The sequence below is a fragment of the Sciurus carolinensis genome, chromosome 6, assembly GCF_902686445.1.
Source record: "Sciurus carolinensis chromosome 6, mSciCar1.2, whole genome shotgun sequence".
NCBI lineage: Eukaryota > Metazoa > Chordata > Mammalia > Rodentia > Sciuridae > Sciurus > Sciurus carolinensis.
Genome location: NC_062218.1, coordinates 38,408,344 through 38,480,432, shown reverse-complemented (window position 1 = coordinate 38,480,432; position 72,089 = coordinate 38,408,344).

Below are 72,089 nucleotides of genomic sequence, written 5' to 3'. Positions count from 1 at the left end.
GTTTAATTTCCAAGCCTAAATTAAGACTACAGAAGTATTTCCATGTGATCCTTAAAAATAATGGTTTGCATTAAAACAGTTATTACATCCATGAAATATTATATTTTAATTTCCAGGAAGCTGATTGCTACTATTCTCTACATTTGGGGGCTAGTGACACATTGAACATTATACAATAATCTATTAATAAATGATTTGAGTTGACAGAAAGATTTGTTGCTACACACATTAGCCAATGGGATTTTTTAGAATAATTGAAAGGTTTTGTATCTGTGTCTAAGACAGTAGCCAGTAAGCCTTTGAAATGTGCCTAATGCAACCAAAGAACTGAATTTTTAAATTTTAATCCATGTTACATTTGTCTAGTGAATATCATTAAATAGCTATGGATGTGTGCCCCATTAGCAATTTTATTTTATTAGATCTAATCTACTATTAGGGAATGGAATCACTTATGTGATAGAAAAATAAAGCCAGAATTCAAACACATTAGGAGAAGAAACAGGAACACGAATTTATTTTGGGAGAATAGTTTTTTTTTAAAAAAAGAGGAATCATCATGTGGCTTTGCAAGATTTTCCTGATAAATTATTCTTATAATTTTGATTTAGGCCATGGCATTCTTTATTTATTGGGGATGATAAAAACTCTAAACACTGTTCTAGTAACAACTTAATGCCTAGTCTCCACATAAATAAAATCCCAGGTATATGTGATCCCCCTGTGGGGGCAGGGAACAAAATTTACTGTGTCTGGTGTCCCCAGGTGAGAAATTCATTAGTTGGAAGACACAGACAACAGTATTTCATAGCCTTAAAGTTCTCAGTTTAGTTTCAAACAATTGAGTCTAATCAATGATCTTGGAGGGACTACTTGAGTGCAGTCAGGCTGAACTGTCCTTATGGTCCACACCACAGACAGGGGGCACTGGTCTATATCATGGAATGACTGAGTGGCAGACACAGGAATGGAGGTAGGACCAGCACCAGAGGTAAAGGGGTTTTTCATGCAGAGCGCAGAATCTGGGGTCATCTCCAGCTATTTCCAATGGACTTCTCAGTAAAGGTCAAAGGAAGTGGTGATCAAATTATGTGTATTTGATAGATGAAAGCTAAAGATCATTCTTATCAGCCCTCCTCTGTACCTTGTGGGGTCTTGTATCAGTCAGCTTTTTCACTGATATGACTAAAAGCCCTGACCAGAACAATTTTAGGGGAGGAAGACTTTATTTGAAGGCTCACAATTTCAGAGGTCTTAGTCGTAGAAGGCCGGGCTCCATTCCTCAGGACTCAAGGTGAGGCAGAACATCATGAAGGAAGAGTGTGGCAGAGGGAACCAGCTCACATGGTGATCAGGAAGCAGAGAGAAGGTCTCCACTCTCCAGATACAAAATATATATGCTATAGCCATGCCCCCAATTAACCACTTCCTCCAGACACACCCCACCAGCCTCCAGTTACCACTCAGTTAATCCCATCAGGATTAAAATACTGACTGGGTTAAGACTTTTAATACCCAATCATTTCTCCTCTGAACCTTGCATTGTCTCACACATGAGCTTTTGGGGGACACCTCACATGCAAACCATAAGAGGTCTGAATTACTTCTTCCCCAGGTAGAGGGATATTGTTCTCCCTCTAGCACCGTTTATTTCAATATTTACCTCAGGCATCCATCTTTTAATTGCACCCAGAGTTTTTGTCCAAAAGGATCAGGTTCAAAAGGAACAATGGTATTATTATAAACTTGTAGAGAAACATTATGTCTTCTACTTTGGCTCATGTTAAGGGACTCAGAGAGAAATATACTTACCAAGTGGTAATTATCCTTATAATATATGACAGGGGCAATCTAGAAGAGAATACGGACACTGAACCAGATTTAAAGTAGAATTTGATCTCCTTTTTGGTTGAGATACTGTTTGGAGAATGAAGATTGGGCTTTTGGCTAGGCTGCAGTAAAGAGAGAGAAGTCATATCACATCTAGAGATTTTCAGGTTGGAATCTCAGTTTTTCAGAATAGGTCTTTATCACCCTCCATGTCTTTGGTCCTAACCATTATCCAGAAAGCAGCAGAGAGCATATGATTCTTTTCAGGAGCCAGTTTCATTCAGTGATGAAATTGTCCTATTTATGTGTACTGGTAAGAGGTGAGTGAAGTAGAGCATAAATATTTTTTAGTACATTTTTGTAAAAGTCATTTCAATACTCAATAATTAGAGATGCCTGTGCATTGTAAGAAGTGTGGACTGAAAATCTTGGCAATCAACCCATTATTGAGTGACTTTTACAAAACGAGACTTCTAGTGGTCCCAATAGTTAAAAACAATGACACAGATTAATTAGAAGGACCATAACGTTCTCATCATAACAAATCAATTTGGAACTGCAGGACCATAACCTGAAAAGCATTTCAACAGTGTGGAGGCATCAGAGACAGCCCAGGAGCTCAGAAACTAGTCTGTCTTCCACAAGTGAAAGGCCCATGCTCTGTGTCCCCTCTCAGCACAAGATAAATGGGCAAATTTTGACAAATTGCTGGGTGGCACCCGTGTTGGTCTTAGAATCAGAAAATTTGGAACTGTCCTAATGACTTTCTTAATTTTGGCTGCTATAACAGAGTAGCAGAGACTGGGTGGCTTATAAAAAACATGAATGTATTTTGCACAGTTCTGGAGACTACAAGTCTGAGATTGAGGTGCCAGCATAGTTAGATTCTGATGAAAGCCTTCTTTCTTCTGGAATGCAGACTCCCGTCTGACATGGGGAAGGGCCGGGGGAGCTAGTGTAATCGTGCTTGCAAGTTATTTTCTCTCTTCTTATAGGACACCATCCTGTCATAAGGGCTACACCCTCATGGCCTAATCGCTTCCTGAGTGCCCCACCTCATAATATCATCACAGTGGGGATCAGGATTTCAGGTATGTTATAAGCATAGAACATCACAGGTACTGAAGACCCTCCTCCTCCTTATTGGGTGCATGCAGCTCCTTGGCTGCATTTTCCATCCCACCAGATGCCCGACTACAGTAGAGGTAGGAAGTCAAGCCATATATTTCCTCTTCCCATGGGTCCTGACCCAAATCCATATAAGACCCTTAAAGTACTGACATCTCTGCCTAGGATATGTTCAATACCTGGATGGGGGTTGAAGAGACTTATCCCCACCTAATCACCTATACAACTCAACTCACTACTGGCAGCCCTGGGTAAACTTGACCCAATCCTGCCTGAACCTAAGTCTACATCAGCTGTGGAGATTGGCAGAAATCCCTGGACTGGCTGGGGACCAAGGCAGGAGGCAATGAGAATCTGGTGGCTGACAAGACTAACTTGGAGAGTCAGAGACACAGCTGAAGGTAGAACTTAGTTATACTTGTTACAGTGATGGAGAGCTAACACCCTATGTATTCAGACTTAATACAATTCATATTTTCCATGATAGTCCTTATATTTTCTAATGTGAATTTTATTTCTAGTATTCTGTTTTTAGTCTAGATACAATATATATATATATATATTATATATATATATGTATATGTATGTATTTATTTTAACCATATACTTTTTGTACCTTTTGGTTATCATTTGATCTCAAACATTTCCTTTTTATGGCTTTGACTGCATAGAATTGTACACTGTTTGATACATTGCTTAGAATATAATTATCACTAAATTTATCAGTAAGTGGTGACTACTATTATTATAATCAGTTTTCAATAACTGACATCAGAAAAAATCCTAGAGCCTGTCCTCAGTAAACACTACTTTATAATTACACTTTATAAATTTCAGTACCCAAAGAGCTAGAAAGATGAATTTGCTAAACTTCACAAAGTTAGTTAAAAGTAGTAAAGATACATATTCAGTCCAAATCATTTAATGTAGGACTTATATTTCCAGTGTTACATAAGAATAGAATCCATTTTAAACCATTAAGTCCCAAACTTTTTATTTTGTAATTATTTTAGTGAAATTAATACAGGTACATTAAGCACATTAAAAATCATAATCTATATATTATTATGTAATTTATTATCATTATGTCTTCAATGATATTAATGAATGTTATAAGTGAACTTATCTATTACTTTTCTCAAACTATTAGAACTTCACACTAATTTAAAAATTACCATAAGTGGTATATTCGTTATTCAACTTAAGTTTCTTAGGCTTTCCATAAATGAAATGATGGTCCAAAATGAGTTAAGAATGGAAATATGAAGTTGGGGTGCAGGGTGCTCACCTTCAATCCCAGCAAATCAGGAGACAGAGGCAGGATCACAAGTTCCAGTCAAGCCTCAGCCTTAGTGAGACCCTGTCTCAAAATAAAATTTTAAAAAGGGGACTGGGGAGGGGACATTGTTCAGTGGTAGAGTCATAGAGCGCTTGCCTATGTGTGAGCCCCTAAGTTCAAGTACTAGTACTACAAAGATGAGAGAAAGAGAGAGAAGGAAAAGATATGTGAGATATGAGTTGAATCCTTGAAGTTATAGTGGGATTTCATTCAGAAATGTCTGACATTGTGCAGTAAAACTTCACCACTGAGAAATTTCACAAAATACATGTTTGTGGTGTTGGTGATCAGATTCTTTTCTGAAATAGTTGGTCCTCCTACATTTGTTGGTTATGTTCTTAATAAAATACTGGCCAATCAGTAACTGTGGATAGTATTCTTAAGCACTAAACATTGCACAATTGTTGCAAGACATGCCATTCTTGCATGAGAAGGGGTTCTATTCTTTCCTGTCCATTTTTATGAGTCAAAAAAAGGGTGTGCTGAATCAGTGAAGCAAAGATTATGGGTTAAATGCAACATTTTCTCTTATATACCTTGCCTTAACTATGAACTTGCACTGAATAAACCATATCGTACAGGGTTAAAACTGAGGTAAAACTTCAAAACAATTAAATCCAAAGCAACCTCTCATGTTCCTGCTTCTTTCTAATTAATGTGTTGAAACTCATTTTGTCATTCCGTGTCTGCTGTATGGGTCACTTACAACATTTGACCTCACCTTACACAGAGCACCAAACTGAGCTGTTGTGCCCTTGGATATGTGGGACTGCATACTGACACAAATAACTTCAGTAAGTTTATGTCACAATAGCATAGAAAATAGTTATTTTTTATGAGTAGACATCAGAATTCTTTACCCTACAACTAAAATAGACTAAAATTGTGAAGAATAAGGTAGAAGAGAAGGAGGAAGAGGAGGAGGAGAAGGAACTTCAAACACTTTCCAGATGGCAAACTATTTTTTTTTCCTAACTCAGTTGTTATTAACCACAGAGGTTTTGAAACTAAATAAAGAACAGTTTCTACAATATGGGAGACTTTTTCTTAGTTATAATAGTTCACATTTTTCCTACAATGTGATTGATGATAACAGACACTTAAGAAATATCTTTCTGGAGTCTCACATTGGTTTTATAACAAGCCTCACTGGGTAGCAAATAAGGCAGGGTTAGTAAGTACAGCCATCATATGTAAGAAGGCTCCTTGGAGCTGAGCAGAGACATAGTCTGCAACCTATTGAAAAAATTTGAAATGCCGAAATTGGAAAATGAAGCTTGTCACAGAGTTCATCAAAAGTTTTCTATTTCTTTCATTTAAAGGTGTCCCGACCCGCGGGACATCAACGCGGACGGCAAACCTAAGAGAGAAGGAATGAAGGGACAAGAGACGCAGGGAGAGACGGCAAGACAGGAATTCTGATCAAGCTGCAAATTTTTATTGTTCACACAGGGGTATTTATATGCTCAGGGAATGAGGGGTATGACGAGGTGCAGCCTGGTTGGCTGTGTTCTTCTATTGGGCTCCTGATAGGCTGCAAGTTCGCGCCGGCGGTAAGGTGAGGTTCGCAACGGCGGGAAGGTGAAGTCCCGGAAGAGAAGCAGGGACGGCACCATAGGCGCCATACTGTCAGAATTATCAGCCAGGAGGGGGGAGGGGCGCTGCTGCTTATTGTAAAGGTCAGAATGTTCTCAGAATGAGAACTTCTTGGTCCCTGACATAAAGGCATTTCTTTGTTTCAAGGAGGAAACTTTTGAAGATAATACTATATTGGAATACTAGGAGGGGGAGATGCTTCTGGTGTCTGGAGGTTTGATTGAAGTCTGTGTTGTCTTAGTAGGCAAACTGACATCACCCAACTCTAAAGGGCCTGGGAAGACCAACTATTCCTCCCTAGTATCACCACTCAGGAGCAAAGGCCTGTGTAAAAGCCAAGACCTTCTCCCAGGGGTTTCAACATTATTAGCTATATGTATATGTAAATGGAATATTTTTATAAGATATACCATACATATAGAGTGCTGTGTAAAACCTGTATTTATAGCTTAATGAACAAATATCAAGTGAGCACACATGTAGTCACTGTTCTTAAAATGACTTAATGAGAGGACATCAGGTGGAATGGTACCAATGCATTGGGGTTCCCACCAAAACAAGACAAAACGTAAGCTTAAACAGCTTTAAATGACCAAGAGTTAGCAATATTATCAGGGAGTTTCTATCAGGATATTCCAAATTAGGCAACTGCCCAAACTTTAACCAATCAGTTTCTTTACTCTACTTCTGCACTTACCCTATAAAACCTTTACCTTTGCATGCCTTTGTCTGAGTCCCAAACCACTTTTAATTTGGTGCTGATTCATGAATTGCTCAAATAAACTCTTCAAAAGTTTTGATGTTGTTCAGTTTACTTTTTACACCACTCCTATAGGATAGAGAACAATTCCATCACTCCAGTCCCACTATGCATCCTCCCTGACCATAATGCCATCCTTCCCGCAAAAGTACCATTATTTCTATCTTCATTTTCTTTCTTACATTTTTATCACTTACATATGCATCTTTCAGTGATGTACTTTGGAATTAAAAAAAATAAATTGTATGTTTTCCATTGTTCTCTGTATCACACTGCAAGCTAAATATTTATCTGAAACTTTTAATTTTGAGACACGTTGTAGTAACTAGTATTGGACTTGCTTTACAATAGGAAACACTATAAAATTACACAAAATAAGAAGCAACTGCTTCCAGGCATTGTACAACAGACCATACAAGACTGAGAGTCCTATTTCAAGGCTCCCTTTAGACTGTGCAAAAGAATGTAGAACTCAAGCACAAGCAAACTAGTCCCAGTTGATGAGACAGAAATAAGAATCAAGACTAAGACAGTTGCAGTGCAGCACAGAAGACCCAAAACGAGAGTGCTATGCAGAAAGAGAACTTAGAAATCTAGGGAACTCCCTTGTGTCTGTAGCTGAATACTCAACTATGCTTATGCCTGATGAAACTCTGCCAGTCCAGGAGGACCCAAGGACCAGAAAATGAATAACTATCTGGGAGTTCTCAGCTCCACAATTTGAATAACTATAACATGTTTGTATTCTGACCAGAAAAATGAAACAAATTTGTTAAACAAATTAAACATGTAAAATATTAGTAACCCTGAAAGGGCCTAGCTTTAGTAGTTGAGCTAAACTAGCTAGGGTAAAGCTACTCTAGATACCCTTCTAACAAAATTCAAAGGCAATCTTTGAAATATCCAAACTTATCTGCAACTTAACTGACTCTGAAAACAAACATCAACGCTTTGTAAAGATAAATGATAAAATGCAAAGATTCAACTAGATAGCACTCATGACATTAGGATCTAATCAAGTATGCTAGGCATGTGGAAAAGCAGGAAAAGGTGTCCCTTAAACAGTGTAAACATCATTCAATAGGAAGAGATTCATAAATATTAGAGATATTGAAATTACAGATAAATAATTTCAAATAGATGCTACAACTACCTAAGGATTGGAGGAAAACAAACATAATGGAGTGATTTTTTAATATTTATTTAAAAACACACAATGAAACTTTTGGAAGTAAAAGTTGAAAGAGGAAATTTATGGACCCCACAATTATATCTGGAAATTCAACATTCCACTCTCAGGAACTTAGAAGATAAGGAGGAACAAAGAGGTTTTTTTGTTTGTTTGTTTGTTTTGTTGTGTTTTTAAGAAAATTGAACAAAACTAATAACAAACTGGCTTAATTAACTTGTGCAGAATACAAATAGTGGAATTAATATTCAGTGATACAAATGGAACAAACTATGAAATCATACAACATGGATAACATTCAAAAATGTCATACTCAATAAAAAGAGTCAGATTCCAAAGAAATTTATAGAAAAGCAAAATGAGGCAAATTGAAACTATAGTGAAATAAAAGAAAGCAGTGTGGACCTGGGGCCAGGGATTAGGAGTGAGATTGGCTACAAAGAGGCATCAAAAGCATGTTTTTGGATGATGGACATGTGCTCTGTATTTACTGGGCTGTTGTTTATAGAGGGATACATGTGTTTTCAAAACTCATCAAGCAATACACATAAAATACATGGCATTTATACATTCATAAAATTAATGTAAAATGTTTTAAAATGTTCTAAACAATAAATCAAGAAAATAATAATCCAAAATATTTTTCCAAGTTTTATCAAATCAGAGATGATTCTTTCCTAATATATTGATATTAAAAGTAATTTTAAATTGCAAAATAACTCACCTGCAACAAGTAAACACGCCCTTTGGCCAGGTGTCTTACATTTTGTGCATTTAGACTACATTTGCTATATTATTATTTCCCAACTTGCTTCTTTGTGTTAATGAAGCTATTCTAAGATAAGCCACAGGTCAAAAGCTGTCTATTTCTTCCAGTTTAGTGACAGGGGAAATAAACTTTTCCCGTTCTTCTCATCCTAATGCCAGGCCGCCATCAGTAAGTTCTTTGGTTACTGTCATAAGTAGCAGCCTGTCTTTTCCAATGGTAAGAATGCATTAATCCTTCTGATAAAGGGCAATGTGAGGAAGGTGAGCACCACTCAGAGCTCTTTAATCTGTCATGTTCTATTTTCTTTTACCTTGGAAATGTTCCAGAATCCTCTTTCCAATCTGTCATAGGGCAGGTTTAACACCCGACCCTAGATGGTGAGACATAAGGTCAATCTACAAAAAAAAAGTGATCTTCTATGAATTCTTGTATTTTTTAAAATATTTTTATTACTTGTTGATGAACCTTTATTTATTTATGTGTATGCAGTGCTGAGAATTGAACCCAGTGCCTTACACATGCTAGGCAAACTACCACTGAGCCACAATCGCAGCCCCTTGTATTATTAATGTCTGAATTGAATTACAAGTTTACCCTTCTTGTTCTTGCTAATAGACAATATATTCCACTATATTTACATATACATTACACTTCTAGACTGAGATGAAAAGAAGTCTTTTGCTGAATAAATGAAATGTTCAAATAATTCTCTGTGAAAACAAGTTATAAGCTATTTACAACAGGCCTTTGATTATAAGGTGAATAGTTTGTTAAGAATGTGGTAAATACTATTATAAAATAAATGAATCCTCCCAATACATTTTTTGGAAAGCATAATCTTTCATGTTCTTACACTCTTCAAACAATATATTGCCTGCTTTGGCATATAGATTAGCTTTTTCTTCTTTGAAACCCTACACTATAAAACCAAGAGAAATTTATGTGCAACTAATGCAATCATTTTAGTGAATTATAAAATTTTAAATCTCCCCTAGATGTTTCTGGTTATATAAATCTCCAGCAACAATTACACCTCATCATTCCTGGTAGCTTCTCAAATTCTATGTAGCCTAATTAGTCACTTAAACACACACACAACCATTACTGAAACTGGCAACATTTCTAACTTGTTCTTAGAGGATATGCATTGGCACAGTTGAAAACACATTTTGGTTTAACTAATAATTTCTTCTTCCTCTGTATCTACAACTTTCATCCATCTACCACAACAGGATATGATTTTCATAGGAAAATCTTTAATTACCCATGGTAAGGAGCACATGTCCCCAAACATTTATATATCAAAGGTATTAGTCTTTAAAATGTCTTGGCCTGTGTCAATCAATGACTAATCTCATGTGTTCAGCATTTCCTGTGCACACATCATTACCTAGCACTCTGGGTAGAACACAAGGAACATGCAACCTCTGCCTTCAAATATCTTTCAGTTTTCTCATATATAAATAAAAAGATATACAGAAGCAGCTACTAAATTGTAGTATAATGACAAGCATAAAAAGTGGTAATGACTATAAATGTCATGTAACTGGCTGGCAATGAATGGAAAGAAAGGAAGAAAGTATGAAAATAATCAAGAGTCCTGGTGCATATTAAGTAATTTCTATGTACTGTATTGTTGTTCAGGAATATTGTATTATTTACTACAACAAGGTATGAAGTCAGTATTATGCCCATTTAGCAGGATGAAGCTGAATATTAGAGAGGTTAAAGCACTTGCCTAAAACTCAAGTCCATAAGTTTCAATGCTAGATTCAATTCAGTTCCAGATTCCAATAGGCATTTATTAGTTCTGATGCTGTTAAGACATTTTCCCAAATGAAATGCTGATTTTACTTCTCTATAGGTTTTCTCACGAGTTAGAAAATAAATGTCAAATGATATAATTAACCAGTGAAACTAAAAGCTTTGTATTAATGAGACCTTCAAATGTCCAGAAAATTAAGAAAAGGTAGAAGGAAAAGTTCAGATAGAAAGCAAGCAGAATGAGAAGCAAGTAGAATGAGCAAGCTGAATGAGAAGGTCACATTCCCAGTGCATGGGCTGTAATCACATCTTTGACATAAAGATTGCCAATGTATCCCACAGGTATAAACTGCTCAGACTGGATGCTCAGAGGTTATCGCAAAAAGGAGAATCCTCTAACACTAAGGACAGTTGTTGACTTTCTGAGAAGAATATTTTCCTTTTTTATTCTGTATCATAATATTTTATAAGGCAAACCTCTGAGAATAAAAGGGCGTCTACAGAGTTGATTCATACTTGTTAATATAACTTATATAAGTGTTTTTTTGATACAAATAATTTTGTCTCTTGAAATTGCAATGTTTGTTTAATTCATGTTCTAAATGTATGTTCATAAACATTATTAAGTATATAAAATTTCAATTGACAGTCACATGTATGTTTCTTTCAATTAAAACTATCAGTGAGATATTAATATCTTCAATTTAATAAACAAGTAATATGCAGATGGATTTTTTTAATTCTTAAGCAACTTAAATTTTAGACTAGAAGAATTATTTGCATTGGAAGCTGTAAGTTTTGACTCCAAAGATATACGCCTGACTCTTGAAATCTATATTTTGATCACAATTTCATCTTCCCTACTTGCTTCTCTAAAAACTACAAAAGAGTAAAATAAAGGACATAGAAGGAAGTCGGCAGAGCACAGATACAATTGATATCAGAAATAAAGAAAAATTCTCTCCTCATTTCCATCAGGTATTTGGGGAAAGGGGTAGAAAAGAAAGGAAAATTCTGAAAGAATGCTCAAAATTGCAATATTATATTCCAAATTTTACTCCTGTTCAAATTATTCTTTAATGTTGAATTCTAAAAGCAAAATTTTTCACCCGAGCATTTATCACTGTTAGTTAGTTAAACACAGGGCACTTTTACACAGCACAGGTTGGAAGTGTACATGAAAAGCAAGATATTTCTGAGACTATTAACATATGTAGTTCAAGAATTTGCTCTCAGATTCCAAATGGACCATGTAAAAATCCTGACCTAATATCAACGCATTTATGAGAACATGAAAAATGAGAGCTGAATGTCTTAGTAACCAATATTTTGACATGTTTAGTGAATTTCCTAAAATAAAACATTTCCAGATCTTTTGTGTCCCACATAGCCATTATCTAAAAGCCTACCAGAAATATGCCAGAATATTCTTACAACTTTATTCATTTGTCATTTTTACAATAGTGTAATTATTTCACTGGGAAGTAGTACTTGTATTTTAATTTGTAGTTTATATGTACAATTTTTAAAACATTCTTATATCTTATTTGTATACCAGAATATAAGTTATGGAATTATTTCTATAGTTGGAATCATTGTATAATAGTAACACATTTTAAAAAGACAGATTTATTTGGTTTTTGCACTTACTAACGGACAAAAATTATAAGATCAGCACATAAGAAATAAGTATGAGTGGAGTTAAATAGGAGGCAATTCAATTCACACATGGTGCTCACATTTCCTTGTCTGGATTTCAGGCACACCATTCCCCTCCAAGTGTGACTTGCTGTATTTTGAAAGGAGTTGTCAAAGTTCAATTAATAGATCTTGGCCATCTCTGGTAGCTTTACCTTCCAAATATGTAGTTACCAGTTTTTGCACAGTGTACAAGTCTTTTGAGTGGATAGTTTTGCTCAATGAAGGTTGGAGTCATGAATCATTTGAGGAGTTGAGAGAACTTTTCACTCATCTGGAATTTGCAGGGTTCAAGTAATAGGGACTTACTGGGAACTACAGAAAAGTCTTGATTTGACAAGACACATGACTTAAGCTGAGAAAAGTACTTAAACTAATGAATTGAGATGGCCGGCTAACTATGCCATAAATCAATCAAGAAGTCCGGATGACGTTATAAACCACAGGCATAATGCTCTTGTAGAAAAGTAATGCTTCTGCGGTTTACAAAAACATTCTTAGCTTTTGAGAGATTTCAAGGGTAGAAATCCATTCGTAGTCATCCGGTACTATTAATAAAGGTGGAGGGATTATTTTTGTTGTTTTTATAATTGAAATTTTCCACATAAAGCAGCAGTTTAAAAATGCCATTTAAAAAATTTGAATCTTTTTTAAAAAATAACTTATGAAAAGCTGTATTTCACATGCTCAGAGGCTGTTTGACATTGTGGCATAGACTTCCAAATTGTCAAGTTGTTTTATTATAAAGTTATGGAGTAATCTATCCCCCTGTCACAGAAGGAGCATCTGTTCAACTGAAAATGGTATGGAAGATCATACAGGATAGATTCACAAAACTGCAATATTCCTTCAAACGACAGCAGAGCAAATTGGGAAGAGAGTTGCCTATTACCACACAATGACCCTCCTTGTTACACATTTTCCCCTCTTATATTTTTCAGTTTAAATGCCAGATTTATTTATTTTTCTTTGTTCTAGAATTATGTTCTTCTTTAATTCCTTCATTAATTCCTTCATATTTTTGTGTAACTCACTTAGTAGGATAAAGAAAACTTGTATTTATTTATTTGTTTATTTGGAACTTGCCCTATTCTTTTCCAGCAAGAAATTCAGATAGCTTTCACCAATTCATAAAATTATATAAGATTGCAAAAATTAAGCGGATACAAGAAATGAAACACGAGAAAAAAGTTGGACCAAAGACAAGTCTAAAAACATTCCCTTCCTTACTATGATTAAATCACAAACTTGGTTTTAAATCTACTTTCAATCAACATGAAGAGAAAAAACTAATGGATGAATTCTTAGAATGTGTACCATTTAACCTAAGCATATAAAGCACGTTATAATAATAGCAAACATTTAATATAGACATCTAAAATGCCAGGTGCTGTTCTAAGCATTTCACGTGTATCTACTCACTCAGTCATTATAATGACACTAGACACTATAATTATCCCCATTTCACTGATGAAAAAATTGAGGCATAAGAGAGCAAGTAGTTTGCTAAAGATCACATGGATTATTAAAAAGAGACATTGGGATCTTAACGCAAGCAGTCTGACTTTCAAATTCATGCTCCTCACTGTTATGTTATACCATCTTTGGAAAAATAAAGGTATTCTTATAAAAACAAAACAACAACAACAACTTTGTTCTGATCCTCACAATGACACCAAGTGGTAATGTTCTTAAGAAAATCCTGAGAGTAGACTCCACATAATTTAAAGGTTTTGCTGACATGTGGGCGCTAACTCCCAATAATGGGTATGAGGGGAAAGACTAGACATGCGGTAGATTACACAAAGGGGGAAGAAGGGAAGGGAGGGGAGATAGGAAAAGGAAAGATGGAATGAATCCAAAACAATTTTTCTAAGTACTCATACGAATATACCATATGAATCCCACTATCATGTGCATCCATAAGAATGGGATCCTAACTAGAATAAAATACATTCCATGCTTGTACAATTATATTAAATGAATCCTATTGTCATGCATAACTAAAAAGAACAATAAAAATAGACACATGTATCACATCTGTAATGGCTAATTGTTATTGTCAACTTGATCGGATTAAGAGATGCAGCAAGTTTAAGAGGATTTTGGGTGAGTCAATGCAGTTGTGTCTAGGAATGATTGGCATGTGGGATAGGGAACTGAAGTGGAGACCCTCCCTAAGTGTGGGCAGCACTGTCCAATAGGATGATGGCTTGGATGGAATGAAAGTTGGAAGAATAAGGAAGCAGCAACAGTTGGAAGCTCCATTTTTCTTGAATGGGTTCTTGATTGTTGCTTTGATCGCCTGAGGATATCAGACTCTAGCTTCTTCACTCTTCCAAAGTGAGCTCTGCCAGTGATTCTCCAGGAAGTTTCCAGAAGCCTTTGGTCTCGGACTAGGGCAGCACAAATGATCCTTCTTGTTCTGAGGCTTCAGTCTCTTAGATGCTTATTAGAAAGATCTTGTCTCAAAACAAAATAAAAAGGGCTGGGGATATGGTCCAGTAGTAGGGCACTTCTGGGTTCAATGTCCAGCAATGGGAAAAAGAAAAAAATAATAATAATTGAGTTCAATGGATGGGTAAAAACCATTTGGACACCAGAAGCAGGATTTAATTGCTTCATTAAATAAATCAGTCAATTCACAAATTATTACACAAATGACATATATACCCTGCCAGAGGCCTGATGGGCAGAATTACCAAACATTCCTAAGCCCTTATGAAAATATTGATTCTCAGACTCTGTCAAATCTAATCTTCCACAATATTGGGGTCCTAATTAGAGTATGATATAATCTATGCATGTATAATTTTATCAATATGGATTCTACTGTCATGTATAACTAAAAAAGAATCAATAAAACATATACTGAGTCTGATTCTCTGAGTGAAATCTGAGGATTTGAAAAATTCAAATAATGCTCATAACATCTGTAAGTCAAGGAATTGAACATAGGTATTTCAAATTGCAATAAAATTCCTCTGGTCTAAGTAACTCACCACAAAAGCCTTACAAATCCGGCTGTGACTATTAACATGTTTTCTAGCAGTAAATTCTCTAATAAAAGGGTAATATTTCATTAACTTGCTTTATATACTTTATATTCAGATTGATGCCATACTTCTGCTTAACTGGAAGGAAACATTTTATCACCTTTTCAAAGCTCTCACTTATAAAAATGTGACCAATAGAATCAAAATATAGCTGCCTATATTCATTCTGTTTTAAGAAAAATCATTGTGCTAATGTGTTTAATTTTTAAAGGGGTACATTTTATATCTAATTCGAGTGAATGCCTATCTTTAAATAGATGGCAATGTTATATAGTTTGCATTGAATCTCAGCTAAAGGACTCTTAAGAGTCTTTAGACCCATGGAATTATCTAAAACAGAGACCGTACTGTTTCTTTGCTGGCCCTTCAGGTAAGGGTCTGTAAAATAACAATCGCAATTGAGATGTCATTCAAATTGTCTACCAAATTGGTCCACCTGTTGAATTTTCTCAAAATAAACATCAACTAAGTCCAGCTCATCCACAACAAGATGTTCCCATTCACTCACACCTAGAGAACAGACTCACAGACCTAGCTACACCTACATTTTATTCCTGTCTTAGGCTGTGGTGCAAACCTGAAGACAGATAATATTTTCCAGTTTATGTCTCTCAATGTGCCCAAGAAAGAAAAGTCAGCGACACACAAAATTGAGCAAGTTATTTAGAGGAAGGAATCTGTGGGCTGATAATACTGGCAGAATAAGATTTCCCTTTGGTATTCTGAATAATTTTGCCAGTTTCCCTTTCAGATAGTACTACCGAAGACCTGGCTTTCTTAGAATGGGAATCCTAGGCAACAGACTTGGTCCAGAGATGTATTCCTCAATTAGCAGATTTGAAAGAAATAATTAATAGTAGTTTATATGAAACAAGGAATTATTAAGAAACTCAGACTTAGTTTTCACTAAAGAAAACTTCAGATGGAAAGTAAATGACCAGATGAACGAGTGAATGAATGTGGGTGGGTGGATGAATGTATGACTGACTACATAGGATATATATGAGCTTAGAACTAAATAAAACTGTTCACCTTTGTGATTATTAGTTTAAACTCACAAAATAAGTAACAATGTTTGCTACTGAAAATTTTAATACGTGCATCAAAATTTTTAGGATTTTAAAATCTATTCCTTTTTCTCCAAATATTGATTCATATTTATCCTATTTATTTTTCTTTATGTTGTTCACTAATTATCCCTGAACGTGTTTGTTAATTTACATGAAAATTGAGGACCAAGTGATTTTTGGTTTATTTCAACGGTATACCTTCCTAGATTTGCACATGTTACTCCCTCTAAAAGTTAAACACAACCAGCTAATATGTTGTGTCCGTGTGGTTTTTTTTTCCCCCTTTGGAAATCATGCAGGATGCTGCCAGACATATAGTAGATGTTTAAAGAAAACTTGCTAATTTAAACCAACTACTGTCCACACTGCACGTAAACTGCAGCCTTAAGAGGGGCAGTGTGTAAAAGCATGCCTTGTAATGACCCCATTCAGCAGGACAGATGAAAGTCTGGGGTGTAGCGTTTCAGGGACTTGATCCATCTGCCACCAGTCACTTGTGGGAAGAGGCTTCTGTTTCTTGTCAGCCAGCAATAGGAAGCACAGCAGGATTTAGTAGCTGCTGAAGTACCAAAGGAAAGGGCACAGCACACACCATTCATGTCAAGTCGGTTATGAGGTCCTGGCTTCCTTATCCTCCCCATCTGGTAAATAAACATTCTCTATGATGTTTTACCCCAGACAATACTTTACTTACCAAGACAGGAAAAAATAGGCTCACTTAGAACGAAATTCAATTAGCCCACTTATATTAATAAAATGTATATAATTTATATTTTGACTCATAAAGGCTGTCTATAAATTGAGAAAGTTATTTGACTTGCTCCAGTTTCTCCTCTACCACCACAAATGGTTGTGTGATACAGTCAGGCAATGTTAAGTAATATCATTGAGATATTATTTCAATTTTTAACTTCACGTTCTGTACATCAATGATGTCAAAGTGAAAGACAAATGGTAGAAACTTCAGTTAAACTACTAGTGTGATTGTAGATTATCAAAAAGAAAGTGAAATACTTAAGACAATTATGATTTGCCATTTGATCCACCACTTTGGACCAAAGTCTTTGGGCATAGTCAGTGGACAGGTCATTTGGAGGTGTGGCCATTTGGAGGTATGGTATGTTTTTGTTGATTTGACTTTGTTTTGTTAACTTTCCCAGAAGTTCCTTGATTGATCTCTCACATCTTACTCTTCTGATTTGAGGCTTGAAATAGCACAGTAATGTGATGTATGGCCACTGAAGTCATAAAAGCAAACCAGGAATGTTTCATTGAATAGAATTTTAACAGCAAAATTTTCTTAATAAAGAGATTAACTTACCAGTTAGCAATGCTGCAGAAAGAGGAGGATGTGGAGGAGAGTTGGTGGGAGGAAGGAGTGTCATCATGTCAGTGAACCTCAAATGAAGAAGGAAAAGTACAGTAAAGACGCTGATGTGCACCAGAGAACTTCCAGGAGGTTACGCATTCGATTTTCTATCAGACCCTATTTTATTTTTTAATATCAAGACTAAGTACTCTGCTTTTGAGGAAACAATTGAGGAAAATAGGGAGATAGGTAAGAAAGATTTTTGCTGTTGTTTGTTTTTTCATATTGAATGAAAACTTGGTTCATTTTTAAAGTTTTGAAAGAACAGTGTCTTACTTTAGTCGATGGTTGTAATTTGAATCTGGACTAAAACCTCAAAGCTCATGTGTTGAAGACTTGGTCCCTAACGCAGCAATATGCAAGGGGAGGGGGACTTTTAGGAAAGGATTCCATCATGAAGTGGAAAAACCCATTTGATAGATTAATAATCTGAATGCACTACTCAGAGGTGGTGAAAATTATTGGCAGGTGGGTGGGCATGGTTGGAGGAAGTAGGTCATGGAAACATGCCCTTGGGGACTACATCTCATCCTTACCTACCCCCTTTTTGCTTTCCAGCTGTCATGAGGTGAACAGCTTTCATCTGCCATGCTCTTCCACCATGATGTGCTGCCTCACGTCAGGCTCAAAGCAATGGAACCAGTTGATGTTGACTTAAACCCATCTAAATCATGAGCCAAAATATACATACCATTCCTCCTCCAAGTTGTTCATGTCAGGAATTTTGGTCACAACAATGAAAACTTGTCTCACATGGAGTGAGACTGTAAATTTTTCCCTTACATAATGTGATTAGGCTATTAGCTTTGTGAGGAACCAAGTAATGAAAAGATAGATATGTATTTAGTTAAGAATAAAGAGAAGAACAAGCATGGTAGTGTTCCCATGATCAATTAAATTTCAATCCCTTAAAAATCAGGTTTGATTAATTTTTCTTTCTGTAATTCCATGTGTTTAAATGGTCTGCTATGTTTAAATGCTTCAAATAGGAGAAAGGACTTTTGTGTACTATACTCAGTACTAGGATTTAGAATGAATAATTTTCTTTGATGATTTTCCAACCTTCTCTGAGTAAATGATGACAAATTATTCAGTAGCTGTTGGAAGAAATTTACATAGGACACATTGCTTAGAGACAAGTTTGGGGTGACTTCACTAAGCTCGTATGCCCAGTTTCCTTTCCTTTATATCCTTATATCACAGCTCTGATCTGGCCCCCAGCAGCTTTCTTAAACTCCTGCATGCTCTTTACTTGGTATCTATTTTCTCAGCAAGTGTTTAAATAATAGACCCACATTTTTAATGAAACCTTATACATGGCTCAAAAATAAGTTATATATTATTAACATAATGAACAAATGCTTCACATTTATAATCTACTCAAACCTTATCAGTCATTAAGAATACTATGGGTGACAATTCCAAGTTTCATTTCAGTTACACAGCATCAATAAAATTCCAACTCACAGATTCAGATTAAATAGTTCAATTACACAGAACATTTCATCCAACAGCTGCAGAATACACATTCTTATCAGCACATGGAACTTTCTCCAAAATAGATAAGATAGGACACAAAACAATTCTTAACGAATCAGAAAAATTGAAATCAGATTGAGTAACCTTCCTAACCACGATGCAATAAAACTAGAAATCAATTACGAGAAAAATTTTGGAAACTATGCAAATATGTAGAATTCAAATAGCTTACCTTAGAAAAATCAATGGATCAAGGAATGCATTAAGAATAAAGTTGGGTTGGGACTGTGGCTCAGTGGTAGAGTGCTGTCCCAGCACATTGAAGCACTGGATTTGATCCTCAGCACCATATAAAAAAAAAAAAAGAGGTATTGTGTTCAACTACAACTAAATATATATATATATATATATGTGTGTGTGTGTGTGTGTGTGTATATATATATGTATATATGTATATGTATGTGTGTGTATATATACATATATTAAAAAGAATAAAGTTAAAAATTTCTTGAAACAAATGAAAATGAACATACAATATACCAAAACCTATGTGATGCAGCAAACACAATAAGAGAGAGGTTGATAGCAATCAACATCTACATCAAAAAGTAGAAAGATCTCCAGTAAACAACCTATCACTGCATCTCAAGGAACTAAAAAAACAAAAACAAAGAGTTCACAATATTATAAGAAGGAAAGATATAATTCAAATTATACCATAAATAAATGAAATAGATACTTTAAAAATTAAAAAAGACCAATGAAACAAAGAACTGATTCTTCAAAAACATAAACATAATAGATCTACCCTTACTAAACTAACTAAGAAAAGGAGAACAAAGACTCAAATAAATAAAACTGGGACAAAAATGGAGACTTACAACTGACACCAATGCAAGAATCTTTAAAGATTATTATGAACAACTATAGGCCAACAAATTATATAATGTAGAAATAACTTGCTAGTATCTCATTTGCTATCATCCAGGAACTTTCTGTGAGACTTGTTGACACATTGCTCTGGGAAGTAGCCTAATGTATTGGTCAAGAGAACAAGTACTTTAGTATGTTAAAGCCAGCCTTCCTGTTCACTTCCTTGCTCACTGGCTACCCGATCTTAGGTGGTATTTAATTTTCTTGTGCCTTAGTTTCCTCTTCTAAAAAGTATAGAAAGTAATAGTACTCACATATGGCATCATTGTAAGGATAACAGGGATTTAATTATACATAGTCACACCTTTGACATTTGCAGGACCTGGATAAGAGCATAAGTAAAGACCTACACATCATATTTCTAAATATTTAGTAGTCATTGAAAGTGATAACGAACTATTAAATAAAGTATATTCTATCTCTATTTTGACAAGTGGAGCTTCATCAGGATGTGAATGGCCAGGCTGATTAGAATTCTGAGCTCCTTGGAGTCCTGCTCTATACATGGTGACGTGAGTACGCTGGAGTCCATCTGCCGTCTGATCAGCTTCTTTTCCCATCCCTGACTTCATTCCACAACTTGAGGAACTTTTCATGTGTGTGTGTGTCCACACTGGCTGAATGTCAAAGCTCCAAAGACTCCCAATACAGTCACTAACTGGCCATCCCTCAGTCCTCGGGGTGTACACATCAGCAGTAAAAACTGATGGACAGATAAAAACTGGAACAGGGGACAGATCCAGGTAATCCCCAGGTAGGCCCTGGAAAGGCAGGTTATTCTGAGGTCCAAGACACATATAATGTGGTCAGGAAGAGAATGGGGATATCAGGTTTGTCTTTTTGATCCTGTGAACCCATTCGCTTCAAAGAGAGGAATTCAGTCAGAAGGGAAAAAAAAAAAATAGAAAATGCCAATGTACGGAACCAAGGGCAGAGGACCTCTTGCCTATGTCCAAAGTCAGTGTGATTTACATCACAATCTAGAGGAATATCTGTCATGGGCTAGGTCATCAAAAAACAAAAACAAAAATAAAACACATAACTCTCATTGATGTGAAGTAAGCTGTTTCTAAGGTGCTTAGCTCTGGTTGTGAAATTAGTTGCAGTTACGACATATTTTTCCAGTCTAATCATTTTCACGTAAGCCACCGTCAAATATTGTTTTTAATTTTTTTAAGTAAAACTCTACTTCTAGAGTCAAAAGTAATTATTTTACCTCTCCTATAAATAAATATGTGAATAATTAAATAAATTTTTGCTAAATACAAAAAAGAAACCATTGACATGCCTGGTGACATGTCAAATATGAAATAAATAAATATATAAAAAGGTAAACAAATTGAACTTAAATGCAGAAGAAACCACAACATAATATTACCTCTACTCTAGGCATTACACATTCACTTGTCAAAGTACAACTGATAATTAAATAGTGATGAGTGCCTGCACCCAGCTTAGAGGTCTGCATCTGGCCAGGTCTAGAGACAATATTCATACTTGAATATGTTCACATGGCAGACTGGATTAAACACAGATATAGACATCTATAGTAAAAATAAGAATGAGCACAAACCAGTGTAGAGTAGCAAGCTCCCTATCAAATATATTTTATAAGTACTTCAATAGAGCCCTTCAACAGATGAATGGATAAAGAAAATGTGGTATACATACACAATGGAATATTACTCAGCCAAAAAGAAGAATGAAGTTATGGCATTTGCTGGTAAATGTATAGAGCTGGAAAATATCATGCTAAATGAAATAAGGCAGTCTCCAAAAATCAAAGGCTAAATGTTTTCTCTGATATGTGGATGCTAACCCATAACAAGGGAGAGTAGGAAGAGGAAGTATAGAAGTTCATTGGATTGGACAAAGGAGAGTGAAGGGAAGAGAGAGGGGATGGGAATAGGAAAGACAGTGAATGATTTTGACATAACTTTCTTCTACTCATATATGAATACACAACTGGTATAATCCCATATCATGTACAACCACAAGAATGGTATCAAAATTAAAATGGGTTGCACTCCATGTATGTATAATATGTCAAAACACACCATACTATTATGTATATCTAATAACAAGTAAAAAAAAATTACATGCAAAAGCAGACAGAAAAAGTTCATCCTGAACACAGCACATACAAAAATGAGCTAACTGAGCAGCACCTTGCAATTCCATGAGGTCTGAAACATTCAGGATTTCTTATTGCATGCATGGCCTTTAATTGCTTTGAAAATATTGAATTATCTTCTAAAAATTGCATTAAGTTTAAGTGTTTGAAAAAGGTCATACCACCTCCAACTAATTGTTCTCCACTGACAAGTTTTAAAACCTTGGCTCTCATGCATCCTCCATCTGGCTGGAATTTGACCTGAATATAAATCAGATATCCTTGCTTAAAATTTTGGCTTGAAAATACAGTCCTTGTTACTCACAAGAAATTTTTAAAAATACATGATCCTACTCTATAACTCTACATTTTGTCATTTTCTGAAACACAATTTTTTCTCCCGTTAGCAGATCTCTGATAATGATTTCTCACCTCTGAAACTTTTACTTAATAATTCCGCCCTTATTCTTAGCACTGATTGGATAATAGAATACAATGCAAGCCTAGGGTAAGGGTCTAACATGACTGAAGCAAAAGATTTTTACTTTCCTGTCAAGTCCTTCCAGAGACATATCTTCCCCCTGAGTCCTAAATTCCTTCTGTCCCCACTGTCTCACCTTTTCTATGCCCAAGGTCCACTCTTAAATATTCTATATGAATCTTTTCCACCTTTTCAATGTCCAATTCTTCTCCCTGCTCAATCTTTGGAGCATAATATAATAATAAATCAAGTAAATATTTTCAAAACTTCATGTGTACAGAATAGGTCTAACCCCTGTACCACAACTCAGATGCCTACAGGAGCCAGGCAGGTGAAATTCAACCAGGGAAGGGGACTGAACACGAGTGTGAAGAATTGGGAAGCGTGTTTATTTTCTGAAGACATATCTACTATTTGTCTATAAACTGTTCTGACCATGTCTTCTTTGCAAGAAGAGATTATCTGTTCTAAATTGTATGAAATGGCAAAGATACAACACCTGACACAGACAGAAGAGATTTTGTATTGGGCATAAATACTCATAGCTTGGGGAAAGGCCACTTGAAGCAGAGATGAATAGCAGAGACTGAGAGGTACTTTGCAGCAACAAGAGGACAGGGTATCTTTTTTCCACAGGAGGAAGTAATTGGCATTGTAGAATAATTTCACAGGATGGTAGGGAGGTGAAACCTGTTAGATTAAGGACCAGGTGGGATGTGACTAGTTGGACTGAAGGGGAGTAGTTTTTATTGATAGGTTTGGGGAATATTTGCTGAGCTCAGAAGAATTCACAGTAAGGCCTTTAGGCCCTGTGAGGCTCAAAGATGTCAAATGAGCCCTTGAAATTTTAAGCTTACAGTATAATTGTTGTCTGTAAGAATATAAGACCACTACTGCCAGATTTTCAAGAGAAATCAGAAATTTTTGATTTCATATAAAATTCAGATTTCAAATATTTTCTGATTATTTTAATAGCATAGTGAATGACAAACCAAACATGTTTTGCATCAAATTCACCTGCACCTGCCAGTTTGTGGCCTCTCTTTTATACATACAGTTGCATTTCTTCACAATAAGTAAAGTTGGTATTATAGTCACTCCAGTTTGAAAATGGAAAAAAAGCAAATGCTATATCTCAGGAGTTCAGAAACTTGTCCAAAGTCATAGACTGATATCTTGTTCTAACATACAGCAAGTTTTAAATAAATTAAAACTACCTAATAAACTGAAATATTTACTAGTGAGAATATTGGGGCATCAAGTCTTTCATGGCAGACAACGTCAAGTACATGGTTAGGGATTCTTGGAGCACAATACAAATTTGTTTCAATTTTACAGTCAGTTGTTATACAGGTAGAACTGAAATCTAACTAATCAATTTCAGATCTTATTTAACATACGACCTACTCCCAAAGAAAACCAACATTATGAAAAATAATTGATATGTTTATGATAGCTTTATTTCTATGAATAATATAATCTCTTTAAATTGAGTTTTTTTTAAATTGGTGTGGAGACATCTTAACTTCTTATGTAAATTGATTAATAAAATCAGTATGGAATTAGGAAATGTTTATTTCTTTATAACAGGACATGGTTTTGTAAAGATCTTAAACTTACTAAATTTGTCTCCTTAATATCTTCTTTGTGTTAATGTGCCAGACTGAAAATGAGTCAAAAGGGCAATTTGCTTATCATTTATCTCCTAATTTAATGAGACACTTTATAACCAGCACACACACACAAAAAAAAAAAAAAAGAAAAGAAAAAAATTATGAGTTTTAAACTCTATATATATGCCAGGGAGATGAAATTTATTGAGGTTATTAAACATTAAAGATTATAATATATTCATTATAGTGTACAACAGTAGACATGTATTCTATATAATTTAAACTTTTTATCTCCTATATTGAAGTTGAATTATGATGGAACAGACATAGAAACCAACTCAGGTTAAACAGAATGATGTGTCTAAAATACAAAGAGTAGACCCTCACTAAATGTAAAATCTTTTTATAATAACTGCTAGATTTTATGGTATTAGCAATTTAGAAAAATCTCAGGAATGAATTAACTTATCAAAGTTTCAAATCTTAATTCTTTTAAGCCATGATATTTTTAAATGAAAACACTCCATCTTCAATAAGCTATTATCAAATTTCTTTTTCTTGCAGTGCTAGGCATGGAACCCAGTGCCTCACATAGGCTAGCTAAGCACTCTGCCCCTGAGCCACAGTCCAAGTCCCAAATCTTGCCATCATTTATCTCCCCCAAATCAGATGATGAAATTCTCTCTTTTTCTCTCTCTTCCTCTCTCTCTCTCTCTCTCACACACACACACACACACACACACACACACACACACACACTCTTACTTTTCATTTTTTTAAATGTGTCCAAAAAGAAAAAAGTTTCACGAATCTCGAAAACCTGTGAAAAAATCTTCTAGAATAACCCAATTTTAAATAACAAGAGAAGTAAGATTCTCTTTGACTTTGCAAACTGCTGTGGACAGTTGACCTCTGTTGCCTCAACATAAAACCTTGTAGCATCTTTTCATCATTTCATAGGTATATATTAAACATATTTATCAACTCATTGGGGGAACTCATTGTTGAATATACTCACAACTCTTAAGAAATCAAGCATTGCTAGGCCATATTTATTCTAGTCGATGAAAGAGATAGTCACTACTCATTCCCAAAGCACAATGTGCCAGCTGCAACAGCTGCTAGTTTCTGTTCTGCCTGCAAGAGTCTTGGATCCAAACATCCTCAAGTCTGCTTCAGAAAAAAATATACAACTATTTATCTTAAAGCTTCAGGCAAAGGTAATAAGAGAAGGAAGAAAACTGATATCATTAGAACTACTGGTGTCATGAAGCCAAAGGTAAAAAGGGATAGCAAAAGTGAGAAAGAAGCCGTGAGGATAGACATTGGGTACTATCCTGGGATTTGAGCTTGCTTTCTTAGCTTTATCCACTCCACATGGGATGCAGGCTGCATGCACCACAACCCAGGTAGAGCAGTTGCACAATATCCAGGGATGCAGTTAGAAAGGGTCCAATCTCTTTGTAATCCGGCCTGCTTTTGGATTCTCTGCCGCTGCACTGTGGTCTTTAGTGACTTCATCTCTGAGGCCCCAGTCTCAGTTTTCTTATCTATGGAACAGGTTTCATAACCATATTATTAAGATTTTTGTGAAGATTAAATTGAGATTGTTTGCTTAAAGGTGTTCACATTCTTGGAGGGTTAGATCACATAGATGAGAAAAACAAACTGTGAAGTCTGGACCCTAAAACACTCCAACGTTTCAAGGTCAAGAGAAGATAGAGGACGTGGCAAGGGAACCTGGAGAGAAGGGCACAAAAAAGGAGAGTTGTGTTACCCTGGAAACCAAGTGAAAGTGCTTGAGGAATAAACAATGAGCAGCTACCATCACAGTGAGGAGGCCAAGATGGTCAAAAGAAATCATTATTTGAGGAGTCTTATTAAAAGACTGAATAGCAATAGTGAGAAGGAAAGGTGGGATAGGTAAATTTTTCATATATAACATACCGTGGTATGCTGTGTGTTCAATATCTCTTAGTGTGGAGGAAATTGAGAGTTTGGAATTAATCTGATGTCTATTTCAACAAGCTTTACAGTGTAAGAGAGAAAAAGGAGAGTTGATGATTCTATGAGCAACTAACTTCAGTAATATACAAGTAGAATGACTATCCTTATAGGAATGATGGGTCATCCACTGTATAATAAAGAGAAACAGAGAACATGGTTATGCACAGGCAGACATAGCAGGTTGGTAACTTTAGCACTTCTTAGATGAGAACATTCTTGCTTAACTGATTCTTTAATTGGAAAAATAAGAATTTAGTTAATTAGTTAAGACTGAGAGGAGATGAGGGAGAACTGATGGATTGAGACAGAAAAAAAAATGGAATTTTTAAACATGTAGTAGAATTAGTGGCAATGCTAATATTCCAATAGATATTTATGAACTGAAATATCTATTGTAAATTTAAAGTGAACTCCAGCTGCAAGATAGTATGCTTTTCTCCACTCACAGGAATAAACCAAATGACTGAGATTTCATCTGTATTGAAGTTTTACCATGCCAGTGTAATGGAGGAAGAGATAAGAAAGGGGGTTGAGGATTTATATCATGGAATGATTAAGTGATGGAATACCAAGTCTTAAGATGGTGAACCCAAAATGAGGATATGAAGAGGTGATAGTGAAAAAAATAGGTCAATAAACTAAATCTGAGGCATGTTATTAAACATTAGAACAGAATTACTAGAGGAAGTAAAATGGAAAAATATGGAAGACTGTCTCAGTGTAAAAGGCTTAAAATTGAGTATTTGTAAGTAATTCTGAGTTATTTCCAATAAGACATAGTAAGACCCTAAGAGTGGAAGTGAGATAGAGGAAAAGATGATAGAATATAAGAAGGTCAATAGGTTGAAATGTTAGGATGGAAAGTGGGTCATACAAATTGATGTGGAAGTCACCAAAATAATGATAAAACATGGTGGAGAGAAAACAGTGATAAACAGCAACTATCTTCAGTAAACGGAATGGAATAATGAAAGCATTGGTACAAGACAGCAATAAGTAGAAGGAGTGTGTGGTTTAGTCTGATAGTAGGTACCTGAAGGAGCCAGGGTTCTTCAATAGCAGGGAGGAATATGGTCAGAAAATAACAAAGATGAGTAAGAAGAACATCTGCATCAGTTTTATATTGCTGCTGTAACAAATTACCATAAATTTAATGACTTAAAGCAACACATTATTTTATAGTGCTGAAGTCTGAAATGTGTTTAACTGGTTAAAATAAAGGTGTCAGAAGAACAGCATTCCTTCTGGAGGTTCCAGGATAAAATCTATTCCCTTGTTCCTTTCAGTTTCTGGAGGCTGTCTACACTCCTCTGCTCATGATCTCTTCTTCTATCTTCAAAACTAGCATCTAGTGGCTTCAAATTTCTCCTGGACTCTGACATTCCTGCCTCCCTCTTTGAAGTACCCATATGATTGTCATGGACTCAACTAGATAACGAAAACATCCTTTTCCTATCTAAAGATCTTTAACCTAATCCCAACTGCAATCCCTGTGCTTGCACAGAAACATTTCTAAGGTTGTAAAATTTAGGCATAGGTATTATTTTTGGAGGGGATAAAAAAGCAGGCAATTATTCTGCCTACAAAACCATCTCTCCTATTCCAGATATAAAGAAAGGGGAAAACTGTTCAGTGGCCCCAAGAGAATTTAGTGACAAAATATAGAAAATTTTCATAAAAGGGCTTGCTCATTTTAGATTACAAGATCTAGTGGGTTCAATGGAGGATTATAGGAATCAGGAAGGAGTAGGATTGGAACAGATAAGAAACTATAGAGAGCCTCAAGGTCAAGAATCTGCATCAGGAGGGAAAACCCAGGAGATTGATGATTCTAGCATTAAATGAGAAGGAAATGCAAGACACAAAGGGATTTTCTTCTAAGGGAAAGGTGACAACTTAATTATAATTACAGAGAACTTCTGGAGTTTGTCCCTAATGCAGTTTTTAGAGATGAAATTGGTAGTGTCATGGGTTGGGGAAAAATGGCAAGACTGCCAGTCTTTCCTGCAACACACACTGACCAAATGTCTTCCTTAAAGATGTGTGTTTTTCCCCATTTGTTGTATGTCTACAAATTACTCTCTAACACTAGTAGTTGTTGTTAAGTAGAAAAACAGAAAATTTTTTATTTTGATGATTGTATGAAGTGAGTATGGATGAGTCCATTAAAAGAGAGAAGAATGGAGGAATTTTAGATTACATAGAGGGAAATGAGGGGAGGGTATGAAAATGGTGGAATGAGACAGACATCATTACCCTATGTACATGTACAATTACACCACTGGTATAAATCTACATCATGTACAACCATAGAAATGAAATGGTATACCCCATTTGTGTACAGTGAATCAAAATGCAGTATGTAAAAAATAAAAAATAAATTAAAAATTTAAAAAAATAAAACCTTAATTTCTTGGCATGTATCTAAATTCGGTTGACCATATCTTACTAATTTTTTCCAACAATTTAGTAGATCCTGCTGTACTTGTTCCTGCCTGCCATTCTTTACCCTGCTATGAGAGAACAAAACAAAATCTCTTAACAAGATACCTTGTTTTATCAAGACAATTTGTAGAGACAATTATGAGAACATCATAGTCCATTGGGAATCCTGTATGATCTTTTCCTTCCTGTGAACATCATAATAGAGCCCACCTCACATTATTGTTGGGTATTATCTGAAATAAAAAATGTATCTAGTACAGTGTGATGGTTTAGATTTTTAGAATCATTTTAATTTTTATTCTAGTAAGTTTATCAAATCCTACTCTGGGTCATGAATCCTATAAATTATTTGGAATAAGTGAAAAAAATACTCAGAACAAGATAAATGCAACATCTAATATTTGACTCATGAATTTCTCTTAGGAAGGAAACTATTCTTCATAAATTCTTGGATTATAGAAAATGAGACCCAGAGGGCATGTGTGAATCCCTTAATAATCAATTCCCACTTACTCATGCATTATATAGAATGCTTACTATTAAAAATTGAAACTGGCAATAAACAAAATAGGTAAAGCCACTGGGATGACACACTGTAATTTCAGGGAATGACAAGGAATGAAACAACACAGGACAACAATCTAGAGAACAACGGGTTGGGTAGGGGGTCTAGGGTAGGTAGGATGGTCACAGAAGACATCTTTGAGGAGGGGAAGGAAATTTGAATAGAGACTCAAATGATGTAGGACAGCTGGAAAAGAGAATTCCAAACCAAGAAAAAAGAAGAGTAAATGAAAAGCCTCTAGTTTGGAAGTGGACTTGGAAGTCTACAAGGCAGGAGGAAAGTCAGAGGACCCAGATCTTAGGGCATGGAGGAGGGAGAAGTACGTTAAGTCCTTTAGATTTTGTTCTAACACCCCAATCCTTTCTTGGGTAACCACAAAAGAGAGGTTAAGCTATTTTGAATAAGATAATAATATAATTTATTTAAACTAATGCACATTTTATTAGTTAATTTAAAATAATGTATTTAAAAGTTAAAATGACCAATACTGAAGTATAAAACTGAAAGGAAAACCATTCCTTTTGACTTGACACCTCTCTCTAAAAGGAACTGCTATGATTATTTTTGTAATTTTTTTATATCTTTCCAGTTGAAAATGTTTATTTCCAAAAATGGGAACATACCACAGTCATCATTTTTCACCTTGATTATTTTTTTTCACCATATGGTATGTCTTAGGAACTTTTCCTTTTGAGGATGAACAGATTTTCATTTATTTAAAATGACTGATGACTATCAAACTGTGTGACTATCCTGATTTGTTTAACTATGCCCTTAACTAAGAAAACTGATTATTTTTGATTTCCACTTTCACAAACGATACTATTATCTAAATCTCTCTGTGTGTATGTATGTTTGGTACATTTAATTTACTATATGAATTCATTAAATAAATAAACTAACCCATCCCTTTACCCTTGGGAATGCCTCATGTGAGTTGGCTACATTTTTTTTTTTTAGAAATTTTTTGTAAAATATCAGAGTCTAGTTGGGCATGGTAGCCCACAACAGTAATCCAAGTGCCTTGAGAGACTGAGGCAGGAGGATTGCTAGTTCAAAGTCAGTCTCAGCAATTTAGCAAGGTCCAAAGCAACTTAGTGAAACACTCTCTCAAAATAAAAAATTTTAAAAAAAGGGCTGGGGTTATGGCTCAGTGGTTGAATGCCCCTGGGTTCAAAATATGGTACCAAAAAGAAAAAAAGTTGGACTGTAAATCTGGAATGATATAGTGGACACAAGAGATAGGAAACAAAGAAATGTAGAAATAAGAGACTGGAGAAAGAAAACCCAGCACAACTCTTGCTACCTAGATTTCACTAATATTTTGAAAAGAGTTTTTGCCTTTCCACAAGGTGGGTATCATGATTCAAGCAGTCTTATCTAGATTTCTCAAGGAGGACAAGATGGCCCCAGCTGACATCTGGGTTACATATTTAATGTCCAAACATCCATGGAGGGGGTGTCAGTCAAACTAACTCTTCTGATTTCAAGTAAACAAAATAACCAATTGATGGACTGATTGCTGTATTCGTTTTGTATTTCACAAAGCCACATGCCAGTGATAAAAAAAAAAAAAGCATCATCTTCAAATTCAGAGCAAAGCTCTATCGTGTCTCTCATTCATAACAATCTGTGTTATAAAGAATGAGGTATCTACTAAAGTCTCTCTCTATCCCCATTTTCCCAAGGTACAGAAAAGTAGAACAAAATAGCTTCCATAAAGGACAAATAATTATAAATCATACAGAATACAAACAAAATCTCATTCATAATATTGACTTCTTTGCTTTTCTTCCCTTGGTCGATAGTGTGACATTTTATTATTTATTATAACAATAGCTTTGACTGAGAAAAAAGAAAAGAAGCCCATAGCCTTATGTTTTTACTGCTCTGGAAAGTGTTTAAGAATAGAAGCAATACCAATATATTGATTAAAGAATATGGGGTCTCCATATGTTTTCTCATCATCCATGTTTTCATTTACTTTCTTTAAAATTAATACCATTTATCAAAGAAAGTGAATGAATTGGAGCTTCAGTTGTAGTTCAGTGGTAGAGTCACTTGCCTAGTATGTGTGAGGAACTGGGTTCGATCCTCATCACCACATAAAATAAATAAATAAAATATAGGAGTTATGTCCATTTATAACTAGAAACTAGTTTTAAAAATGACCCAATTGTTATCCATTCCCCTAAATAAATAGTTTGGAGCTACATTTAATAACATTTCCTTATTTCTGCTTGAAAAAAGTTATTCCACACCCATTTTGCATGTGTGTATCTATATATACACACATACATACACACATGTGCAGAGGTGAAAATAAACTGGCTGATTTCCCTGATCAGGTATAGTTTTTACATTTATGTATTATTTTGGAAAATGATATCTTAATAGATTACATAGTTAAGCTAAAATCATCAGATTATCAAAGTAAATTATAAAATCTACTCCTGTGGATATCCTTACTGATCTTGTATTATATAGTTATTCTGCTTTAGTACTACTCCAAAACAGAAAAATGACTACTTTTCCTTTCAGATTTTTCTGGCTTAGAATTTTAAAGTTAATTTCAGGCTTTATTGCAGCACTCACATGGTAGAAGAAGGCTGGAGTCTCTCTTAGGTCACTTTTGTAAAGGTATTAACTTCACATTATTATAATAAAATACTCAGGGCAATTAAGCTATGAAGACAAAAATATTAATCTAAGTCACAGATTGGAGTTTCAAACTGGGACATAGGAAGGATTTGGGGCCATTTTGGGGGAGGGCACCTGGTGAGGACAGCACATCATGGTGAGGACTGGAGACAAGAAGCAGAGAGACTGAGATGAAAAGACTGGAGTCCCCACAGTCCCTTTGAAAGGTGTGTGCCTTCAGAGACCCAAGGACTTCCCACAAGGTCTCACTTCTTAAAGGTTCTTGGCATCTTCCACTAGTATTACCTTGGGGATCAAGCCTTTTACATGTGAACCTTTAAGGCACACTCATTCAAACTATGATAGGCTTAATCCCATTCTCAAAAGCTCCTAATTCTGCATCTTGGGGATTAGGATTTCAATTTGTGACTTTTGGAAGGACAGAAATATTCAGAGCCTAGTGTTCAGTTCCCTAATTATGCTCTCCAGTGACATCAAGGATGCATATTATTGTGTCTCTGTCTTCAACATCTATCATAATTATCAAAACAGACATTTAAGAAACATGTCCTAAGTAAAACATTAAGGGATCAATTACTATATGCTAAGATTTCAGGCAAAGAAAGAAATTGAAAAAATTGTACTGAAGCAGAAGATATTTGTAGAATTAATGTCATTATTATTATTATTCCTTTTGTAAGGTAAGATGTAGTGCTCATTCTTCATTCTCCAAGACTCAGAATTATTAAAACTGCTTCAGAAAGTAGAAATGTCTGAGGAAAGGATAGTTTCCAATGATATGCCATTTCTTAAATTCACTGTTTGGAATGACAACTAAGCTCTTAGCTGAACACAGCCAAACAACTCCCAAGGATATAACTAAAAACACTCAGGTTGCCAGTAAATTGTTCTCCAAAACTATGATTATTAGGACAACAAAATCATGTAAATAGAAATGGAAAAGGCATGACAGGTCATCTAATCTCCCCCATGAGGATACTGCCTTAAATGTTGGCCTCAGTGCTCACCAGGGTGGATTTTAAGTATAATCAGTGATGTAAATCCCACCTTCACCCACGGGAGAGTGTTGTGCAAACCAAACATTTTCATTGCTTCTGCTTGGAAGAAATATTTAAAAATACGCCATTTCTTGGATGAGTGCATTTTACCCCAGCTACATAGTATCTCATACCTCTGTCTTTTTAGGTTTGTTTGATAAATAAAAATAAATTGTCATAAAGTCTTGGAGTTTGAGTTTTAATTTAACTGAGTTGAATTATGAGCAGCAAATTTACTCTTTCTATTTGAAGGTGTACCTACTAGAGAGAGATTTCCTTCTCTTCTATGTTGGATACACTTTTATTTCATTCTACCAGTGCTTAAAAATTGGAAGGGGTACTGGGAGTGGTGGCACACACTTATAATCCCAGAGACTCAGAAGGCTAGACAGGAGGGTCACAAACTTGAGGACAGCCTAACCGACTTAAGAAGACCCTGTCTCAAATGTCTGGAGAATCCTCAGAAAACTTGGAATGGACCCACCTTTTGACCCAGTTATCCCACTCCTTGGTTTATACCCAAAGGACTTAAAATCAGCAAACTACAGTAACACAGCCACATCAATGTTTATAGCAACTCAATTCACAATAGCTAGATTGTGGAACCAACCTAGATGCCCTTCAACAGATGAATGGATAAAGAAACTATGGTATATACACACAATGGAATACTATTCAGCCATAAAGAAGAATAATATTATGGCATTTACAAATAAATGGATGGAACAGGAGAATATCATGCTAAGTGAAATAAACCAATCCCAAAAAACCAAAGGCCAAATGTTTTTCCTGTTAAATGGAGAATGATATATAATGGGGGTGGGGAGGTGGGGATTGAGAGGAGAATGGGGGAACTTTAGATTATGTAGAAGGAAATGAAAGGGAAGGGGGTATGAAAAATGGTGGAATGAGACAGACATCATTACCCTATGGACATGTATGATTACATGAATGGTATGAATCTACATTGTGTACAACCATAGAAATGAAATGATGTACCCAATTTGTGTACAATGAATCAAAATGCAGTCTGTAAAAATTAAAAGATAAATAAAAAAAAACAAAACAAAAAAACCTAAAAGACCTGGGGAATGTGGCTTGTTGGTGGAGCAACCCTGAGTTCAATCCTTAGAACCACTAAATAAATAAACACAAATAAATACATAAATAAATAAAATTGGAATGGGAAAATAGTTGGGATATGTTTTTTCAGTGCGTCAAATTCTAGTAAACTTCAAGAGACCTTTGCAGGGATACAAAAAATTTTAATGGAATATTGTTTAAATAAATGATTTGTCTGCTAGGGATAGGACGTTTCTGGATTATTTTGAATGGTAGGAAAGTTGTTTCTGTTTTCTTACCATTTTAATCTTACTTTTCATTGGAATTTTACCTGTAACATTTCAATATGTACCCTTCATGTCATTAAAAATAGCTCTGGTTCAAGGATTGGGCTGTTTTGGATTGACCTTTTTTATTTGCAACATTTTCTACATCTCAATCTTTCATTTACTAATTATTTGAAGATTGGCTGTATTTCATGCCACTGTGCCATTTTACACTTAATATTTTCTTGAGCTGACTCTCATATTTTAACTCAATTATGTTTTATGTAATATTTATGTGATGAATTTAATTACTTTCCCCCCTAATATACACAAGCTTAAAACATTATATAAAAACTGCCAAAATACCTTGTAGTACACATTTTTGAAAACTCTCCATATTTAATTATCAATTAATAGATACTTTTCTTCTTTAATAAAAGAAACTGCCTTTTAGAGTTATTTTCTCTTAACTTTCTGCCTGCTATAGATCTGTATTATATTGTATTTTCAATCTATTGCACTTGATGCTGACCTATTGTTATTATGAAATCTATTTAACTTGAACAAATATAGAGAAATCATAAGCTTCAATTTGTAAGAGTTAGAAAAGTAGTTTATGTATTTAATATGCTTCTAGTGGAGATGTTGTTAAACTTATTTTAATAAACATGTATCTAGTATTTAAGACAGTTTGTCTTTTAAGGCACCAGCTGTATGCACACTTTTTGCACAATGAATATTTTTGAAGGTTGATTTATGTCAAACTAATACATTCTAAATTAAACATTGATTTAGTGAAATCTTATATTTAGTTCTAATTGGTTTCTTTGGTTGCTATACAGACACTTCTGAAAACATTTCTACCTCAAGATTATTGAGAAAAAAATTTCTTTAGCAACTAATAGGGATTTATAAAACCGATCATAGTGAAAACCTGCTACAGTGATCCTCCAACTGGATACGCTGCCATCTATTATTTTTGTTTATGATCTTTCAGCTAGTTCCCACTCCACGTGATTCCGTTCTCATCCAAGGCAATTATAATTAATTTGTAAGTAAAAGTCCAAGATTCACTGTTTCAAATGCTTCACTAGAGACCAAAAACATGACATTGGCATATTCTCTTCATCCAATTAGTTTTGTAACTCTATCAAACAAGCCTAGTATTATGGTCTGGCATGATTTGTTCATTATGGACCATGCTGTTGAAGGCTCAAGATTCCATTGTCTTTAACTGCTTACAGATTGCTCTTCAAGATTCTTTTCCCTTACTTCACTTCACATTGATACATTATTTGGTTATTTGCCAACATTTTACTTATTGGACATGTTAATGAAGAAGAAACCTTAAAGAAAATAATCTGTAAAATCACTTTAATTTTTTTCTTTTTCAAAGAATACAGAATTTAAATGAAGTGCTTTGGAATCTTTAGTATTTCATTTCTCTAATTAATATAAATTCCTTTCAGTGAGAATTTATAAGATTTTGACATTATTAACTTATGAATATTTGCATTTTCAAAGGACAATAAAACTAGACTAAGCAGAGGAAAGTGTATTGCCTCAGAAATTTCATTTTCTATCTCAGATAGAAAATAGCTAATTGGTCAGTACAGTTGTAATAAATCAAGAAGACCCAAATATGTCTATATGATATTATTAGTTCAAAATTAAAAGCCCACATGGGATAATCCTCCATGAAAAACCTGCAGACAGACATTACTACCTCATGTACATTTATGACTGCATGACCAATGTGAACCTGCAATATGTACAATCAGAAAAATGAGAAATTATACTCCACTTATGTATGACTTATCAAAGCACATAAATGCACTGGAGTCACGTATAACTAATTAGAACAAATAATTTTTTTTAAAAAAAATGAAGAAATAAAGCTGTCAATAGAACAAAAAAGTCTATAGGAGGTATGGCAAAATTAATTCATAACATTTGTTTATATTATATAATTAAATACAAGTGTTTGAATTGCTATAAATACTTAAATGGCTACAATATAAAACTGATCATAAAAGTAAAAACAATTCAGACTTCAAACTTGCCTTGTGTACACACAGACCATTCATGGCAGTTATTGGTTGATCTGCAGTAAACAATGATTTTAATACAACCAGTTACCAAATATCCTGACTCAGTTTTCCGTAACATTTAAATTGTCTGATCATACAAACATGATTCTAAAGTATAGAAAAGTGTGTTCATTTGACATTCTTCCTGGAAATTTCTAAATGTCTTTTCCTTAAAAGAACAGAAATTTACAACACAACACTTATTTTCAAACTTCAAAATTTTTAAAGTGTGAGAAATTGGGAATTTATGCTTCATTTTCTTTCTATTCAGGATAATTTAGCAATATTTGTGAAAAATTTATAAAAATTTCAAAAATTTTTGCAAATTAGTTTTCCGTGTTTAAAACACCTTTGAAACTTCCTGCTTTCTCAATTAGCTAACCGATTATATTTTGACATCATTATTAGCATATGTTGATTGGACAAATTGGAGGGTTTCCCTGTAGCATTTTCCCCATGCATGTATCTTGCTTGGATCATTTCTACCCTCCCTTCTATGCTCTCTCGCCTTCCCTTCTCTCCCTGCTCCCCCAGGTCCCCTCCCTCTTCCCCAATAGTTCCTGTTCTTCCAGGTCTTTCTGTTTGTTTCCACAAAAGTTTTAGTCAGCTTTTTCCGCTGCTGTGACTAAAACGTCTGATCAGGACGATTTTTGGGAAGAAAAGCTTATTTGAAGACTGACAGTTTCAGACGTCTTAGTCCATAGAAAGTCAGTTCCATTCCTTAGGGCTTCAGGTGAGGTTGAACATCGTGGTAGGAGAGTGTGGTGGAGGGGATCAGTTCACATCATGGTGATCAGAAAGCAGAGAGACAGAGACTCCAGTAGCCAAGACAAATATATACCCCAAAGCCATACCCCAATTCCCACCTCCTCCGGTCATAACCTACCACGCCAGTTACACTCAGTTAATCTGGGTCAGGGGATTAATTCACCAATGGCTTAAGACTCTTATAACCCAATCATTTCTCCTCTGAACCTTCTTGCATTGTCTCATACATGAGCTTTTTGGGGACACCACATCTAAACCATACAACCCATAGGAGAAAACATGCAATACTTGTCTTTTTGTGTCTGGCTTACTTTGCTTAACATGATGTCCTCCAGTTGAAGCTGTTTTCTTGCAAAAATACTTTCATTCTTGACTTAATTATTTTCCTTTTATTACTGAGTAATATTCCATTGTGTGTATGGTTGTGTGTGTGTGTATTTTATTATTCATTCACCTTTTGATTGCCACCTAGACTGATTCCATATCTTGGCTATGATGAATAAGGCAGCAATAAACAAGGGTATGCAGCTGTCCCTTTTGAAAGCTTACTTCATTTCCTTTGGGTAAATACCCAGGAGTGATACACCTGGATCATATGGTAATTCCATTTTTAGGTGCATTTTCTTTTTTCTTTGTGAAACTTCATTCTTCTTTCCAGTAATTAAATCAGGCTCACTCAGTTTATCTAGGATAACTTTTCTTACCTAAAGGCATCTGATTATGGACCTTAATCACATCTGTTGAATACTTTCATAGAAACATTTAAATTAGTGTTTAATTGAATAACTGGGGTCTGTAGCCTTGCCAAGTTGACACAGCAAAAAGACCTGAACAAATGGAATGTGCACTGCATTTTCTGGTGGTGGATAAGCCAACATAGGTACAATCTTAAAGGTACTATTTATTTTCTACTCATTTGGTTTTAAAGTCTACTTGATTTTAAGCTTTTCAAGTATCTTAGTACACTTTCCATTACTATAACAAAATACTAGAGACAGGGTAATTTACAAAGATAATTTTTTAGCTCATAATTCTGGAGCCCGGGAAGTCTAAGAGCGTGGCAAATAGCATTGGGAAAGGCTTCTTGGTGGCATAACATGGTGAGGGTATCACATAATAAGAATGCCAAAAGGAACTCACTTTTATAACACAACCACTCCCTCCCTCAATAATTCAGTAATTGCAGTGGGTTGGATGACCCAGTCACCTCCCAAATGCCCTACCTTCAAGTACCATCAACATATGAATTTGAAGATTGAGTTCTCACCTGCTGAAATTTGGTGGACACATTCAAACCATGTGTACTACATATATTATTATTTTCAACCATTTAAAAAATCTTGTATTATTGTCTAGATTTTACAGAGAAGAAACATGAGGTAAGAGGAAGGTTAGATAAATTAATAGTAACTAGCTTGTAAGGGTTAAAAATCAAAAGAGATTAATTCCAAATTCCTAAGTCTTAAAAACTATAATCCTATATGACAATCTAAAATAGAAATTGGCATATAATGAAAATGAAAGAAGAAGTAATAGAAGTACTCCAGTGTGTATTTTAGTTAAGAAATTCAATTTCATTGCAGGACATTGTTCTTACCTCACCTTTTCCATTGACATGTTCATCTATGTTGCTCCTCAACATTCCTGAGAAAATGCTGAAAGAGAATATAGGATAGTTGAGATAATGATTGTGAATCTATTTATTATCATTTGTGTCTTATTACAACAGAATATTTTGAAAGCGACTAAAATATTTTTTAAGCCAACAACAGTAGGAAAAACAAACTTTTCTCATGTGCAACTGTCAAAGCTTAGGCTAAAATTATTATTGATGTTTATTTAACTTTATTCAGTGTCTGAGCCTGGTTTTAGAAATTTCTGTAACTGCAACATAAGAACAGAAGTTTAGCCTGTTTGCATGTGATGTTCCTCCATGACAGTTTTTTAATTCTTTTCCCATATTGTCTTATTACTTAGTTTTTTCACTTACAGAGATAATTGCACTGTTATGCACAAATCTATTTTAAATATAGACTGATCTTCTGAATTCATAGAAATGATGAGAGATAAAACAACTTTAGCTATGTATTATCAATAGTAATTAATTGTGAATTTTAATAAATATTATCCAGTCTAAACTTATAAGTACTAGGACTTTGACAGTCAATTTGATTTCTGAATTTGGTAGCAATTTTAATAGTGAACCTCAATCTAAGTTATAATGATACAATGATACCTTAATAATGAAATTAGTAATCCACTATAATTTTTTTATAGCTAAAGCTAACCCTTTTATATATGACATTAAACATCATTCTCTTCTATTTAGTGTTTGTACTGCAATGCTAGTTATACGTTCTGTAACTTCTCAAAAGATACAAATAGAAGAGAACTAGCTGAAAAATCTAAATACAGTCCAAAAAAGAAGAAAGTCCTCCCAAAAGAAAGAAAAATGAAAACAGATGCAGTGTCATCCCCCATTATGTTAGCTCATGCATGGTTCTTGCTAAAGAACAGACATTCAATCTGCTTTGAATTATTTGTCACTTGGCTTCTTTATAGTTCCATGCCCTATTTTGCATTTTGTTCACTACTCATTGTGTTACACAATCTACATTCTGCAAAAGTAATGTTAGTATATATTCTTACCAAGATTGAACTATGTGTAAGCAAGTTTAGAACCTTTGCAAACTTTGATGTTTTAGACTTTTCAACCAAACTTGGCCATCTTGGAGTTCAAGTTCACTTGCTCTTGGCCCAGCTGAATGTAAAAACTCAATGCATAGGATTTTAAAAGGCTTATAAAATATTCAAAAAGCTTCTTGCACATCAAATAGCTCTTAAGACAGAACATTTTGATGAGTTTAGTGTAAATGAATCAGAAGCATATGGATTAAATTTACCTTAAAATACTCCTGGGTCTAAGAATTAAGAGAAAATGTGCTTGGCAAAACACATTTTGGGTTTTGCCTAACCCAGAACATTGGAAAAGTAGTTCAAGATGTTTGACGAACCCAAAACATGGCTGGGTTCACCCATCCTTAATCTCCTGTGGTAATAGCAAAGGACAGGCAGAGGCAAATTTTAGGTGCATAAATCTAGTTCAGGTTTTATCATGGTCATCCCAAACTATTGGCTAACTTGAGAATGACTTGCCTTGTCTAAATCAAATTTGTGCTACGGGCTTTTTATAATTTCTGTGTAAGGATCCTAGAATGTGTGTTTTATATAAAGGGTGTGGTTCCATGTAATTATAGCAGTTTCTATGCACCCACTCAATAAAAAAGAGAAAATATAATATTTTGCCTACCTAGAGTATATCAGGAGATACAGACACAATTCACTTGAATTGAATTAGAAGTTCATCAATTTACTTCTATTTCTAAAATGAACAAATATATACTAAGGAAGACTCAGGGTTTCAAAAAAGCAATTTACATTTATTATGAGTCTTTGTACTTTTTCCAACATGAGTTTTATTCCTTGCACAAGAAATGGATAACCCATATGAACAATTAAATTATTTGAGTATAACAGTATACTGAAAAACAACTGCTTATTTCTGATTTGAGGAACTACCATTAGTACCTAAGTTTTTTTCACTTGAATTTAAGACTAATTCTTTACTTGTGAGTAAACAAACATGAAGGAAAGAAATCATTATCCATATATATCATCTTCATTCTTCTCTCTCAATAGACAACCAGGGAGAGACCCACTTCATTGACTCATATTAAAGTAGATTTTTATGACTTGGAGACTAAAAATATTTCAGTATAAAATATTCATATTATAAAATCTACCTAATAACCTTAACCTAGAAGATATACTAGAGGTAATCTCTAATGTCCAAACAAAGCATGAATTTTTTGTAGCAAATATGTAAGTGTGAAATATTTTACCATGTCAATTTTGAGGATTAAAAAGTATGTTTCATGAGAAAAAATTGTCACATTTGGGAGTAATTCAGGGCTATTTTCTGCAGCACAATAAAGAAATTAGCAATGGGATATAAAGATAATTTTATACATTTGTACAAAGTAGATTTATTAATTGTGTGTTTACTTGCTCAAATAGTACATTAAAGATAAGTAATGTTTATTTTCAAATGAACATTTAAGAAATAATTGATCCATAAAACGAAAATATTCACATAAAAATATTTAGAGATGGAGAATACATCTACTTTTAATGACAAAAAGTTCAAATCAACACTTTCAAATAATTATAGTTATTCATTAACCTTAATTTTCCAAAATGCAGTGACACCAAAGAAGTTCTTAGCATTTTAAGAATGACTTAGTTCTCTAATTTTAACCCTTCATTAAGAAACTTTTGTATTCTTATTTACCATGCAATTAACTTGATTATTCCAAAAATATTTATTGAGCACCTACTATGAACAAAACACCATTAAATATCAGAGAAGTATAAAAATTATTTATTCAGAATTTTCCTTAAAAAGTTTATTGTATACTGGGTGGATTAAGATATATTAAAAAACTATTATTAAATGTGAAAAATAAGGTAAAGTCAGACTAGAACACATCTTCTGGATTCTCAAGTGTGAATTCTTAAAGAAAGCCCATGGAGCAGGTATAATATTAGCAGGAACAGTGATAACTAGCAGCCTTACATTAAGGGAAGACATGAAACAACATAAAGAAAAAAATCATAAGTCCAAAAGTTCTAAAGCAATGGATGTCAACAGGAATCATTCATTATGTTCTGTTGATTTTGTCTAAAAATGTAAAAACAATGCATAACACATTTTAATCAACTTGAATGGAGTGTAAACTTTGTATTAGATTTAGATTTAAACATTTAGAAATGACAGTACAAATTCTATGTATAACATATTATAGATTGTGTATAAATGAAATAATACAAATAAGTGTAGAATGCATGACTTTATAAGACAAAATAGCCCTGGAATGGTGACTGAGACTTAGCAGAAGGTAATTTCAAAGGAGTCTATAAGGAAGATTTTTGACTAGCTCAGAAAACCTTAGACTTTAGATTTTATAACAACTTAAACAGAATATATTTACTCTGACTCCAGCTAAGTTGATAGAGAAAAATGGATAACATTACATGTGTGTTCCAAAGACTACACGAAGCCAATTTACTAGGAGAATCTGTTAACAAGAGCAGTTTCTGATATCAGACTTCTGAGAGTAGAGCCCAGCCAACCTATTTGTTAGTGAGCTTTCCAAATGATCCTTAAGCACTACAATTTTAAAAACCACTGTTGTCAATTCCATCAGGAATCGTTTTGGAAATATGACAGGGTAAGTTTGGGCAGTTATCCCATGACTATATATCACAGAAACATTACTGTCATATCAAATAAAAAGATACTCTAATATGAATAACTATCTGTAAGGTCTGGGGGACAAAAGTTTTGCCATGTGGGAATTACATATTAGAGCCATTTATTAGTTATGCATTGCTATTTATTATACATAGTTGAATTTTTATGTATAAACCAAATGTAATATTGTTCTTCTAGTTTATAATTTTATGTAATAGCTTTGCACAATTCTTAAAATGGCTGAACTGCTCAACTAAATACAAGGCCCTTCATAGCAACTTTTATGAGGGAACTAAGGGAAAAGTGAAAGAGCTCTGATATGAAACTATATCCCTGAAATTACTGATACATGGGGCCAATGCTGTCAAACTCTTTAGAATGCTCTCCATCAAAAATGATTTTTTTCTAGTTTCTAATTATCAAGTTTGGGTTAGGTTTCAATTATTATGGGAGAAAAAAATATTCATAGGCATAGGCCTTATTTAACTGTATCAGATACATTAGACATAATGAAGGCTGTTTTTACTTTCACTTGTTTCTAATTTCTTTATGGAGCCAGTAATAAATAAAAACCAAACCTTTAGTGGAAATGAAATAGGAAAAGGAGAAGCATATCGAAAGCAAGCACAGAGCAACACCTATGCAAATGCAGAATGATGACAGATATTCATTTGAAGGATTCATGCAGAAACACAAAGAGAAATATGGAATGAGAAGAGCAGGTAATGGACAAGAGAGCACCTGGAGGCTGACCAAAGGTAATGTTGCTCCTGAGCATGGTGCTCCCCACCCAGATCACCTGCGCCATCAGTGACCTTCCCACATTAAAATGCTCAGCAGCACTGTTCCCAGTAATTCACTGCATCACACACTTATCTGCCTCCATACAACTTCTACATCTTTTCCTGTTGTCTGAGAGAAAGAGGAGCCCCTGCTAACTAAAGCAAACCTTATACCTCCATTCCTACTTTTGCCTGAATTTACAGCTTCTCTTTGTTTTCCTCACTCTCAACAGCTTCCCTCCTCCCAAGGTACCTTCTTAAATCTTTCATTTATTCACAGGTAAGGTTCTACCAAAAATTCTTAACATCTATCTTCATTTAGTTATCTCCTGTCCATTCGTAAACCCGCTTGTAACCAAATTTCACCCTTACTATGCCACTAAAATTACTCTTACTCATGTCAGCGATGGTTAAACTTAACGGAAATTTGTGTTACTTTTTAACTTACTCAGATCTCTGATTTTTATATGTATCCTTTGTCATTAATTTTACATCTGAAAAATCTCAAATGATAAAATTATATGATTTTAATTTCGCTGAGTGCTAGTTTGAGGAAAATACAACTCTCCATTTCTTTCCAGCATAAAGTCTGGCTAAATTGCTGATAACTCAGGTTTTAGGGGTACAATTATGATGTACTAAACTACAAGAATACATAAACACCTAGGAATAAAATACTTCCAAAAAAAACAATAGTCCCATGTATAAAGATGTATCATCAATGCAATAACAAAATAGTAGCAGGAGGCTCAATCTTAGAAACCATACCTTAAAATCCTGGTCCCATTGATTAAGTTAGACACCCACCACAATAGCAACTGACTACCCAAGACCATAAATTGCTGCTTCTTTTAATAGTTTACTGATTTTGAAAAAAATTTCATAAAGACGAGCAGCTTCCAGGTGTTTTGTTGAGTCAATATTTAAATATTTACTTGCATTAATGTATTTTCCTTGATTTTATGAGTTTTCATTTGTTTTTAAACTATTAGAAGAGTTACTGTTGCATAGACAGTTTTTCATTCAGACTGAAGTTAAGAATGAGAAGGTGGCCTGTGCTCAGGGAGTGAGTCAGCATTCTTATCAGCTGTCGGCCATCTAGAAAAGGGTTGCTTTAAAACATTTTCTGGCTGCTGGAGAAGTCATTTGGATATGACCATGTGTACTTCACAAGTGTTCTGGGCTTCCAAAGACAGACATAGAAGACAAAGCAATAATTTCCTAGAGGGTTTAGTTTCACTCCTGAGTTATCCAAAGGTCTATTTTAGCCATTAAGGGCCTATTCTCTTTAGTCTTTCATTCTGCTATTCATATTTGTTCCTAGATATATCTTGATTCTGGGTATGAACATGACAATGTGTACCATGACATACTAAATAAAGGATATTATGATTTTTTTTTTCTTTTTTGGTACTGGTAATTGAACCCAGGAGCACTTAAAAAAATCACCTACACTCGAAAATGCTCATTTTTTAAAAAATGAAGACAATAATAATAGTCCTCACATTTTTAATTTTTTTATATTTTTCTAGGTGTCAGTGGACCTTTATTTTATTTATTTATTTTCATATGGTGCTGAGAATCGAACCCATGCTAGGCAAGTCCTCCACCACTGAGCTACAACCCCAGCCCTACCACATATTTTAGGATTAGCTAAAACACCTGTAAACCCGTTACCATGAATGGCATATGGAACGTATTAAAAAATGAGTGCTAGCAGCGGTAACAACAAAATTCATGGTGGAGATGATGATGATGATGATAATTGTTATTATTTACTCTAACAATTAGCACCAAATTTTAATACAAACATTGTAATTTTGATGACAAAAATCACTAATTATTACATTATTGAATACTTACATTCCAGGTACTTAAATTGAAGTGTCTTCAAACTAAGATATTTATGAATCAATTTAGTATGTTCCTTATCAGTACTTTTTAATGTAATGTAATTGAATGTAATGGAATAGAAAATTAAATGCATCATTTCTGGTAAAGGTATTATTTTCTGTAACTTTTTGTGTCAGTATATATTTATATACAGTACATACATATACGTATATAACATACACACAGTCATATATTCAGGTATGTATTTATTATTTGTCATACAAGTATATTTATTATGTGGAATATGATCAAATGTTAAGAAATTCTTGAATTGGGTAAAACTACTCTCCCAGTACATGGAGTGACAAAAATAACTTCAATAAAAAGTGTGGGAATGGAGTTTGACTCAACCATAAAGAAGAATGAAAATATATTACTCACTGATAAATGAATAGAATTGGAGAACATCATGCTAAGTGAAATAAGCCAGACTCAGAAAGTCAAGGGTGGAATGTTTTCTCATATGTGTAAGCTAGAGAAAAATAAGGGGAAAAAACAGTGGGGTGGGGAATCCCATGAAAATAGAAGAGGGATCAGTGGAGTAGAGGAAGAGGATCAGCACAGGAGGGAGGACGGATAAGAAAAGGGAGGAATGGTGGAATGAAATTGACCAGAGTAGCCTGTGTACATATATGAATGTATCACAGTGAATTTCACTTTTATGTATATCTATAAAGCACCAATTTTTTAAATGACTGTACATAAACAGAAGGCAAACCAGTAGAGTCCTGGAAAGAGAACAGGGGAAGGGAAGAAGGAAGGGAACAGGGAAGTCCTGGGGATGGAATTGGGGCAAATTATATTCCATACTTACATAATTATGTCAGAATGAACCCCAAAATTATCTCTAACTATAATCACTAATAAAAATTAAGAATTATGTTCCTATTTAACTCACCATGTTCCTTTAAAAAAAAAGAAAGTCAAAATAAAGGGAAGAGCATAGCAGTTATCAAAGAGAGCCTTCACGTCATGAGTCTTCACTCTCCTCCACCATGGCAGCAGTATAGAATTCCTGCAGTTAGGCTTACTCATGAACCATTAACTATGGCATCTCAACTATGTGTTCTGGGCTGTTTTTTGGATAATGCAAAGGTGTTCTTTCAGCATTCTTTTCGAACAGTCCACTTCTGTTCCCCAAGGTAAGTGAAGGCAACTAAAAGTGAAGAGTAAGCTTGCTATGGTTTGAATGTGATTCCCAAATATCAACTGCTGAATATTTAATCTCCAAATTCATAAATTAATGATATTTGGAGCTGGAACCTTTGATAAATAATTAGGGTTAGATGATGTTAAAAGGGTGAGCCTTATGATGTCATTAGTGACTTCGTATGAAAGAAAGAAGAGATGCCAACTAACATGTTTGCTCTGTCTTACCGGTGATGCCCTCCTCCATGTTATGATGCAGCAAGAAGTCATCACCAGATGCCAACAAGATGCTGGCACCATGGTCTTGAACTTCCCAACCTCCAGTCCATGATCCAAATACACTTCTTTTTTTTTTATAAGTTACCTAATCTCAGACATTTTGTTACAGCAACAAAAAACAGACTAAGACAAAGCTGTTTGGAATTCAGCCAGGCAATACAAAAATACCTGAGTTTATTTGTGATAAATTATGTGAGCTAGAACACACTGTGTTTTTCCACCATAAAAGTAGAAACAACATAAATCTATATGATCTTTAATAATACTACAGAGACTGTATTTTATTCAGGAATGTAAATCCAATATTAAAAAATTATCATATTAATAAATTCTAAATATTTCATGGGTCTCTGATCAGATTTATACAAAGCTCAGGGGTGACATTTATTTACTACACATTTTGGTGAAAAACTTATTTACTATGGCAGACGCAATTGAACACATGCTTCCATAAAGGACTACAGAATGATTTTACATAAAGGTGAGATAATCACTCATTTCTATGCCTATTGAGAAATGAATGGTCAGAATTTCAATTTGGGGAAAAATAAAAGCACGTGGGACTGCAGGGGGCAGGGAGTGAGTTGCTTGCAAGGAGCAGAAGCAGGACATTACATCCAGGGAGGCCGCATGAACACCAAAGAGAATTTCTTCAGATACAGATAAAGGGTCAGAGTATGAAGGATTGCCTACCTGTTTCCATTCTCCCAAATAAGCATAATGCAAAGTAAGAGGCAGGAATTTGAGGGAGTAGAGTCCATAGAAGGGACACAGGTGCAAATCATCAAAGGTCTAAAGAGAAAGGTTCTTATATAAAGAAAAGGTAGCTTATTAAGACAGTTCAGTAGAATCAACTGTCATGTTACATTTCCATTTTGACAGTTTGGATCATGACCTAAAAGTTGGACAAATCAGCCTGAGTATGTGCATGCATGTACACATACTTGCACATACCATATATTTTAGCAATGTTCAGTGTTACATATAGGCATAGAATAGACAGATAGTTATATATAACCACAGTTCAGACTTTTCCAGGTCAATACAAAAAAGTAAAAGTCACAAATTTAACAGGGTGTTCAAAGGAACAATTATAATAAAGATTCATGGACTCTAAGTTGGTGGAAAGAGAGCAAATGACAGAATAGAGGATTGTAATGATATAAAAGTGTCACTGAATGGCAATGAGGGCAAAGGATTGAATACCACATTAGATGAACTAAAAAAAAAAAAAAAAAAAAAAAACTAGAAGTCAGTAGTAATGACTGGGAAACTTAGATCAATATTTTTGAGACAGTGCTTGGTATTGAAAAGGTCCCTATGAACATCATGACTGAGATAAGGTATAGGAAAATATTGGGAGGGATCATCACATACACTGGTCAGTAATTCTTGAGACTGACAAAGATCTGTATGGTGCTGTTCTTTTCTGATAGTATTCATTAGTTCTTTCTAAACCAGATTTTCTGAAGTAAATTTTATCATTTTGCCTTTTGTAAACATGTTTCTGCTGTGTTAAACTCACTGGTGTCTGGATTTCCAATCTCCAAAGGATTCAGATGAGTGTCCTCAGTCTGGACGTCACCTGACTGTTCTCCCATGACCTTGGGATTGAATATCTCCCATGATCTTGTGATTGAACACTTGCTTTCAGACATCCATCTCCATCTTGCCTAAAATAAAGAATGCCTGGCATGTAGCTCTTCCTGAATCTGAATCCAAAACTTCCCTGACTTCTTACTGTCTGTTGAGAATCAACTTTGATAAAAAAGAGAGCCAAAGAGATAGTAAAAAAAAAAAATACAGAAAACCTATGGCAAGCACAGTTAGTATAAAAGAAATTTAAAAAGTAAGAGATTAACCCAGATTACTATAACACAGTACACTCAAAATAAAAAAGTGTGAAAAAAATTACCCTATATTGCCCATAAGAAAAGGTAAACAAACCCAGGCATCTACAATCAATCACTATTTGACAAAGGTACTAGGAATATGAATTGAGGCAAAGATAGTCGTTTCAATAAATGGTATAAATTGGATGTCCACATGCAGAAAAATAAAACTAGAACCCTATCTTTTGCCATATACAAAAATCAACTCTAAGTGGATTAAAGACTTATATGTATGTCTTAAACTATGAAACTCCTAGGGGAAAACACTGCAGAATTTTTTTGTGGCATTAGAATAGGCAAGTATTTTTGGATAAAATCTCAAAAGAGCACAGAAAACAAAACAAAATCAGATAAATTGGATTATATCATACTATAAAGCTCTGCACAGCAAAAGAACAATGAATAAAGTGAAGAGACAATCTATAGAATGGGAGAAAATATTTGTAAATTACACATCTGATAAGGAGTTAATATCCAGAATATATTAGGAGCTCAAACAACTCACTATCAAAACACAAATAATACAATTCAAAATGGTCACTAGACCTAAAAAGACAGTTCTCAAAAGAAGTGCCAATTACACTCCAGTAAAAATGGAAGTTATCAAAAAGACAACAGATAATGTGTGCGTGTTGCTAAGGAATAAGCAACATCCTTACACACTGGTGGGAATGTAACTCAGTACAGCTTTTATGGAAGGTGGTATGGAGGTTCCTGGAACCTAGATATAGAATTACCATATGATCCAGAAATCCCATTACTCTGTATAAATCCAAAGGGAATGAAATCAGTGTGTTGAGCTATCTGCACTCACATGGTTATTGAAACACAAGTTGCAATAACCAAGAAATGGAATCACTCTGCGTGTCCAACAACTGATGAATGGATAAAGAAAATATGGTACACATACAAAATAGAATATTATTAATCCATACAAAAGTGGAGTTTCTGTAATTTGTGACAACATTGATGGAAAAGGAGGTCACTGTGTTAAGTGAAATATACCTGGCAGAGAAAGACAAACACTACATGACCTCATTCATAAGTGGAATCCAAAAAAGTTAACCTCATAAAAGTCTAAAGTAAAATGGTGGTTACCAGAGGCTGGGAAGAGAAGCGGAGAGGGAGAGACAGGCAAAGTTTGGTGAACAGCTACCAAGTAAAAGTTGGATAGGAGAAATAAGTTCTTGAGTGCTATTGCATAGTTGAGTGATGATAGATAACAATAACATACTGCATATTTTTTTAAAAGTTAGAAGAAAAGGTTTTGAATGGTTTCTTAACAAAGAAAGATAAATGCTTGAGGAAGCAGATATGTTTACCCTGATTTGAATTTTACATAATATATATATGTCAACACATCACATGGTACCCCATAAATACATATAATTTATATATGTTCAGCCAAAAAAAAAATTAAAAACAGCTCCCACAGTTAAAAAAAAAAAAGTAAAGGTAAGAGCAGAAAATTTTTAAAATTTGTGGATGTGTGGATGTATGCATGCATGTGTGTGTGTGTGTGTGTGTGTGTGTGTGTGTGTGAGTGTATGCCCTTGGATTTAGTATAAGAACCAGAGAAACTTTATTTTATAGAGAAGTAAAATCCATAAAAAATAGATAAGGAATTTGTTCAAAAATCTTCAGTGGGTCAGAGAACTGAATCTCAGAACCTCTGTCTTCTTTTCCCTGTGAAACACTATCATCTTCATGGAAGTTGGAAAATATCTTTGACATCCTTTAAAAGAGATAGGGAAAAAATTGACATTGGTTAAGAAATAAGCTGCTAGTGGAAATAAAGGGGAGAAGAGAATTGTTCATAGCATTTTAGGGTTATAATTTCTTAGATGAGATGAGGGTTTTTGAATTAGAAAATCTTGAAGGGAACTTCCAGACCCCCAAGTTCATTATTTGGGCCACAAATGTGAATTACATGAATGATTTTAAAAACCAACATACACAGTATCACTTTAGGGGGATTGCCTGAATTGGCAAAGGAAGTAACTGAGATTTAGCGATGCTAAGTGATTTGGTCTGGGTTACAAGATAGAGAAAAGATGCAAAGGAGAATGTTCTAGTGCACAATTTCACAGATTCAGACTCATGGTTTTAAGTACAGAATCCAGTGGAATGCCAAGGACTTGCCCTACAAGCTTTTAAAAGATAATAATCTCTAAACAAATAAATAACATTTAAGAATATAAAAATATGCCAAAGTCTCTCCATTCTCTAGCAAAAATATCCTTTGGCCTCTTTCCTGTTTCCCATTACAGTGCCCTATAATATGAAAATTGTAACGGTACTTAGCAAAAGTGCGATCAGGAAACATGTGGGTCTGAAGCAGGATTTGGTACAATCTCACTTCAAACAATGTAAAGCAAGTTGGGCCTGAAGGAAAACCTAAAGGACCCTTGAACTAGCATGAGTAACACAAACAACATGTGCACATATTAACATAAAAGACTTTGAATAAAATATAGCTTATAATTTGGAGCTGGTTTCAGTGGTACAATGGGCACACCAGAATTCCTGTCTTAGTTACCTATCACACTTGATTTTTTCCTACACCTTGATCATTCTCAATAAAGGATACTTTAGATCATGGATGCTTCTTTGTCCCACAGATAATACTGCTGGTCCCAGAACTTCATTAAAAGTCAGAAAGTAGCCAGGCACTATGACACATGCCTGTAATCCCAGCAGTTTGGGAGACTGAGGCAGGAGGATAGCAAGTTCAAAGCCAGCCTCAGCAACTTAGTGAGACCCTTCACAACTTAGTAAGACCCTGTCTCAAAATAAAAAAATAAAATAAAAAGGTCTGGAGATGGGGTTCAGTGATTAAGGACCCCTTGGTTCTACCCCTGTTACAAAAAAAAAAAAAAAAGTCATAAAATAAATCAATTTGAAAAGATACCTTGGAAAATTTGAGGGTTTCTTTTTTCTTTTTTCTTTTTTTCCTTTCTAAAAGAAAAACAGAAAATGGTAGTTTTCCTGGAAAACTTCAAGAGCAATGTAGGAGCTAGTTTAAAAATGTAGAAGTGGCATTTTCTAGGGAAAAGTATTATTTGCAATAGCAGCACTGTAATCAGAAGTGGAAATGTATAAGACCAGGGGGAGGGAAGTTACCTAATTGTTAAGGCTGTATAATAGTGAGTCTTTTGATGTGGCATTTATAGTGTCAATAATCTAATTCATAAATCATTTAAAAGCACACAAAAAGGGATTAACTAGTTATAAAACAAATGAAAGGAACAAGAAATATCTTATCTTTTTAATAGAGAACTAATTTCCCATCACATCATGACTAGAAGTAACTAGTAACTTCACATAGGTCAATAATCTTCCCTGTGGATGTGCACAGCTGTAATATTAAAACAGAGATTGATATATGGATTGTGTAAAGTGACTGCAAAAATCATTCTTTTAATTTTGAATGTGAAATACTCCTCTAAGTTAAAAAAAAGTTTGGTTAAAGCATTTTTATCTGTATTTATTTAATTTTCTTCAAAATGTATCTTATATTTATTTAATATTTTTTTCAAATAGAAGCCAAGAACTCTGTGCTGAACAAAATAAAAAACTAGTTTGTAAAAGATTCTTTGAAAATCTGTCTTCAAACATAATTAATCATCATTTGCCCTTGATTAAATTTGTTTTTGTATTTTAGTGAAGGACACAACTATTTGTGACATCATTGGTCTGCAGTATATAAATTTTTTCAAAACTTTTATTGGTGCATTATAGTTGTACATATTGTTGGAATGTGTTGTTACATATTTGCACATGCACACAATGTAACAATATAATTTGTCCAATATCATATTCCAGCACTCCCCTTTCCCTCCTTGCCTCCCATATCTTGGTCCCTTTCCTCTACTGATCTCCCTTTGGTTTTGAGGAGATTCATCCTACACCTTTGCTTTCATTTCTCCTCTCTAACTACCCTATATAAAAGAAAATATGACCCTTAACCTTCTGAGTCTGACTTAACATAAGGGTCTCTAGTATCATCCATTTTCCTGCAAATGATATACTTTTTTTTTTGCATGCATATGTGTGGCTAAATAAAACTCCATTGCGTGCGCGCGCGTGTGTGTGTGTGGTGTGTGTGTGTGTGTGTACCACATTTCATTTATCCAATCATCCATTGATGGACAAACAGCTAGACTGTTTCCAAGTTTGGCTCTTGTGTATTGTGCTGTTATAAACGTGGGTGTGCAATGTGTCACAGTAATAAGATGACTTTAATTCTTCAGGAAAAATACCTAGAAGTGGTATAGTTGGGTCATATGGTGGTTCCACATGGCATATAATTTTAACTGAGATCCTTCTCATATTCACAATTAGATTTTTTGTTCATATAAAGTTACCTCCTCTCTGTTTTTCATTTTTTTCTTCTGCCACCAAATAGAGGTCTACACACTTCCTTTGGTTTAGATAACCAATTAATTTTGTAAATGAGTACAAAAGTTCTTTACGTAACTTTTGTATGTAGATCGTTTTACTTACAAATGACAGAAAGCCAACTAATCTTAGCAATAAAAAGTTACTCAGAGAAAATTATACTTTGTTCATGGCAAAATATATTTGATCTATGCTAAGTCTCTCATGTTTTCAGTTATTGATTATACTTTCCCGTACTCCTTCCTATTTTCTTTACACTGAATGTCCTAACTTGTTTATGTGTATTGCCACTTTGAAGATTGAGAATTAGTTTATGTAAATAGTGATGTTAAATGTATTGAACTGTTTTACTTTTTTCCTTAGCACTGTTTAAGACACTTTCTGCTTATAAACGTAGAGAGTAAACTTTTGTTTTTGTATAACATAAAATTGTGTCCTGCCATTAATTCACTGTGACATTGAGTGAATCATCTATATTCATTTTTGTCTGTTTTCTCATTTAAAAAAATAAAGGAGAACAAATTAAGACATGTTGAGTATTTTGGCAATAAACTATAGCAAAAAATGCATCATTTTTTGAGGTGCTTAATTTATAAATTATTTTGGAGGACTATCAGGGACTGAACCCGGGGGTAAATTACCACTAAGTTACATCCCAGTCTTATTTATTTATTTAGAGACAGGGTTTCACTAATTGGCTTAAATCTTGCTAAGTTGCTGAGGCTGACCTTGAATTTGGGATCCTCCCACTCAGCATCCTAAGTTGCAGGAATCACAAGCATGTGCCACCACACTCAACTTGAATTTACTCAGTCTATAAAAACAATTGCAGAAAAAATAATGTTGGGAGAGTATAAACAACTTTGCTATCTGAGAAAAATGGATAGCTATGAGGCATCAAAGAGAATGAAAAGGAAACAAGAGGGTACCTGATAGCAATTGGCATTAGATCTTTTATTGCAGAATGATATCCAAAAGGGCAGCCCTAATGACACCACCTTCAGTCAATCATGGCTTAGGCTAAAGGTGTGTACTGGGCAATGTAGACCCCTGGGGTGTGAAATGTGAAGAGGTGATGTCTCCTAACTGGAAGCAGAGTCTATACAGCAGAAGTATTAGGTCTTTAAGAGTGAATCAGGAGTGTTCTCTTGGGTGCCCAGTGTATGAGTGGATGACATTGGGGAAGATTTTTAACCTGGGAAGGCATCTTCAGTATGCATCTGGGAATCAACAAAAAACAAAACATTTTATGACCAAGTTTCACATCATGTCCTGGGAAAGGAACTTTGCACCAATGAGTGTAAAAGGAAACTAACCCAAGGTGATCTGAAATTCTCTGAGTTTTCATGCAAGGTACACATGTCATACATGATACACCTCACATGCCTTTGGAACAAGTCTAGTCTTAATGTAACTTTATATGAAATGTTGCCCCTTATTAGGGATAAATTCGATGAATATTGGAAAAGAAATATTTTTAACTAATTTCTCAGAGGAATAAATGTAATAAATCTACTCATTTTAAACTCTTAGATCATTTTCAGTTCTAAGATTTATTATTCAATGACTTTTGCCTTACTTTTTGCACTTGCAGTGTTATATTTACATTGGATCATAGATATTTCTGGCTCTTGTTAAGGGACATTATTCTAAAATTACAGTCATCTTAGGGGTATAAGACATTTTTAACAAGATATGTTATAAAATGGGAGGGGGTCTTTAATTAAAATTAAAATTCCCTTTGAGTACATAATATTTCTATTACTTATTTGTTACATTCTATAAAATGTCTGAGTTTCTGGTGATAAAAATTCCTGCCAAAAAGACTCAGTTATTTCCTGGAAATGGTTCTTTATGTTTAAAGTAAATGAACTTAGAATAGTTTCCAGAGGAATCATCCTCTAAGCAAAGGATTCTTCAGATCTTAACTGAAAACCATGGCCAGTGACTGTCCACACAGTAAAAAGCAAAATGTAAAGACTTGGGTATAAACAAACCATATTTGCTGTTTATATAGTATCATTACTCACTTTTATGTTTTCCTAGGCCTATACTAACATTTCCTAAATGAGAAAGAATGATTGAGTTGACTATGTCAATATTTACTTAAATGGCTATCTCTATTTAATCAGTTTTCCTTAAATTGTATAGCATGTGAGTCATTTGTATATTTAAATACAACAATTATTTTGTTCATGATTTAAAATTGGGCACTGTGCTGGATTCTGAGGGCTAAACATTATTTGAGATATTAAACTTCAAGAAGTCCCTCCACTTGCTGCCTCAGTACAGTTCCACTTCCTTTCTTCCACCCCACACTTCCCAAGTCCAAATTCCCATTAGCTCTATTAGGAACTGCTAATGGAATGTTCTCATTAATCTGAATAGATGCTCTTGAATCATTTTTTCATACTAAGATGTAATTTCACACTAACGAGTAAACACCAGTTTGATGATGTTTCCAAATGTAATGGTTTCTCATTATCCTTAGGATGAAGATATAAACCCCCAACATGACAGGCACTGTTCTGCATGACCACCTGCCTCTGACTGGGCAGCTTTGGCTTCCTCTCTTACTCTCTGTATTCCAACCACAATGGATCACTTTATTTTAATCCTTTAAAAATGCTGTGTACCTCACCATCTCAGAGTTAAACGTGTGCCCTTTCTTGCACCTACTAGGTGCTAAACCACTCTCCCACTCACCACTGATGTCCAAATTTTGCTGCATGTCTAAGCTCAGTGAGCACTCTTTTTTTAAAATTTTTTACAGTCTGCATTTTGATTCATTGTACACAAATGGGGTACATCATTTCATTTCTATGGTTGTACATGATGTAGATTCATATCATGCATGTTATCATACATGTACATAGGGTAATGATGTCTGTCTTATTCCACCATTTTTCATACCCCTCCTCCCTCTCATTTCCTTCTACATAATCTAAGTTCCTCCATTCTTCTCTCATCCTCCCACCCCCATTATATACATTCACTTATAAGGATATCTATCTCCTCAACAAGTCAATTCTTCCTGCTTCACACTTGCAAAACAACTGTACATTTTTCTCAAAGAAATTATCATTACATAATTAGTCATATGTTATTTGATATATATTTTTTTCCCACACTTGACTCCCTAAAACTATCTTTGACTGCTTTGACCCATTTGCAGAGTAGGGTATTTTGCATCGTTTCTACCACCTAAATGCAATGAACAAAGGGAAGGAAAGAGAAGGAAGAGAGACTGTGAGGGAATCATCTCACTTATCCAGAATTTATTGGTTTTTTTTTGTTCTGTTTCTGCTGTATCAGGGTTGCCGTTGAAGCATGGTTATGCTTATTCTTAAGTAGTCAAATGTAGTTAAAAAATTAAAATATTTATCAAATAGTAAAAAGAAATAATTTTCTTGGTTTCAATTTCTCAAGTTTCATACAGGATCTAAAACTGAGTGTTCATAAACAATCACATTGATAAAGAAATTGAAATTTATTGATCCTAGTTCTGAAACCTGAGGGTCAATGGATAGACTCATGTCACATTTGTAAAGAGAAAGTCCTCCATATTTCTTACCACTTTAAAGAGATTTTTAAGGAACACATTCTTAACCCAGAACAAAAAAAAAAAAAAAAAAAAAAAAAAAACATCAATTCTGCTACCCCCAAGGAAGAGCATAGACCACTACAAATGGGAGGGAATTGGAAATCATTCAGGCAGTGGTCTAAGAAGTTGAAGACAATATCAAGTCACAAAGGTAAACAGCAATATTTTGAATATGTAGAACAAACAATATGTTTCAGTTAGGACTTTCAGTAGCTAATAATAAGAAACCCACTCAAATACTCTAAAGGGAAAAACATTTCGGTGCTTCATGTAATGAAGAAGCTAGGGGACAGCTAGTTTCAGGTACCATTTATCAGACAATATCAGCAGGACCCAATTTCTCTCTATTTCTCAGATCCATTTCATGTTACCTTGGCTCTCATTTCCTCATGTTCTCATTTCCTCAGATTCTCAGACTCCTTCCTGACAGTTAAAAAAATTATTGAGGCAATTTCAGCTCAATATGCTTCAGGCCTGACAGGAAAGACAGTACCTCTCCTATGTACTTAAAATAGAAATCTGTGAATTGAAGATTGTGGACTCTTAAGATGAAGGAATTGAATTATATGTGTATAAAGCTCCATCTAGGCGAGCTTGGCTGCTAGAGAGTGATGGGTCAGATACTCATGAAAACAATGAACATCCACTGCACAGTGACACTCTGTATCTAGGTTCTCTATCCACTGATCTTTCAAATTATGAATTTATTGCAAAGGATCAGTGGTCGTGTGAATCATAGCTCCACAACTTGGGATAAGATCCAGGAATAATCTCAATTCACACCTCAAGGGAAGTAGTTAAAAAATGATCATATAACTGTCCAGAGCAGTGTGCAGTACTGTGTGTTCATAGTTGCTCTATGAGCTCTTAGAAAACTGTAGAGCAAAAGCTCCAGGGTTTCTCAGATATGTTTTCAGGATTGGATGAGAAGGAGAAAGAGGGACAGTCCAGGACTTTTGCATCTTTTGGATCTGCATAAATATGATATACAGATCGAAGGGGACACTTCCAATTTGTTCAGATGAACCAGAGTTTGGAGGTAAACTCATTATTTGTCACTTTGTTGTGTTATTACATCTGACATGGGAAAAGTGGGAAAAGGAGAGTAATATCACTTTATCTTATCAGGTATCTGGAAAGTTAAAAGTAAATTATAGAATGCTTCTTTAAAATGAACCATTATAATGTCCCTGTACCAACTAACAAATGAGAACTTCTATTGTCAATCAATGGTGGTTGGGAGATGTGTGAACTCTCTGGATCCTGGCAGAAGACAGTGATGCTCCCTTGAATCAGATGATTGACCTTCCTAAGAATCATATCAAGTAACTTAATTGAGTTTTATGTGACTAGATTGACTTTTTTCAAACTGTGTCCTATGAGATGTTAGTGCAGACACCACAAAAAAGTTTTCACTCATCCAGTACCATTTAAGAAACTGCCTTAAAACAAGTTAAATGTAATCTTAGGATAGAACGTGTTAGAGTTATTAAAATACAAATGAACATTGCTGATCTCCAAATAGATCATGTTCTCTGATTCCCAAACCGATTTAATAAAAAAACAAATTACATGTTAAATTGTGAACTATTATAAGAAGCTCCTAAAATGACTTAAATGCTAGAATTGGTTTCATTATCATAAAATGAGGACTTGCTAAAATTATCACAGTATCTTAGTTTTAGAGAATCTTGTGATAATTAAATTATAATATTTCATCCATTGACAACTATCATTCTTCTAAAACACTGAGATGTAGGATAACATTGTGATATTCACACAGTGAGTAATTAAAAGTAATTGTGGCTAACTGGAGTAATTCTAAAATTAGTTTAAACATGGGCATAGAATAGTATGCATTTATTTTCCTCAGATATATTAGATCAAACAATTGGAATCAATTAAATTAAACAGATTTTTTTCTGAATAATTTACTGATTAACAGATGAAACGTTTGATGCTAACATAACCCCAGGCACTGAAAAGTTATTAAAATTTTCACTTTGAGGAACAATCTTTATATGTATAAGTGACTTCTATAAATGGGAAAAGATTTAAGGTTACTAAATTTATTACTTTTAAGAAAGGCATATTAAAAATACCTAAATAGACCACAAGCAATTATCAACACAAACTCTAGCTGATTAGTCATTGGATGAATGTCACACCAATGTTCTAAAAACTGCACTATTAATATTGCTATACAATAAACATCACTGCCTTTCTGAAAGCACTAATATTAGTTAGTGCTATTTTTTCTGTTAAAAAGCCAAAATGGTGAAGTGGCTGATAGTCCCAGAAAGAAAGTAAAAATAAATTCACTATGACTTTGGCAAGGAGTCATCATTTTCTATAAGACACATAAATGATTTTCTGACTTGGTAATGTGATTGCCAGTTTCCCAGCTTTACAACTTTACCCAATAAAACATGGGCAGACTGCAGTGTGAATCCGAATTTCCTCTCCCTATACTCTTCTTTCTCCATTTTAATTTCCTTTTCTCCTCAGTTGCCAAACGCCTTCCTCCCTTCACCAATGCCTGCTCTCTTCCAGCAGAGATTTTAGCAGTTAATTTCTCTCCCATTTGTTTTGAATTGGGTATTGTACTAGATTGTGGTAGGCTTTGTTGAGTCTTTACTTTTAAGTTACCTGATGATGCTCTGAAAACTTCAGGTGACTTCAGACATTCGATTTCTTTACGTTTTTCTTTTCTGGTCTATTTTGTTATTCAGGGATTGTCATCTCCAAAGAGATATGGAATCATACTAATTTCTCTACTCAACTAAAGAGCTCTGCTTCCATCTAACTCTCTGCCCCCCGCTTATCCATTATCTTCAAATGGCAAGTTATGAAAGATACTGAAAATTTGTTTACTTGAGGAAAATTCAAATAATGAAGGTCGGTTTCATAAAAAAACTTTTAAAGATATTTCCTATATATGTTTTAATTGTGTCTCATCATATCTTTGGAGCAAGAGCACTATATCCATTTTGAACTTGGTCATATATCTTCTTTCGCTAGTGGCCAAACTCTGGTAATCTTGAACCCACAGATCCATGAATAAAAATCCTCACAAGGCAAATTTAGAAGATCATCCTATTAACTATCCCACCTTAAAAGGAATAAAACCTATCAAATGATGCTGAGATCCTGAGGTGTCATTACCCCCAGCATCACTCTCTGCTGCCACTAAAGAGAAAAATGTCATCACTAATGTTCAGTGATATCTCCCAGACAGGCCACCCTGTCCATCTCCTGTGTAAACTACAACCTTTTGCTGCCTGAGTTTTCTATCTACGATAAAAGTTATTAGTCTTCTTGTTTCTATTTTAAAATGCTCTATAGTTCTTCATGTCCATCTGTCCTGCTTCTTCATACCCCTCGCCAATCCTATCTTGTCAGAGATGCATATCTCCATGTTCTTTGAGGATGCCTGACTGTTGTGTGTGTGTGTGCTGCCTCTTTTTGTTTTGTTCCTTTGTCCTAGATTGCCTTTACCTTTTCTCTGTTTAAAGAATTATTGCTGGTCAACATTGTAATGTTAAATCTCCTTCTTTCTGTGGACCAGGTGGACTTTTTAATATTTTACCACTTAATAGGTACATGCATTCTGTCATAGACAACACTGAGTTGACACAGGTACAGAGCATATCTGAGAAGTTTACCATCAGGCTAGGAGGAGGTGGGAACCCATGTCATCTGCACCCAGGCAGCTGTGAAGAGAGAAAGGGACTGAGACACTGCCGGTTCCTAGTCATCAACTCAGGAGTCAAGTAAATCACCCTCTTATTCCCTGGGAAGGATAGAGAGATGAGGAAGGACTGAAGACAGAACAGGAATGTTTCTCCAATGGAAATAAAAAGCAAGGGAAAGGAGATTCCTCCACATTGCCATGTGTGTATTTTAAAATACATTCATGTGTGCTTTGATATCCCTCCCTTCCAGAGACAGAACCTAATTCCCCTCTTTTGAGGGAGTTCTGGAGCTAGCAACTCACTTCTAAAAATCATGATTAAAGAAAGTGATAGTGTGAGATTTCAGATATTAGATTGTAAAATTCAGGGAAAGTTCCCTTTATCTCCTCCCTTGCTCACTCACTCTGTAGGATAATAGCTGCCATGTCCTGAAGATACACATAGGACCTGAGGCCTCTGGCCTATAGCCATGTGAGTAAGCCATCCTACAGTCCCCAACAAGTCATCAGACAACTATAATTCTTGCTGACATTCCCATTGCAATCACATGCAAGACCCTGAGCCAGAACAACCCAGTGGAGTAGCTCTGAATTTCCAACCCACAGAAGCTATGAGATAGTGTTTGTTGCTTTGGTCACTATGTTTGGGAGTGATTTATTGTCCAATAATTTAAAAAACAAAACTAATACACTCCTGCCAATCTCAGCAATCTTTTTTTTACATAAATAAATAAATAAATGAGTCATTTCAACTTACCATACATAGCTCTTAGTTTCCACATTCAGTTGGGGAAATCATATTAAATAAAAGGACATATAAAACTGATACATAGCAGATTTTTCTGTGTGTATATGTAGGAAAAAGACAACAAATATAAAGTGTTATTACTTTTATGATACAAGACATGTAAAGGAAGTCATCATTTGCATTTTCTGGGAATGGGTAATTAAATTATAAACTTAAAAAAGGATTTAGTCATTCAGTAAATATTTATTGATTATCTGCTATGTCCTAGGTACTGCTCTGGTACTAGAGATATTTTTTGTAATCCTGTGGCTTGTGTTCTTATGCAAGGTAAATAGAGAATAAATAGGAATAATAACTATATCAATGTTACAGTCCTGCAAAATTTGAAAAAGTAGTATGGAAAAGGAAAAAGTAGGCAGGGAAAAATTCAAAAGCACAGGGGTCAAGAAGGAGGCAGGTTGTGATTTTTAAAAATGTGAGCAAGTTGGGCCTCATTCAGAAAACCTCTTTGAGCAAAGACAAGAAGAAGACAGGGAGTCAGTCATGCCATCAGACCGTCTAAGGGAAGAGCATTGTAGTAGAGGGATAGTCAGTGGAAAGGATCCTAAATGGGAATATATTGTTGAGTTGAAGCAGGCTGGTGTGCCTGTAGTGGGTAGAGGAGGTGGGTAGAGTAAGAGGAGACAATGTTAAGAAGGTAGCAGAGGTCAGATCACATAAAACATTATAGGCCCTTATATAGGACTCAAATACCTGAATGGGAAAAGGATGGTCATTCTAGGACAAGTCAAATAGCATGGGTTGGGCATTGAGGTGGACCTAAGCCTGCACCTGAGCTGAGATTAGAATGTCTATGGAGAAATCTGGAGGTAAGTAGATTAATTTGATTGAATAGAATCTTATTTAAAAATTCCAGAAATAAGAGCTTAGACTTGATAGAGCAGGATACAGAGCAAAAGAGAGATATCATAAAACTGGAAAATTTATTTGACAGTGGTATGCAGAATAAATCAGAGGCACTAGATGTGAAATCAAGGGCCTGAGAAACTCTTCTAAGACTAGAGAGGAACTGTTGTAAGACAGCCCTGGTGAAAGGAGAATCAATATTTTCAGGTCAAATGAAATGAACATTTATTCCAGCACAAGTTATGACTTTATTGTTGAGACACACTCTGCAAAGCATTTAGGTGACTACTCCACAGAGCAACATCAAAATGTTTTTTCATTGTCCTCACCTGTTTCATATCCTTTTTAGATCCCATGTTTAGTCTTTGATAATGTGCACTAAAAGTAAACATTTCCTCAGGTGACCCTTTCTAATAGCAAATCATATTTTAAAACATAAATACCACCAAGAAGCATAAGTCATGTAAGATTTCACTTACATGGTGCTTAATGGCAAGTTGTATTACAAATTCCCCATAACAGGTAGCAAGGGCATAAAATAGGTAATGATAACTCAGTAATATGGGACCCTGGGATTTAATTATGACTCTACTTGATTTCATGCAAAGAACCAAAGACACCTGAAGCTCCAGTTCTTTATCTGCAAGTAAATAACTCTTCATAGGCTCTTCAAGATTATGTCTTGACGATTATTTATTACTCTAGAATGATTTCACATCTAGACTGGCTTCTACTTAAATGGAGAAAATAGTAGTTTGTCAAGGAGACCATAATAGTACTATAAACTGGGTGGCTAGGAACATTAGAGATTTGTTTCTGGAAGACAGATGGTGTCATCAGGGCCATATTCTCTGTGAAGGCATTCATTCCAGGCCTCTCTTCTAGTTTCTGGTGGTTCCTTGGCATGTGGCAACTTGATTCTGATCACCTTGCATTTTCCCTGGGTACATGTGTGTCTGTGTCCAAACTTCTTTTTATAAGGACATCAGACATCAGATTAGGACCACATCCTACTCCAGTCTGACTTCATCTTTAACAAAGTATATCTGCAACAAACCTTTTTCCAAATAAGGTTCCATTCTGAGGTACTGCGAGTTAGGACTTCAACATATGAATCAGGTGGTGGGTATAGAAGAGAACACAATTCAACCTGTAACAAGAGATTATTTCTATAGTGTTAACCAATTATCAAATTTAAACAATCACCAAATTTAATCAATGATCATGCCACATATAATGCTTTAGAATTATAATGCTTTAGAATTATAATTTAATACCTATTAAGGAATCTTTTACTTACTTAGGTATATATTTTATGTATATCACTATAATACATATAGTAAATATATATATGTGACAAAGTAGTTAAACTTCTTTCTGTTACTCTCATTTAGGCTTTATTTTCTAAATCATTTATTGACTCAGTGTTATCAAAAACTATTTTTTCACACACTAATGTCTTCTGTTCTAACCAAAGCATTGGTCATGAAGTATTTCTTCAAAATGTGGTTCAGTGCTGTCGTAAAGATTCTCTTCTAAGTCACTAACACCCATTTGTAAATCTTAAAGAGAAGGCAATGACAATTTCAATGTGTCATGAATGCTTCCTAGATTACAAAAATTGTAAAACATTATCCAATTTCACAACTATTCAATGTGGAGGGGAGGATCCCATCCCCAAAATCAATAAAATACAGTAAATATAAGCATATAAACTTTATTACAGACCCTTTATTAGTTTTTCATTGCTGTCATATCAAATTACCACAAATTTAGGGGCTTAAAATATAGAAATATATTAATTTATAGTTATGTAAAAGAGAGGATTGAATTGAATTGGAGGATTTGAATGGATTTCAGAAAAATAAGTTTGATGGTATAAATGGTGACTTGAGAAAGAGATTGAAGTGGAACAGTTTGTATCCCATGGCTATAATGCTAGGAGGACTTCAAAGGATATTTACAGCTTACATATTTCTAATTTGAGGAGCTATGCCTTATTCATATTGTCAATACTCTAAAATGTTACAGGTTTTTCCAGAATATTTAAAGATTACTTCTAGAATTTTATTCTGTTCATCAGTTAGGATTTAATTATATACAACCCACTACAATGCAGGTCTGATGATTACTGCATGTGTCTTTACACATATATTTTCAGATTTTACAACAAAGTATAACTAATCAATATTTTGTGGAGCATTTTTATTTTCGGAATGCCAGCAGAGAAGGTCTTGTCCATCTGAAGTCGAAGAGATGAAGCAGAAGAGTCAGAGGATGAGGCAGGAGGACTTGAAAATCCATCACCACTTTGAAGATGAAGAGGGTCACCAGGCACAAATGCGGGCAGCCTCTAGAGTCTGGGAATGACCCCCAGCTGACAGTCAGTGATGAAGCAGGGACCTGTTCTCCTCTAGACCCTCCAGAATGGAACGGTCTTGATTTTGTCTTTGCACAACTCATAAAAGAGAGACCAGCTGAGCTTACTGGAATTCTACAGAGTTATGAGATAGTAAGTGGAAAATTTAAGTCACTGAGTTTGTGTTTATTTGTTATGGAAGAAGTAGAAAACTAATACAGGTGCTATAAATGTTAAAAAGATAATTAAAGAAGCTTGAACATTTTCTACTTAATTATACTCACCATTAACATGACTTTCCATCTCTTCTTAAACTGCCCTTTTATAATGTTACACCAAACCAACCATTAGACTCTTTGATGATTCTATGGCAGATTTGTAATTGTCTCTCCTACATCCACCAGAATAAACCTTAATGAACTTTGATTATACCCAGCCTAATATCCCATGACCCCTAAATTATTCTTCTCTATTTTAGTCCAGACATTATACTCAAAAGGGAGGGTCTCATAAAATAATGGGTTTTCTCCTGAATTTAGTAGTAGAACCACTTCTTATGTTTGCCCTACCTACTTATACTTCTTAAAACAAAGAAATAAGTCTAAGTACAAGTCGGGGTCCTTCAACCTGCTCAAATTGATTTCATTGACTCTACATAGGCTAGGGGCTTTTACCACGGCCCTTCGCTCCATGACTATTCTTTTCATATCCCAAGGTTTGTCCAACAAGAAAGCAAAAGTTGATATGGAGTAGAAGAAAAAGAGGATTAATTGATAGCACCTATGATTTAATGAGGACCACAGTGAAGTTGGGGAGAAATGGGAAGAAGCAGAGCTTACCTCAGGGCACACTGTCATGACCAGGAAAAGCAGGAGAAATTCTGACTGTGGAATTCACTGAGTCTTCACCTTGCTTACAATAGTTTTCTGCTGCATAGGAAAGAAGTCTTCCTTCCTCACCTATCACTTTGACCCTCCCCCAGTGTTCCTTACAGTGAAACCATAATATGTGCTTCTACTGAGGAACCAGTGCTAGAGGAAACCTCTGTAAATCAAGAGAGCTGTATGTCAAGTATTCCAAAATGTTAAAACCTCAACCAATAAACCTCAGTGCAAGGCTCCCTTTTTTTCTTCTGCACAAATATAGCAATTCTTTTTTGTTTAGGATGGATATCTGAATATCTTTTAGATGTATACATTACCTTGTTTACTTTGACTCCTCTTGGTTTCCAATATATATCTGATCTCCCTTTAAATGTATATGTTACCTCTGGTTATTATTACTTTCTTGGAAACTTGAGTTGTTTTTCAAATGTTCACAATAATTTAGTTTACATCTGAGTACAAGGGACTCTTCCTTCTGTGGATATCAAAATAATTTGTGGACTGGAGAGGTTTAGGAAGAGTTGGAGTAGTGCTCATAATGAATAAAGAATTGAGGTGAAGCAGACACCAGTTGGAGGCTTGTGGAAGTTCTCCTTAGTTATTCCTGCTCGTATATATTGAGGAAATAATAAAAATTATGTTTCACAACTATCATTAGTAAACTTGGGCCACTTTTACATTTCCTGAATCTGTTATTCTTTAGTTTTATGATTCATCCTTTTTTCAAAGCAGGATTTTTTATTTTTTCCTTACAAAGGCTATAAAAGGGCTAGAATTTGGGCAGAGTAAAAAAGACAATTTGAAAGATCAATGTGTCCTAGCTTCACAAATATTTCACGATGGAACATTCCCAGTCCAAACAAGTTTAGGGAATGGCGCATATTCTCTTTGGAAGTCAGAAAGCACTTTAGTATTTTCAAGGAGCTTAGGAAATCTTCGTGAAGACGACATGTTCACTGGTCTAACCCAGTCCTAGATCAAGGAATCTTTTTTTTTTTAAAGAAAAAAGAAAAAGTAGTCAATATAAATAATATTTTGACATAATAATTTTTAAAATTAAAATTGACACAGAAGAAATGATGAATGACATCAAAATTCAAAATAAAGATATGACTTTTTGTTATTCTAGTAGGATAAGAGGGAATGATTCATAACATATCAGAGAGAAGGGAAATGATTCCTTGATTTGCTTTTGGTTATTTATTATATGGTAGTCACTGGTCTAGGCACAGAGAATACAGCAGCAAACAAAATATTGCAATTCTTCTCTGGTAGTATACATAAAAAACATTAAAGTGAATGTGTTGGATGTTGTTTAAGTTTTAAGGCAAAAAAACAGTGACACAAAGAGGAATAAGAAGGGTTGTGCAAAATTTGATAAGTCAACCCAAAAAGACTTTTTCTGAGGAAATGGTATGGACTTAACCTGAGAGATGAAGGAGTAGCATGCAGAAAAGCTAGTAGTCCAATGGAGAAGCTAAGACCAGAAAGTCAGGTAGGAGCACACCTGTGCCATTTCAGGAAGAGCAAGAAAGCCAGGGTTGCTGGGGCTAAAAAGCAGTCAAGGGAAAAAGAAGCACTTGAGTGTGGGATCATACAGAGCCTTAAATCACTATAGGGACATGGCTTGTACCCCCCTTTAAGGGATCTGATCAGGACACTGACTTGATCTGACTTGCACCAAGAAGTACTGTGCATATAAAACTGGTACCTATCAAATTTTTATCCCTCTCTCCTTGTTTCTCTTGATTTGAAAATGAAGCAACAATTCATTGAATCTTTTGGTGGGCCAGACTTATATTCCTGGATTGTAAAAACAGGATCTATACCCAGATTCACAAGGGAGTTTAGGGTAAAGAGGGGATAGATTTTCATCACCCCATTTCTGGTTCCTGTCAGTAAAGTTTGCTACAGTTTGGGTCTGAAATGTTCCCCAAAGACCCACGTGCTAAAGGTTTAATCCCTGGATCAATGATATGGGAATTGGTGGAAGTTTTACAGAGTAGGGCATCATGCAAGGTAACCAACCATGAGTGCTATTTCCAAAATTCCAAGCCAAAGTAAAACTTTTTTCTCGATAAGTTGATTATCTCAAGCATTTGTTATAGTCATGAAAACTGACTAACACAGTCATTGAGAGTTATGTCAGTATACTCTACTTTTAATGTATACATAAATGAAGATAGATTAGACATAGATATAAATGTGTACATTATTATAGACATATATAAATGAAGTATAATTATAGACAGACATAAGTATGCTTATAGATATGGATATGTTCAATGGCAATATCCTAATTGCAAATATTCTTTTAAAAATTTCATTTGTTAATTGATTACTTGGAGTTATATTAGAATCTTAATCAAACACAAGGATATATATATGTGTGATATACAGTACCTAAGAAAGAAGGAGATGTCTCCTAGGTGTATGTGTGTTTTCCTATTATTAAAAGCTGGCTCAGAATTTTATAATATTCTTTGCTTCTAATAAAAATGCTTTGCAATCCAGAACTTTAATCTCTTTTAAGTTTATTTATTTATTTTTGGAATTTGTGAAACAAGAGGCATTCTGCATGTTGGAAGTATGCCTTGTTTGTGAATATTGCTATGTCAAAAATTCATCAAGATTTGTAGCAGACAGTTGCTGATAGTGCATAAACGGGGAGTCAGACCTCTTGGTGCCAAACTCTATCCTCTTATTATATGGAGACAAAGGCAATTTTTACTGCATTCAACAAAAGCTCTTCCTCTGACCCTGACTTCTATCAACATGCATCTAAAGGCAAAATCTGATCTTAATTTCTTTTTTATTTGCTTGGAAAGAAAACAGAATAGTGGAACAAAATGAGAGGTGCCACTCACCCAGCTGCTATTCAGTCAATAAGCCTCATCATGAGAAAATGGTTGCTGATGACTGATGTGAATCTGGCCATTCAGTGGTCATCTTGAGAAAATACCAGTCTTCCTGAGAGTTAAACGTTTTGACTGGCACCTCTGAGTTCAAGAACTGAAAATGGCTTTTAGTTTATAATATTTTTAAATCTAGGTCAGAATACTGGCAAAGAGATGGAGAATTTCCCAAAAAGAGCAGAGACCCTCTGATACTTGAACTCTTGCCTATCCTTCTCTTCTCTTCTTATTCCTTTTCTAAAAGGAGGGTTATAAGACTGGCACAGTTCATAAAATGCTCACTTGTATTTTAATGAAATTATAACAATTAACAAATTAATAAATCCTAATAAGTTAATAGAGCATTGCTATATAAATCAGTTTCAGGTGTCCTCTGGGATTAACCACAACCTTGCCAATAAAATGTTAAACAATAAATATCATGGTGGGTCATTCTCCTGATAGCTCCCAGAAGAAATTTTCTATATCTTGTGAGATATATTTATTTTCTCAATTCTGGAGTCATTTAAACAGAATTATTATTCTGCATTTCATTTCTGCCATTTCTCCATTTTGTTATCTATTTCAACTTACACACTCCTTCATAAGGTAAACCTTTAATATCATTCTGAATCTTTATCTACATAGTTATGTCTATTTTACTACCTAGAAATGGAAAATGTCATTGAATACAATTAGCTGTATGTACTTAGGTCTTTTCTATTTGAAGGGATACTAATAGAGCAGAATGGAGAACTATGACTTGAACCAAACATCTACTCTTTTATGCAGAGTCCCAGCACATATTCAGATTTCAGCACAGTCACAACTATATAAATGACTTCCTACTGATTGCCAGTCTAAACAATTTGATTAACTCATAGGGATTTTTATAATCTCTGAAAGTGATGTTCTTAAGTCATGATAATAATATGATAGCATTCTCTAGAATAACATGCTCTTGGCAACTACTGCTTCAACCCAAGAGGTCACATGTAAGCTTCTCTATTATATTATGCTCCCACAAAATGAAGGAAGGAATCTAATAGCAAGATTCCTTTCTGACTGTCAAAATGCACTGTGTAAGAAGCACCAGTTACTCGAATTTCATGAATGGGAAATGTTCCATTGTCACAGTGTGGCTTAAATTAGCTCTGATCCAAGACTCACAATTCCCTTCCTGGCTAACCAAGATATCATGAAGAATTTAGGTCCAGCTTTGGTGGTAACTGTCATCAGTAGGAACTGGAGAATTCCTTTATAGATATCAGATAGCAAGAATTAGGAAACAAAGAACAACTATGACAAAGAGTCTGAGTTTCATAGAAATAGGATATATGATGACAGTATAAAGTAAAAACAAACAAGGGAGCTGTTGTAGATGGAATTGCATTCCCCCAAAACTCCTATGTTGAAACTTTAATTCCCAATGAGACTATATTTGGAGATAGGACCTTTAAGAAGGTGATATGATTATATTGGGTCGAGTGGATCCCTAATCCAGTATGACTGGTCCATATAAGAGGAAGAGACAACAAGAATCTGAATGCACAGAGAAAAGGACTTGTGGGGACATAATGAGAAGGCAACCATCTCCAAGCCAAGGAGAGAGGTCTCAGGAGAAAACAAACATATTTACACTTTGATCTTAGATACTAATGCTTCTGAACTGAGAGAAAATAAAATTGTTTTTTAAGCCAGCAGTCTGGTATTTTTTATGGCAGCCCTAGCAAACTAAGACAGAGACCTCAGCTCTTCCTTTTACTTTACATTTTTTAACCAAACTAGGATATTCCTTGACTGTTAATGACTTGGGGTAGTGATTATAACTACCAATATGTGACCTGACTCAAAACATTTACATTTACTTGTGATATAAGCAATGCAAATTTATGCAAACCACCTGCAAATGTAGCAACACTATTTTCCTTTTTCTCATTGCTCCATGCTACCACATCCCAAATTTAACCCCCTCTTCTTCATTATTTAATTTAAAGACAGGAAAGAGGCTCCAAAAATTTCATTTTGGTTTGTTTTTTACAATGAGGTAGAATCAGATGTTAATTTCCTCGGGATTAGAGTTCAGACGGTCTTTAACTACTCTGTTCTAAAGTTAGAATATCCCAAAGGCTTCTCCTTCCTTCTCCTAAACCTCTTATTTTATAGAGAACGCATACACTGGAAGCTGAAGGAAGGCTGAACTATAGAAACTATGGAGCAGCTGAAGTGGAGCAGGCCCAAGAGAAAACAGTTTCTTGCCTAACAAGGGTGGCAATGTGTTAAGCAGGGAGAAAGTGAACCTCTTGTTCTGATATAGCTCAGGAGCAAGGTACATAGTACTAATAAGTCTCTACCTTGTGCCAACTTGAATCAGCTGAACTTTGTCACTGAAATATAAAGAGAAGGAAGGACTAACCCTTCTCCAGGTTTGGATGTGTATGTATTGCCAGCTGACAACTTGGTCCTTTTATTATGGACTGGAGCATCCCTACCTTCTTAAGTAACGTTTGCATTGCCTTAATGATCTACAGAAAAATCCCTTGATCTGAGATACTTGCCACTATGACCTTACCCATTGTCAGCTTGCATCTTCAGAGCCACAAAATGTCCCACTTTTGTCCCTGAAACTTTAGAAAGTCTACTTCGCCATGTCGACTCTTATATCAGCCCCAGTCCATTGTAAATCCACGTAAATCCATGGAGATAGTAGACAGCTTCCATTTCTCCAAAGGGAGGAAAAAAAAAAAAAAAACAGAATGGGATTAATTATGCTTTTAGACAATGTTTAAAAATAAATAAAGAAGGAAGGGGCCTTCCTAGGCCTATTGGTCTAAGCACTAGATTTTGGTATACGTAAAGATGGAAGAAGGCTAGGGATGTGTAGCTGAGTGGTTGAAAACTTGGCTAACACTACAAAAAAATTCAATTTCCAGCACTACAAAAAAAAAAGGGAATAAAGAAACACTCTCGTGGGAGTTTCCTTGATCAGTCAGTCTATAACTGATCAAGGAAACAGGCTAAGAATGGAAACTTCATGCTCATTCATTTCAGACAAGAAGATTAAAGGCAGAAATATCCATGTCATCAGCCAGTGAGAGCTTGACATCAGTCTAAACTGTTAGCAAACAGAGCTCTAGAGGAAAGGCAGGTTAACTGGTCAAATGGGAATATTTGATCAGATTTCATTAGGTCATCTCATGGAGAAGCAGGCTAAAATTTACAACTGAGCAAAAAGTCTGTCTCTTACAAGTGGCCAAAAAATATTTAAAATATATTTTTATCTAAGAGACATCCCTGTTGCAAGTTTTTCTAAAATGGGAAATGATTCTCTTCTTTTTATAGATATTTAATAAGATGTTTCTGAAATATTTGTTGTTTCTTTGAAGAAAAACAATAGAAAATGGAAGACCTTACTAATATTAAAATTAGTTGTTATATATCTGCTTTATAATACTGTTTCTGCAAAGCTTTCCCACCCCCATGACTCCAAACAGAGTTTAGACCATTTTTCTAAGTAATGTTTCAGTATGCAAAGCAAAGTATATTTGGGGGATAAGTAAAACACTATATTCTTTAAACGATGATTAATAATCACTGATAAATTCACATTTTCATTCAAATTACAGAAAAATCCAATGTGCTTACCAAGACAATAATTGATGTCATGATAATTATCCTAAAATTTCAATATGTACTAGGAAAATAGAATGTAATTTAATTTCTCATATTATCAACTCAAATAAATCAAAGACTTAATGATTTTCAATGGGACATTCCTTTTTTAAACTCTTAACTCTTTCAAATTATTTGTGAACAAAACAAAATAGAATGCTTTCATTCTCAAAAGAATAAGACTTCTATCAGGGTCTAATTAGCTTCCTTTTTGTAAGTTAGGGGGATTTTCTCAGAGTCAGGCCGCTTCTTCAAAGCAGGTTCCTGCAAACTCACATCATGCAAGGTCGCAGTCAGTAGACAGAGTTGGCAAGCATGTCAGATCATATTACCTTTGGAGGTATAGGAAATAGAGAAAAGTCAGAGAGTACAGGTTACCTACAGGCCAACAAACAACTATACCAATTACTCCCCAGGGTTGTTCAGCACAATTGAAAGAGTCTGCATTCATAATTAGTAGTGACACAAGCATTTGCTTTGACCAAGTTGATTTAGCAACCTGCCGAAATTGTCACTAAGCTATACGGGCA